A 72,089-nucleotide genomic window follows, 5' to 3' on the forward strand; every position below is an offset into this window, starting at 1 on the left:
GTGAGTTAGCTACATAGAAGAAATATTTAACGGAAACTTGTTGGATAGAGAAAAGTTACAATAAGCAGTTGATTACATCACTTTGAGGTGTACAGGGCGGGTCTGGAGTGTCAGAGAACATGAAAATCATCTCAATAAAGGGAAGTAATAATTTCACTGCTTTCAGTCTGAATACAGACAAATGGAGTGGTGTGTTCATTCTGGGTCATACTCTTAAAGGTACATATATTAGTAAACTCCAAAGTAGTCAATAAAAGACAAATAGCCTGGTGAAGATCTCGAATCCTTTCTATCTAAGGGTGAGCTCCCATAGTTATGGAAATATTTAGGCTAAATAGAGGCCCCCTGGGAGTGGTAAAGGCTCTCCAGGAGCTTAAACATGTCCCAAACTGAGGACATTATGGTTGCTCTGGTTCTAACAATTAGATCTTATGAGCTCCAGTCACAGGAAGCATCAGCTCATTTGTTAATTTAGCTCCCAAATTTGTTCACAAATTCTGAAAACATAACAGCATTATTCCAGTAAGTCATCTAGTAATGTCTTTCAGATCCATCAGAAAGCAGTCTTATGGGAGTTGCTTGGCTTGAGAAACTACTGAATTACCTGGATAGATAACATTTAAGGGATGCTATTACACTTAGTAAAGATGTATTGATCAAGGAAAACTCAGGACTTCCACTTTGATGCACAATAAGGGTTTGTAAAAACATGACTTAACATCTACAACCATCTACAACTTCAGCCTATCTGGCTGAAGTTGATGTATGCTGTTGACCAATTCCCTTTCAGTGCATCAATCCTGCACTTATTTAAAAGTGAAAGACAAAGAGAAAATATAATGTATATGTACCAGTGAAAACAGACTGTTTTAGCAAAAACAACAACAAAAACCTATTCAGATACAAACAGGATTGGATAAAGTATTCTGCCTAAATTAAAATAACCTAATCTGAATGATAAGTCTGGAGCTCAGCAGGGTGCAAATGCATCTAAAAGTAAGATCACCTAATATTGAAGTCCTGAGCTAGAAACCACAAAACTTAAGGTCCGCAGTTCTTGGTCAATGTTCATTCTCAGCAGGGCAATTACTGAGAGTAAAAAATAAGTCAACCATCTCATTCACCAAAGTAATCCAGTAGGTTGATGTTACTGTGTGTGCAACTTGCCTATGAATTAAACTTTCCCCCATCCCTCCCCCAATCCACAGCCAGCAAATATATCCAAAAGGAAAGAATTAGCCACGCAGAGTTGAAAAAAGTCCTCCAGTTCCTGTATACCCTGAGCCTCCGTCTTATCCTCTTAGGACCAGTGCACACACACACTGTGGCAGACTTTCATGTCTTCCAGTTCTACTACTGCTTCCTGAGTGATAGGGAGGTCACATGGTGCAAGTAAGTGTCACAACAGGCTGCTTAGAACACCCTCATTTTCCAAATAGGTAAAAAATGGGGGCGATGTTGGGGCTTCCTTCAAGATGCAATAAGGGATTACTAGAACAGATGGATCAATGTGAATATACAGTTACGTGATTTATTAACCAGCATGTTCTGATCAGAATCAGCAAGGAGAGCAACTCCTCTGCAGCATTTAAGAAATTTTCAAAAAGAATGTTTAAATTTACATATTAATGCAAAATCAAAAAGCACTGTTTTCTTTAGCCTTTTAAAATTCTACTTTGAACTCCTCCCAAGGTGATCTGTACCACATCTTAAGGTGGTGTCTCTATCCTCTCTCTCTCTGTCTCTCTCTCAATATGGTCTATAAGAACAATCCTTTAGTCTCAAAGGGCTATCTAATATTATGCAAATTATGTTTGCAATATATCACCTTATACCTCCATGTCCTTATAATATATGCAATAGTTTGCTGCCATAGACTGCCTTTTCTGTTGCCTACACACTTTATCTTTGATGATAACTCTAGTATTGTTTGCTTTTCTTCCAATTTTGTGCAAAACATGTTATCTTCTGTGATCAAAATCAAGTATATTCACATGTGTGCATGCACACACACAACACACAGCTGACTATATTCCAGTATATTTTATACTCATCAATGATATTAAACTAACCTCTTGCGTCTTCACTCTTATTGTATTGGTTTTTATTCTGGTTTTAGTTTCAAAGTTTTCCTCAGATTACTAAGTGTATATTTTCTAATATGTTAATATATTTGTCTATTTTTTAATAGTTAACTCACCTAAATAGGGGCTAAATCTGAGTATGTTTTTTTTTCTAGCCCCTTAAAAAAAGGAAAAGAACAATTCTTACAATTTCCTCAGATGGTCAGGAATAATATTAAACTATTCTTATTTTGGAAGGGGGTTTGAAATGATCGAGGATTTCTGATGCTCCTAATTGCCGGTAGCTGCTGTGATGCTATACTACTTTGGCCTCATAAAATACTTATCAATACATGTAAAATGAAATTATTTTCATAATCCTTTAAAAAATTATGTTGGAAAACATTTCAAAAAGTTGTATTGATGTCACATACAAACTAAATAATAATGATGAAATAAAGTTTTAAATAAAACTTGTAATCAATTCCTTTTAACCAACATCCTTATTTTTTAATAAATATTTTGTTTTAGAATAATTTTAGATTTATATAAAAATTTCTGCAATAGTACAGAAAACTCCCGTATACCTCACACCCTCAAACTCACTCTGTCCTATTAACATCTTATGGTGGTTTGATATATTTGTTATAATTAACGAACCACTATTGAAACATTATTATTAACTAATGTCTATACCTTGGAATTTCTTTTGTTTTTATCTTGACTTTTTTGTTGTTGTTCCAGAATCCTATCCAGGATTCATTACATTTAGTTCTTATGTTTCCTTAGGCTCCTCTTAGATAGGATGAAATAGCTTTACTTTTTTATTAACATCCAATTCCTTCAAGAAATGCTCCCTCAAAAATATTCTCAGTATAAATATTGCAAATTATTATTCCAAAGAGTAATTTCCATAGATTATCCAGAAACTAAGGTATTACCTTACATAATAGAGATATATGGTAGACCCCATAACAAAAAACAAACCCTTTTTCTTCTTCCTTTTTTCTTTCTCACTCTTTTCTTCCCTTCCTTTCCCTTCCTTTCCCTTCCCTTCCCTTCCCTTCCCTCCTTCCCTCCCTTCCTTCTTTCCTTCCTTCCTTCCTTCCTTCCTTCCTTCCTCAAAATATTAATTGACTTCCAACTGTGTGCCAGGCACTGCTCTATGCTGTGGGAATTCATCCAACAGCAAAGCAGTAGAAAACCTGCTTGGTGGGGCATACATTTTAGAGGGGAGAGAAAAAATGTAAAACAAATAAGCATAATAATTGAATTACATCACACTTTAGAAAGTGATAAAAGCCATGAGGGAGACAAAATAGTGTAGCCTAAGGAGGAGTGGGAGGGAAGATGTGATCAAGGTCAGCCTCACTGACATAAGAGGAAAGAGCTGAAGGAGAAAGCCATGCATCCCTCTGCTGATAAAGCTTTTTGTGCAGAGGCAAGAGTGAGTACAAAGGCTTTGAATCAGGAGCTGCCTGGGGTGTAAAGAACAGGTAGAAATTCCAGCATAGGTAGTTGGAGCAAAGGAAGAAAGAGAGGGTAATAGACAACGTGTGCAGCAAGATAACAGAGGGCCAAATCTGGTAGATTCTTGAAGGGCTTTGTCAGGATTATAGCTGTAACTCTGAGAAATATTGAGAAGATTTGAAGAGTTTGAGCAGAACTATTTCATAATCCATAGTGAAACAAAATCACTTTTGCTGCTCTACTGGGAATAGAATACAGGAAGCAAGAGTGGGAGCTGGAAGAATGTAGGTGAGCTACAGTGGCAATCCAGGCAAGGGATGGTGGTGCTGTGATAGTTGTGGAAGCAGTATGGATATTTAGGTGTGGCCTAGTTCTGGATGCATTTGGAAGCAAAGCCAAATCAATTTTTCTGTGAAGCATAGAAAATGGGAAGAGTAAATAGGACTCTAAGGACTTTGGTGTAACCCACTGAAGAATAGGCTTGCCATTAGTAGATGACAAAGACTGAAATGGAGCAAGTTTGTGCAGGGCAGAGTTAGCAGTTCAGTTTTGGACTTGTTGAATGTGAGATGGCTATTAGCCCTCAGAAGATATTGAGTAGGCAGTTGAATGTATAAGTCTAGAGTTCAGAGTAAAGTTCCAAAATGCAGATATATAAACTTAGTACTGTTAGACACAGATAGCATTTAAAACCATAAGACCGCATGTGATTCCCAAAAGAATAAATGTTTAATACAACTAGGTCATAGTACTCAGGTCTTGCCCCTCCAAGAACAAGAAGTTTGGAAGACAGAATGAGTTGCTGGTGAGGCAAGAGGCAAACACAGAGAAATAGGAAACTGGAAGCCAAGTGAAGAGATAAAGGGTCTCTAAGAAGAGGGAGTGATTACAGGAACCATCATCACATTTGCAATTTTTGAATTGAAACATTACAGGACTTGTGAGATAATTTTATATTCACTATAAAAGTTAATATGGAGGAAAACACAAAGATTTTGGATTCAGACCTATTTAAATACAAATCTCTCTGTCACTCATGGTGTGATCTTGGACAAGCTACAAACCCTGCTTATACCTCAGATTCCTGAGGAAAGCACTTCCTCCAGCCGTGCCCTGAAATTGTTCATCAGTTCCCCATATAGTAACAAGATACAGTGGATGAAAATATTGTCTAATACCTATATAGATATTTTAATGTTTAATTTTATTTCTCACTAAGTCAACTCAGATATTTTCCTGCAATAAGAGTAGAACAGTATCAATGAACTGGGGTCACCTTAAGAAAGCCACACATTTTTAATCTTTTTTCTCTCTGGCCTCATTTAAGTCCATGCTATTTAATTATATCTTGGCTGCAAGTTATTTACAGGAGTCATATGAAAAAGTAAGTGTTCTATTAGTGTTAAGATAGTCATCTTTGCCCTAGTAACTATAACAGGTGCTTTTAAAATTCAGTACTTCTACTTATCTAAATGAAATGGGAGAAGAAAGGAAAGGCATAGTTGAAAGGCTGACAGTGAGGGGCTATATTTACAAGATGACATAATTTGCAACTGGAAAATGGCAAAAATGGCTTTGGAATGAATAGTTGAGCCCCAAGATGATGACTTGCGATTCTCTGGCCATGGAGATAGCCAAGGGCATAGCCAACAAGAAGAGAGGTTTCTTGGGAGGCAGGAACTCACCCACAATTATAGGATTTTAGTTGCTTGAAGTCAGTTATTCATACTGGTGAATTGTCAGTTAGGATGTTAGTTTTATGTCCGTGTAAAGCCTTGCAACTCATATTTTTCTCAAACTCAGCAAAAAAGAGAATCTATCCTGACTGAAAGAGCAAATTCTCACCATTCAAGTGCTTAACAAGTAATGATTTTTCTCAGAAAGAAAGGACTGTCTATGACCTTAATGAGAACATAGATTTGGGGTCAGAGGAATAAATGTCTTACATGGAGTAGAAAGATGACATCCATCAAGTCAAAACTGAAGTTGACTAACAAGCAGGTTAGTGTGGCATTGGTAGCAAACTAGAGAGAGCATATCTTAGCCTGAGTCAATGGTCATCATTTATTCAGCAGAGAGCCACTAGAATGGTACTAAGGTCACCAAAGCTCTGCAAGAGGAAACCATTAATAGAACTTAAGGATGTTAGTCAGCCTTGTTGGACTAATACTTAAAAGATGGACCTAGAGATGTGGGAGCCCCAGTGATTCCATTGATGGGAACCCATCTTTTTTACTTTTCCTGTGCTTCTAGAGATGAGTGATGGGAAAACCCATCTTATGTCTGTGTGAACATTTGCATCAGCATCTCACTTTCTCTGCTTTGTCTCTGACAGAATTGCAAAACTCATAAAGCCAATAATCTGTTTCTCTATCTCTAAACAAGACCAGCTAAATCATTTCGAACAAAATACAAATACATGCAAAAAAGACCCCCAAATAAACCATATCACCCTGAGCAACTACAACCTCATATTTTAGATACTTGATAAATACTGAATGATGAACTGAACACATTCATAACCAACAAACTTCAACATCAGAAAATGTTTTCTTGTTTCTACTTTAGGTGCTTTCTATTTTATTTCCTCTTATTATGAACTCAGTAAATGTAGAGAATACCTAGCCATCAATCTTTGTACTGTATCTGTTCCATACATGAAGACTATTATTAAATTTCCTTCATGATCCTCAAACTCACTTAGCCTTCTCTTCTGCAGGCTAAATAATTCATCTCCCTTTTTTATTTCAATCTTGTCTGAGTTTCTTGCATTAGCTGGGAGGAGAAATGATGAAGTCACAGGGGATTTTTAACTCAATATTCTTTTAGGATGTTAAGAGTAATGAGAATGGTGATGGCAATGGTGTGTGGAGATGTCACTACCAATACATGATAACTAATGAAATTTTTTGAAGACATTGTTAATATCTAAATAATCTCACAGTTTGAGTTTTGTGTAAGCCAGGAAAGATGATTTTTCAATGAGGGAGAATAAAAGGTTTTGTGCTTAGTCATCTTCAAATATATATGCCCTTGTTCTACAGTTCATCAGAAATTAAAATTTTCCTGTTTAATACACACTAACTAGGTTCACTCCATAAAATGACAATTGCCTTGGAGTCTTCTCCATACAAGTGGATTCTTCTCTGAAGATTAGAGAAAAGAAAAATGGTTCATAAATTCATAATGGCCCCTGAGGGGAAAAAAAATCTATCTCTAATTCCACTCAGAGAAGTTAAGTATAAGGAATGCAAGCTATTTATCAGCGTGACACTCATTCAAAGGAGTGAGACATACAAAGTTTTCAATTGTGAAAAAGTTTTGCTACAGAATTTTGCCCAACATTCAGTTCCTGTGTAGTATAACAGAAGGTCATCCTGAGCTGGTTTATGTCAAGAAGTAGTGGATTCCAGAGAAGTTAAACATTTTTCCTTCAGGAGACAGAATAAATAGCTGATGTTACCAAACTGATTCCAAAGTTGATACAAGAAGATTAGACAGCTACAACTTAATCTCCCCTGTTTTTGTGAAAGAGTGGCACCATCATATCAGAGCTTTACCAGACAATCCCTCAAATACTAAGGTGTTAACCTATACACGTCTCCGGAGACTATTCATTTCTAGATATTTTATTTAAAACAAATATAATAGCCATAGCTGCTTCTATCCCTTCCAGCTATATGAAGCTCTCTTGCCTTAAAACTTAGAAAGATCACCAAGGAGACCTGTTGTCATCACTATGAAGTACACATAATAGAACTCTGTCATTTACCTCAACCTAAGTTCTTACTAGTACTCTATTCACCCAAGTGGTATGTGTGCATCTCAATTTTAATTTTATGTCTTAATTCACAGCCTCACTTTAGATTCAGACTCCACTAAGGTTTTCAGGAAAGAAGGTGGGGGTGGTGAATCTCAAATTTTCAATATTTTTATTAGTGAGAAACTGAATGGATAACTGGTTTTCTGCAAAGCATGTTTTCTTGAGGGAATGCACTCACTCTGGTTAATCAACTGGCAAACAAGACACCTACGGTTATCTCTTTACCACCCTATTGCCCCATCAATAATGTACAGACTGTCATTAAGAAGTCATTTCTCCCTTCTGGGCTGAATTTTGAGATGTGCATCATGTGGCAAAAAATAGAAGTTACATTATGGAGACTATAGGTCACTCTGTAATCTCAGATACATGCTGTGCTATTCTGCTGACAGTCCATCAAGATATGTTCCAAGGCATGTACCAGTGCATATAAAAATATATAGGCTGGGACCCCCAAACTCATTTCATTAGGACCTTTCAAGGTTAACATTATAATCATGCTTCAGGGCATAAACTTATCGCCAGCTGAGTTCAGGAAGACATTTCACTTCTGTGGAAAGACTGTTCCCAGTGGGTCAGTTGCATTGTAGGTATGTATTACCTTTTGCAAATATTTCTTTAGCCACGCCAAAGTGTGTTCCTTGTCTTTTTCTTGATCTTACAGATTTAAGCTCAAATAACCAAACAATACTACTTTATACTTGTAAATAATTCTAATCTGAGACTTTCTTTTCTGTCTTCTTTTTGTCTTGTGGTTTTCTAGATTTTCACTTAGTAATTTACCAACAAATTTACATGGGCATTATATATATAGCAGATCTTCAAATAATGTCACTTTGTTCAATGTCCTTTTATTGTAATGTTGATGAGAAAAAATAAATCAATTCCCAGCCAGGGCCATTGACCCTGTGGAGTCTGCACATTCTCCCCATGTCTGCATAGGTTTTCTCTGGGTTGGGTGAATGGACATGTCTACATGGCCCAGTCCAAGTGAGTGAGTATGGGTGTGTGTGTATGTGTGTGTGTGTGTGTGTGTGTGCACCCTGCAAGAGGATGGCATCCTGTCAAGGGTCAGTTTCCACCTGGTGTCCTGAGATGCTGGGATAGGCACTGTCCATCTACCACCTTGAACTTTAAATAATCATCTTGTTTTTATTAATCTTTCTTAAATGTATATACAGGTTACAATTATTTCTATGTTCAATGTTAGTAGTGTTTTGGTCTTTATTTAGTTTGGTGATGTTTTTGTAACCATAAATATGCCATAGAAACTTAATTCTTGTTTATGCCAATTAGCCTGTGGTAAAACTGGTTTCCTTTTCTGCTGTTTCACTTAACGTCACAGTTTCCAAGAACCTATGGACAATGCTAAGTGAAGACTTACTGTATTAGGATTTGCTATTATCATCTAATAAAAGATTATTTATTTGAATAAGGACACTAGAGGTACTGTCAGCAGTAGTATTGGGACTAAACAGTTTCTGTTTTTCAGAATTGTGCCTGCTGTTTAGCACCAAATGCTCGATATTGTATCATATCGTATCAATGTTGTTAGTCTGTTTGTTTGTTGTTTATTTATTGAGACAGGGTCTTGCTCTGTCACCCAGGCTGGGGTGCAGTGGCACAATCAGTTTGCAGTTTGCAGTGCACAATCAGTTTGCTGCAGTCTAGAAGTCCTGAGGTCAAGTGATTCTCCTGCCTCAGTCTCCCAAGTAGCTGGGACTACAGGTGCATGCCACCATGCTTGGCTCATTTTTGCATTTCTTGTAGAGACAAGATCTTCTTATGTTGCTAAGATGGTCTCAAACTCCTGGGCTCAAGTGATCCTCTTGCCTCTGACTCCCAAAGTGCTGGGAATACAGACATGGACCACTATGCCAAGCCAATGTAGTAGATTTCTGATTATTCTGTATGCTTACCTGTTCAACAGCATAAAAGACACAGCAATGATCCTTGTCACCAGCTCCTGCTGGTGAAACCTTGCTCACAGTGCCAGCAAAGAAGTCCCCCTTGGAGTCACATCCTGCAAATATTCAATTCCCATATATTACAGAAGTATTAAGGTAGAGAGGTGAAGAAACAGTTTCAAACTCCATAAGCAGAAGACAGAAGGAATATGAACCTTATTAACATGTCATACTATCACACTTTTAATAAGATTTTTCTGGAATTTCTTGCTTGTCACTTCCTTCTTTTGATAGGTTGTCTCTTTCATCTCAATTTAGAACTTGGAAAGTATTAGATAAATTCAGAGAAGGTGTGGACCATTCTCCAGCAATGATTTCAGATTTTCCAGCAATACCATCACTGAGAAGGAGCAACTCTTACATTTTCTTTTTAACCATACAAGAGTATCATTTACATCCCCAAAAGCTGCCCTTGTGTTTTGACCAACCTGAAAAATCACGTCAAACAGCATGGTTAATGACTTATCAGCAGAACTTATCTGCTGAGGCAGTAAAGCACTGACCCAAACTGCCTGGGTTCAATTCCCAGCTCTACCACTTAATTAGGCAATTACTTAACATGTCTTTGCTTCAATCCCCAGCTCTACCTGCTGCCATATTTAGGGATGACCCACAGGATCAGGGTGAGAATCACCTGAGTTAATTCAGAAAAGTGCCTGGCAGATAGTAGATATCCAATAAGTATTTATTGAACAAACAAATGTAAAATATATAGGTGTATTCTTGGCCCATAGTTACTACTCAATGATTTTGTTATTGTTAAAAACATTGCTTTCCATCAGAAATATTGACCTCACTTATAGATAGAACGAAGCAAGAGCTGCCACTTTTGTTAACAAACCCTGTTTTGGGCAGTGACTTTGATGTGCATATCAGGAATCATAGAATTCCAGAATGGGAAGGCACCTTTAAGGTGAGAATGTCAAATTGCCTAAATTAATGTACTTAAAATCAATTGGCATAATGATCAATTTGCGTAATTACACATTCATCTAAAATGTTCATTTATCAAATATACAACTTTTCATCTGTGCTCAAGTAGTATTAGCTTAGAGGCATTTTTATCATTTTTCACAGGGATCATTTTGTCTACTTTTGAGGGTTTCCAAGGTATTTCACCCACTTAAGATTAAATGTTTAAAGTGTTATAAAAATACATTTAAGAAAAACACAAAACACCATATCTCAAAAATGCTTAGAGTGGCATCTTATCGTATATAAAATGCTACATGTATGACAGATTTTTATTAGGAATCTGATTATCAGGTTAATGTGTGTTTCAGGGGACAGGACATTAGGAGAATTGATTTTAGGTGAACTGACCTTAAATCTTCTTAAGGGTTAGGATGTGAAAGCAGCAGCATCAGTTTGTACTGGTGTCATTCTGCTGACTTTTCTCTGTGACTAAGTTCATCTCTGTCACTATCTGCTGCCAGAGCTATTGTGACTGCTTTCAACTTTAGATCCATAACAAATTTCCAGATTTGAAACTTGCTTGCCCTCCTTCGTTGACTTTAGGACAAAGTAGCAAGAGATCTGTGTTTTGCACAGACTCCATGAGGCCACAGAAACTCATTTGTCCTATAAACAATGGTACACATGATTTAATATAACAGCTTCTTTCCATTTTACCTAACGTTCCATAATGCATATTTTAAACCTCTCATCTCCTCTGATAAAAAGTATTTTTATCATCAGTTGTCCTTCGGAAAATAGAAAAGATAATGAAGAGACAGAAGGGCAGGGAATTTGCCTATGGAAAAAAACTATGGGAGAATCGTCAAAAGGTATAGGAACCCCTACAATTTCTAGGCAAAGGAATCCTAAGATATATAAATGTGGACTCACAGAAGCTCTTCTAAAACAGTGGCCAACACACAAAACTTTCTTTTTTTTTTTGAGATCAGTTTTATTACCATTGATTCTAGTTCTTATGTGGAAGAGCCAATTCTCTGCTATTACTACTTTGCAAGATTCTTCTCTAATTTTACAACTACTGAAATGGTAAGGAATTTTTGTTTAAATAAGAATGTTTAAATTTTCCTAAAGGTACAGAACTTGCTAGTTCTCAGGGTTTGTTTTAAGTTCTGTCTGTCTCTGTAATGATGTGACTGTGTCCGTCACATCATGTTGTAACTAGTAGTGTGGAAACTGACATCTGCCTACCAGTAATGGTGGTCATACCTCACTGCTACTCCAACTGCTCACAGTCCGGTTTAGCCTGCCACCCTGAGCTCCAGCCAGCTGTCAGGACTGTCACAGCTGCCATCTTATTTACTGCCATAAGCTTTCTTGGCATTGCGGACCCAGACACTGCTGAGTTGGCGCCTGTCATTGGCTGTAAAAGGCACAGGGACGAAAGACTCTGAGAAACCCTGGGAAGGTGCAACATGTTCAAACCACCTGACAGTGGAACCAGTCAGTGCTGAAGTCTCTGAGGTTGTTCTTTGTTGACTGATAAGATTGGACAGGACACAGTAGGCCCTCCAGAACTCCTATTCAGAGTTGTTTTAATTGAATGTGTCACTGACAAGGGACAATCACTTGGGCTGTGGCATCTATTCCAAATGAAACAATTGTTTTAAAGTAATTGGTCTGACAAGAAGGCTGGCAGACATTAAGGATGAGATGCATGCATTTCTATGAGATGAGACAGGCGTTTCTACGAGGAGAGACAGAAAACATGTTTCCTGTAATTGCTACGGCTAAGCTTTTAAACTTTTCCCTTTGCTTCTCATGAAACAAGTCTTTTAAACGCCTCTGACTGAGTAAACATTGAGCAGTTCTAGAGCACTGCTTTGCTTTTTCTGTCTTTTACATACATAAGAGGCTATTTTTCAACTTGTTTAAATTATCTAGCCACAACAATTTGCAATAAATTTAATAGGAAAAAAGTGAAAAGGGTTAGTTTGTCTCTGAACTTCTTTGCCATCTCACTATTAGCAACTCCTGATACAAGGACTGCGATTATGCATTGTAAGACAGAAGGTCAATTACATCAGCTAGTTAGCACATATTGAGCAAAATTTCCCCACTGTGTAAGTGGCATGTTGGGAGAGTGACTGAGTCTGCAAGAGCCAAAAGCATCTACGCAAGTGGTACTTAGCCATATAACACACATACACAACAATAGGATATACGGCACATTAGAAAAAGAGAATACATGATACATTCTAACCCACAATCATTTTATATACTCTATACAATATCATCCCCCATTATAATGATAAAATCATCATTTTAATAATATTTACAAACTACCTATATTACTCATTTGATCCTCACAATATATAAGGTAGGAATTATCCTTATATATTTACAATATAAATATATCCTTATATATTTACAAACTACCTATATTACTCATTTGATCCTCACAATATATAAGGTAGGAATTATCCTTATATATTTATAATATAAATATATCCTTATATATTTACAAACTACCTATATTACCTATTTGATCCTCACAATATATAAGGTAGGAATTATCCTTACACATTTTATATATAGGAGGAATGAAGCCCACCTACATGACTATGTAGGTGGGCTTCATCATACAGATGAACAGGAAAGCAATGTTTTGACTTTATCATTTTTTCCATACATCACAATGACTAGCTTCATCTTTGACCCTCTTCTCTTTTTGCCATATTGAATGTGCTCTTCCTATGAATCATATCTAATTGCAAAGTTTTAACTAAAATATGTAAAAAGGAGGAGAGGGAATTTAATATCTTTCCTCTAATACTTTCATCTGTGAACCCGGAGTTTCCACTATGAGTTACGAGGTACATACAGTGAAGTAACTGCAGTGGTTAAACATACATGTTCTACAGGGATGTCACACAGGTTTGAAACTCAGCTCTTGACATCTAATAGCTGTATGAACTTAGAAAAGTTACTTATCTCTGGTTTTGTTTCTTCAGCTATAAAAAGAGGATTCATTAATACATTCATTCATACATACCTTAATTCAGCAAGCATTACATACCCATAAAACTCAGGACACTGCTGCCCTCAGCCCTACGTATATAACAGGAAACAAGCCAAAAATAATACTGAGTTACATTACCAAGGAAGACCGTCAGTTAATGAAGAAATAATAGATAGACTGGGTAGCAAGACTTGTAATGAAGGAGGAAGTTGATTGGAGGATAGTGATGGTAGAGTAGGGAGAATAGTGCTATTTTAGTTCGAATGGTTAAAAAAAAAGGTATATTTTCAGAGATGACATTTGAACATTTGAAACTGTGGGAGGAAATCGTGTGAAGATAATTCCAGGCCGAAGGAAAAACAAGTACAAGATCCCTGAAGCAGGAACATGCCTGTGCATGCTCAAGGAGGAGCAAAGACGTGTACTGAGAGGAGGATAAGAGAAGTCGAGGAAACTGTAGGCAATAAATTAGCAAAGTAACCAGTTGTCAATTCAGGTAGGGCAGTGGTGGTCTTTGTAAAAACTTCCAATTCGGGTCTAAGTGTGATGGAATCAATTGGCATCTTTGACGTATGGCAAACATCACTCTAACTATTGTAGGAAGAGTAAGTTGTAGGAAAACAAAGCAAGAATGGGGTAACAAGTCAGAAGGCAGTTTCCAATAATCCTAAAGAGAGATGGTAGTGATTTGGATAAGGGCTGCTGTCATGAAAGTAGTAAGGAGTAATCGTGTCCTTTGCTGATGAATTGGATGTAGAGTGGGAGAGAAAGATTAAAGGTGATGGCATTTGACCCAAGCTATTGGGCAAAAGGTGGACCCAATTACTAAGCTAGGAGATATTAGAGATGAACAAGCTTTATGAGAATTAAAAGTACCTACCTAGTAGGTTTAGTGTGAAAAGAAAGCATTCAGTACGGAGCCTGATCTATAGCAATTCTTCAATAAACCTTAAGTATTGTTATGATTATCATCATCATCATCATTATAATTAAGTCCTGTAAATTTTATTTCCTAAATAGGTCTCAGATGCATGATTTCCTCTCCATGATCATTGTTGTACCTTGGTTCAAGCCCTCAGTATCTTTTACTTGGATTCTTGCAATGGCCACCTGAGTTTCCTGCCTCTAGACTAGACTATATTTAATCTATTTTCTTTGCTATGGGCAGAATTATCTTTCTAACATGTAAACCTGATCATGTTTCTTCCTAGCTTAAACACTTCAGCGGCTCTCCATAGCCTATAGAATAAAGCTGTGACTACTTACTGATCTGGTTGCTGACCATCAACACTACCCTCCTGTTTTCTTCAAGTTTCAATAATATCAAAATGCCTGTGGTTCCTCTAACATTGTAAATATTGCATGCCTCCCTGCCTTTATGTATGTTATTTACCTTTCCTGGAATACCCTTTTAGTCTCAATGACCTTGTAAAATTTAATTCTTCAGTTTAAATCCTAATTTGCAATTACCTTTTGCCTTGAAGCATTTTATTAAGTCTCTCAGAGAGAGTGGCATCCCCACATTGTTCCACTTCTTGTACTTAACCCTTGCACTGTAAATAGTACATTTCTTTCTTTACATAGAGAGAAGTTAACATGCATGTTTGTCTCTTCAACACAATTATAAAATCCTTGAAGGCAAGGCTATGTCTTCTTCATCTTTGAATGACTGTGTGTGCACAGTTAGTGGCACATATATGTCCATCATGAGTTTTGTGACCTAACATGAATGGTTTGTCAGTCATCTATGACATCTAGAGCAGTGAAGAAGAACAAGAGATTTAGAGTAGTTCTTCTTCACTACTCTAGATGTCAGAGATGACTGAGACATTAGTGCACCTTCTGTATCATAGCATATCACATCACATAGTTTTCATTATATCATTGCTGCTTAAGATAGTTTTAGTGTGTATTAGTCCATTTTCACACTGCTGCAAAGAATTATCTGAGACTGGGAAATTTATAAATGAAAGAGGTTTAATTGACTCTGCTTTCATGCTTAACAGGAAGCTTGACTGAGAGACCTCAGGAAACTTACAATCATGGTGTAAGGCAGAGGGGAGCACATATATCTTCACATGGTGACAGGAGACAGTGTGTGAAGCAGGAAGTGCTACACACTTTCAAACGACCAGATCTGGTGAGAACTTACTCACTATCACAAGAATGGCAAGGGAGAAGTCTGCCCCCATTATTCAGTCACCTCCCATCAGGTCCCTCACTCAACACAGGGGGATTTTGATTGGAGATGAGATTTGGGTGGGGACACAGAGCCAAACCATATTACAGTGCTTTGACCAAACTTCTTTAGTTTATTATGAATTTTCCAATGATGCAATGACTATTGACACAAGTGAGTTATGCCAAATTTGAAAATATAGGCTGGGCACAGTGTCTCATGCCTGCAGTCCTTGTACTTTGGGAGGCCAAGGCAGGAAGATTGCTTGAGTTCAGGAGTTTGAGACCAACCTGAGCAACGTGATGAAACCCTGTCTCTACAAAAAAACAAAATAAAATAAAAATTAGCTGGGCATGGCTGTGTGCACCTGTAGTCCTAGCTACTTGGGAGTCTGAGAGGGGAGGATCACTTGACTCCAGGAAGCCAAGGCTACAGCGAGCTGAGATCATGCCACTGCAGTCCAGCCTGGGCAACAGAGTAAGACCCTGTCTCAAAAGATCTTCAAAAATGAAATAAAAGTGACTGTGGAAATAAGACTTTCCTTTGCCTGGAATAACTACTGAATTCCATCAAATCTTTTGATACCCTGTGTATTTGTTATCAAAACACCAGGGGTTTGGTCTAGGTCCTGTGGCTTGCCACACAGAAAACCAATCACTGAGACAATGAGTATTTCCAGGAAAGCAGGCTTTATTCAGGTGCTTCAGTGAGGAGATGGGAAATCAGTTTCAAATCCATCTCCTCAACCAATTAAAATTAGGAGTTTATATAGCAGGGAAGAAATGTAACTATGTGTGGGAAAACACAGATTAGAGAGGGGTAAGGAAGAGGACTTGGTCAACAGGAAACAAGTGGTCGGTTAGGCAATCATGACAGGTAAGGTGTCTGGTGTCTCATTGTCCAGATGTGGTGATCTGGTAAGTCTCATTTCTTTGATTGTTGGCCTCTGAGAAAGGAATTCAGATAAGACAAATGTAACTTTCTCATGTTTTAAGACTGGTAAGGTCAATTTCTATGTTTTTTCAAAATAAAGCATAAACATCAGTTCTACAGGACAATTGTGCCAGTTTCATAATTTATCCTTTTCTCATATTACTACCCTAAACTATTAATAGCAAACTAGCCTCCTTGTGTATATTTTTGTAGAATTTATGCCATGGAGCCTTCATATTTTGACAATTTTGAATATTCTTTCCTGTTTTCTGAGACTGTGAAATCTTTACCACTTGCTCTGGTTTGAATTAATATCTTCCTTACCTGAGGTTATAACATTACCTATAAAATTTGTTTTGGTTTCTAAATATACAAGATCTCATATTATTTTAGTACTATTTCATTTGTGCATTTGCTATTTTGCTAAGAGTTTTTAATATCCTCATTTGAAAATACTGTCTCATATCTCTTCTGCATCTCTCAAAGCCATGACACAATTAGACCTTAGTATAGGTGTTCAATAATGACATACTGAAGTGAAAAGAAGAAGATGTAACGTGATGATCAAACCCATAATTATAATCACTTCAAGCTTACATTGATGGACTCTTGCTTGATCTCAGGTAGAATATCTTTTTGAGGACCTCAGAGCAAAGGGTAATAAACACCTACTTTTCTTTCATCTATAACCATATCAGGAAAATGAATTAAATTAACTCAACTTTTGATAATTCTTTTTAGAGTTAGAAAAAAGAGTTTACAGTTGCAAAATAAAAGCAAATTTCATTTTACCTTTAATATTTTAAGGATAACCCAGAGGTGATGTCTTACAGGTAATGCAGGAATGAGGAAACAATATTCTCAAATCTTTCTATTTCCTTTTACAAGGAAAATAGGCCCTATGTGAAAATAGTTGGCTAATTTTTTTAAGTCCTACAAGAACCAACATCTTGAGGGCCAAAACAAATGGACCTGAAACCTAGAGAGCCACCTCTGTTCTCCAGAAACTATCAGAGAAATTAATAATTAAGTTCACCAGGGTTTAGGGCTTTCTGGGCCCCAGTAATAATGATGTTATCAAGGTAGATTCAGTGTTTTATTTAACTGCATTCCATTCTTGATTTTCAGTCCTGAAACAAGAAGTTTTGAGTGAGCTATTTTAAAGTATTTTCTCCAGTTAACACATAATAAAAAGTGAAATAAGAAAACATACCATTATAGTACACAGACTAAGGACTGTTTCCATTACTCATATGAAATCTAGTGTACAGATTCCTCATTAGACAATTTCACACTGGCCAGACAGACCCTCTGTCTATTACTTTTTTGTCAAAGTAACTTTACAGATGAAAGGCCAGAACAAAGGGCATTTGGAATGAATTAAAAACTGTCGCAGCTTTTCTAAGCAACCTGGGAAGATGTATAGCAAATTTTATACCCCTTCATGTTATTTTTTTTCCCAGGATAACCATTGGCAAGTGGTCAGACTGTCAGAACAGAGTCCAATTAAAATTATATATCATTGCAAGTTTTCTCTTCTCTGATGTCAATAATAGAGATCCTTCAGATAGCCCTCTCATATTCACTCCTGGGAATTTTAATCTCCTGACAAATCTATCATCTATAATTTACCATCAGGAATAGTCAGTCTCTGAGCATTGATAAAATAGCACAAATCCTGGTACTTCCCTTAGCACTGTGACAAAGAGACAATCTTTACAGATCTCACTGTGATGCTATATTCTTATAATCTTAATGTTTGTGTATCTGAATACTGTAGGATTAAAATCATTCATAGGTTCAATAAACTTATAAAGGAATATATAAATATATGATATCTTAGAAAAATATTTCCAAGTTTTCAGGATCTCCATGGCCTCTCAAATTCTCATTATGTTGTTATAAATCTTTTATACATATTTTGACTATATAAACAAAAGATTTTTTATTCACTCACACAGAAAACTCATACTTACATTTTCCTTGAGAGTACACCAAGAATGAGTAGACATATTTTGAAGAGGAAAAATTTCTAACGGAAGTCAAAGCCACACATTTTAACCATTAGGAATTTGCTGATTTTGAAATGAGTATGTATTCATTTAAGTATAATATAGTATGTTTCCTTGGAATGTACAGAAAAACGTGGGATTCAAGGGAAGCAAGAGTTTTGTACATTTGAGTTATTAACAGCTTATTTGACTAATCAAAATGGAGGCTAGCAAATTAATCTAATTTATTTACAGAGACTAAACTGCATTAATAATAAAAATACTGTCAAAACATTGTGGGCAGCTATTTAGTTTGTTTTTCAATAGCTATAAGCTTCTTTATAAGAGATTGCTAAGTGGGATTGCTTAAATGTAAGAACTGCTAAGACTTCAGCAACACAGAGCAATGTGCATACTGGGTGTTCTGAGCTGATTTTTTCCACTTTAAAATACCTATGTTGATGCTCTAATACCCAGCACCTCAGAATGTGACTGTATTTGGAGATAGGGATTTTAAGGAGTTAAGTTAAAATGAAGCCATTAGGATAGGCCCTAATCCAAATTGATGAGTGCCTTTTTAAGAAAAGGAGATGAAGTCACAAGAAGAGACACCAGGGAAGCACACAAATAGAAGAAATACCATGTGAGGACACAGTTAAAAAAAAAAAAAAGGGCAGCCATCTGCAAGCCAAGGAGAGAGGCCACAGAAGAAACCAAACCTGCAGACACCTTGACTTTGGGCTTCCAGCCTCCAGAACTGTGAGGAAATAAATGTTTGTCATTTAAGCCATCCAGCCTGTGGTATTTTGTTATGGAAGCCATACCAAATTAACATCCTAGAAAGCTGAAGATCCATTAGAAATCAGTGCAATGGGGCTGGGTGCCGTGGCTCACGCCTGTAATCCCAGCACTTTGAGAGGCCGAGGCGGGTGGATTGCTTGAGGTCAGGAGTTTGAGACCAACCTGGCCAGCATGGCAAAGCCCCGTCTCTACTAAAAATACAAAAATTAGCCAGGCATGGTGGCAGGCACCTGTAATCCCAGCTACTTGGGAGTCTGAGGCAGGAGAATCACTTGAATAAGGGAGGTGGAGATTGCAGTGAGCTGAGATCACATTACTGCACTCCATCCTGGCCTACAGAGTGAGACTCCATCAAAGAAAGAAAGAGAGAAAGAAAGAAAGAAAGAAGGAAGGAAAGAAAGAAAGAAAGAAAAGAGAAAGAAAGAAAGAGAAAGAAAGAAAGAAAGAAAGAAAGAAAGAAAGAAAGAAAGAAAGAAAGAAAGAAAGAAAGAAAGAAAGAAAGAAAAAAGGGAGGGAAGGGGAGGGGAGGGAAGGGAAGGGAGGTAATGGCATCCCAAATGGAACTGAGGAAGTAATATTTCTTGAAGAAGTTCCCCTCACACCATACAAATAACCGGGAAGAAAGAGCACAAGAGAACAAGTTTGTATTTAAAGCCCTGTGCCAAGGAGCCTAAGCATAGGCAGTGTTACAGACCAGGCATTCCAGTCTGCATTCTGAGACATAGCAATAAAGGAAGGCTATGCAGTAAATCAATTCTGAAATAAGGCGGGGTAGTATTGTGTCAGGCAATTTGTCCGTACAGAGAAGGACCTTCTGACATGAGCCTGAGGTAAGCCAAAAAAGAGTTAAGTGTAGGGTAGGAGAGTTGGCAGGAATTAGTAAAGCAGCAGGCCTCTTGGTACTGGTTGAGATTCAGAGCAGGGCCACCATCCTTGATTACCAGGTAGAGTAGAATGGGAAACAGGAGCACAGTCAGTGTCATGTGAGGATGAAAATGCTAAAACCAGAAGCAGAATGAACCTCGTCTGCCAACTATTTTTCATTCTCATGGCTAGTACACCAGATTTTTTATCTAGATTGCCACAGATGAGACAGGGGGAAATTGGAGAATTGGTGCAGGGGTGAGGTGGGTTCAAGTGGGTGTATACATTTACGAAAGAATCCATTAATCACGGTTTAGTCCATAGATTCCAGGTCTGGGTTACTTAATATAGTTAATCATTTATTCATTCAGACACTAATTAAAATGTGAAAATGTAGGAGAAATCACAATAGCTGAAGCTTTTTTTCTGCCACAATTGATTCATTAATTGATGCTAGAAATGGGATGGCAGAGCGGGAGGCTATACCTCAAGGTAATACTCAAACACAGCTATGGGAGAAGAGGCAGAGAAGTAAAGGTGTGTGTGATATTCATTTAGATAATCAACAAATCAATAAAACGTATTGCCCTTTTATGACTTACCTAGATTTACAAAGGATTCATTAGAAAATTCAAGAAAAGCATAAAACATAATCTCAAATTTTAAGGGATAATTCTCTTATTTAGAAGAAAAACACATTTACATGAAAACATAAAGTATTTTCAGGTAAAGTGGAAAGGAGGGTTACAAATAACCTTGTAGATAGATGATCCAAGCATGGAAATTTCAATGTGAATTGATACTTTGTGCCTTCTAAGTGGGATATAGCTTGGATTGACACAAAAGAAAAAGAAAGCATTGAAACCAGCCATCCTGAGCAAAGGTTGTGACTTGAGAGATTACTGTGGCTTATTTTTAACACAGGAAACAAATTAATCCTATCTGAGAGAGATTAGTTGAGAAGGAGAGAGAACTTGAGAGTGTTGAATTCCCCAGAAAGGAGACTCTGAGACAGAGATGGAGATTAGCACACAGAAAGTGCATTGGCATTGAGGAATGTTCTCAGGATCAACATCTGTGGCAGGAAAGAGAAAGAAGCAGGATGGAGCAAAGGGAGACGTGTTGGGCTCCATGCCTGTCTCAACAAAAGGCCTCAACTAATCGTAGAGGAAACTGAGGCTAGATGACCCTTCAGAGTTACAGAAAGGGAACTGCGTCTTATAGTCTTATACTTACCTGTCCATTGAATGTAGACTTCCCCAGGAAGGGAGTGTGATCTTGGATAAACCAGTTCTCTCTAGCTGAGCCCAGTTTCCTGGAGGCCTGACAGCTGGAGGTAATCAGCTGGCACCTGGAAGACTAAGTCTTTGAGTCCTGAGGAGATATAGACAACACAGCACCCACTACGATTCATTCCTTCTACCTCTCAGATCCAATTCTTGGTATCAGTTCTTGGAGCAGATTCTCCAGGATTCTGGTGTGCCCATTTTCCTTAGGAAATCTTAGAAGAGGAAGATTAGTGAGAAAACCTATAGCCCCACTGCTACAGCTGATTGTGGGATCACAACTGATACTCATGGTCTTCCTCCTATCCTATATTTTAGATTTTTCTATCCTCAGCTAGCACTTCAGCTGGTCTAGGTGGCTTACCAGGTGATGTGACCATGATACTGATTCCTATGGGAAGCAAGCCTGCCTTCTTAGGCCGTTTTATGCATTAGCCCACTTACGTAAATGGCAAGCAAGGGACTAGCAATGGGTAACAAAGTGAATCACCTGGTGCCAAACACTTTCCTTCGTGTTTTTCTTGTATAATCAGGCTGGTTATCAGAGTAAATTGCCCTTGCCAGGGTAGTCCCTCAGCACAGGGAGCCCAATATCAGGCAACAATCATAACTTACAGTTCATTGAGATGTTTGGTGTGTGCTGAGATGGAGACATTCTGTCTTTGCAAATTAGAACCTTTAACCTCATGAAGCCCAGAGTTGATGGAATGGGAAACGTTAATTTCCCAAAGGAGTTACTGGAAGTAATGGGAGTTAGAGTCACTTTTACCTCTACTCTTTGGTTCTTGGATTCATATCATCTACCTATTGGAAATACAGCAACTTCTGTCTACACCGAATCCTGAAGGATAGCATCCTATGCTCTCAAAGTGTTGTGTATAAGCTGGCACTTTAGCTGTGCCTTCAACAGATTAGTCCATTACTATATCAGGCTGAAAGCTTCTAGACGGTGTGGTATGTGGCATCACCAGGCAATGGATTCCTGTTCTGAACACTGGGCAAGACATCATGAAATTTTATTGGGACAATTGCGCTCAACCTTCTGATCATTATCCTTGATTGCTTTCGGTTATTTATATTGAGCCATACCCTTATTGGCTACCACCTGTCTTTCTCCTAAAGAAGCCATGCTCCATTAACCATCTCCATAACTCTCCATGTGTCAAGCCACCCTTTCCTTTCCCTGACCATTACCTTGCCACTAATTACAATAATTACATCCACTTGGATTCTGTTGGTTCTTCCTCCCCACCTGCCTTGTATTATTTGGGAATTCTATCATTCCCATTGCTCTCAGGGAACACTGTTCTATAATGGCATATCCTACCATTAGCTTGGCCTGACAGAGACAGGCATGACTGAGCTTCTTTGTGATATGGTTCTCTTATTGCCAATACATTCTTTATTGCTTCAGTAAGTAATGAATACTGGATGCTCCTAAGGAGCAGAATCTGTGGTGGTCTTTCAGACCTTACATGGTATAATTATTCTGACATGCCCTCTTGGTTGAGGCTTTAAGTCCCTCCTTTTCTGCCTGCTATGAGCATTTGGGTATTTCTATCTCATTTTGTGCTGTCCCTTGATTTTTTTTTTTTCACTTTCTAAGGCACATTCTAGAAGTGTGTTCCTGAGATCTGTGTTAGGATGTTAAGTCCTGTGTCCCATGGCAGTGAGCTCATTTTAATAACTTGTCCAACTTTATGTTCTTCTCTTCCATTGGGATAGCATCCTCAAAACCTAATTCTGTCAGTATCCTCCCAGTTCCTACTGGCATATGTTGCATAGCTTCCACACTTCTTGGAAGTGTAGTTATTTTTCTCCACTAAAAGGCACAGCACTTCCCTAGCCAGATTATATTAGGACTTAGCCCTAATTATCGCCTTAGTGTCCAGGAATGGGGGTAGGGAAGATTCAGAGGTGGGGGTGAGGGTGTGTATGTCATGTTTTCTTGCAGGTAGAAGCTACTGCATCTTCCTCAAACCAAGGGAAACACTAACCCTTAAGAAGAAGGAGTGAGCCACTTTGCCAGGCTCAGAGGCATTAGGCACATTTGATAATTCATTATTTGAGTGCCTCAACATGGATGTACCATTGCATGACTCTGGGCCCTGATCTTTGTACAGTATCCTTGACTAGGCATTTTGTGGAGCTCTGCTATAGTTATGATTAAGGCCTAGACTTGGTCTGCAGATTTCTGTTCTCAAGGTTGAAGAAGTGAGATCCTCTTTATATTCTAGCAGGAGGGCCCTTAGCTTTCACACTTAGTTTTAACTCCCAGTTAATCCTCCCAGTCTTTTGTTATCTTTTTCCAAGGCATCAACTGTACCTAGCAATAGACATACAATTCCATTATTTTTATAATTAATATTTCTTCACTGTTCTTAATTACCTGAAACACTGGCCCCATTAATACAATCCCTTCCACAGTCATATCATTCTAGATCACCGCTAGTGATCATTTTAAGGATTGCATTTGCCACCTTCTGCCAGCAGCTATGTGTGCTCCACTGATCATCAGTGATGGAAGTCCTTCATGCTAGAGAGCCAGAGATTGATCAGCTCCAGAATCTCATCTCAGCATGTTTTCTAACTACATTCTTACAACTACTCATAGAATCAAATGCTGCAAGTTAGATTCTTCTGGAAGAAGATTCCGAGATGGAGAGCAACATGCAACATATGTACTGGGGAGTGGTCTTGGAATCAACACCAGGTGCAGGAAAAGGAAGGAGGGAGAATTGAGCAAGGGAGATGTTATGTTGTTATGCAGTCTACACAGATTTAGCTAATCTCTTGGGGAGCTCTGAAACTGGAATAATCCTTTATATTTGACCAGCTTGTGGGAAGGAGGCCAGACCTTTCTACTCATTTATCAATCAGACATTGAGTGTAGTCTGCCCATGAGAAAGGAACATGGTCTGGGTTGAGACAGTTCTCTTTACCTGAGGGCAATTTCTGGAGAGGTCTTATGGATAAGTGCTGTCTAAGTCAGCACTACCCCCAGTAGCTGGGAAAATATATCTTTCAGTCCTGAAGAGGTATCTGGAAAATGCATCATGGCAGTCACTAGTGGGGAGATGTTTTTTAAAAAGGAAGGTTTTATATGCTCATTTTGGATAAAAGTCTCTTCCTCTCCCTACCACTATTCACTCTGTGTAATCACAAAATTTATTCAATGTAACAATCTGAGCTATCATATAAAAAACATAGAATTTATTGAAATTGTGAGAACACAATTCCATCAATACTGATTCCTTAGCAATGTATTACAGGTTATATAAGATTGAGATTTTCATATGACAAAACAATTTTAAATGTATCAGAAACTTGTAAGTTTAAAATTTTTAAATGTATGTTAACTTATAGATTGACATGACAATAAGCAGAAATTGCAAAGAGGTAGAAATGTCTAAAATAAAAGGTGATTGGAACGCAAAGATATAGAATTTTTTAGAAGATTATACAGGAAGAGAACAAAGAAAATATACAGGAGAACAGTTTATAGCTAAGTTGTCCACCACACAGAAGTTTTGGAGAGAATCAAGCTTAAAGCTATTGAAAATATAGGTTTTTATTTTGTAGTAGATACCACTTTTATCTTATCACAAGAGTCATATGGGATGCTCTTTATAAGCTGATACCTTGTTCTACTCTAAACCTATCTAGTCAGACTCTCTGAAATCAGGTTCAGGTTCCCCACAAAAACCTTCTGAGGAAATTATCTGAGTGCAAGTAGTATATTTGCAAGGTGATCCTAGGAAGGTCTGGAATGGTCAGGGAGTGACACATTTGCAAGGTGAGCCTAGGAATGGTCAGAGAGCAGAGAAATGAAACAGGGAAGGAGAGGCAATAAGGCAATAAGTTGTGTATTACTGAGCAGGTTACCCCTGTGGATAGCTGAGCCTGAATACTGTTGGGTAATTCTGGAACCATGTAAAATATATCTCATATTTATCCCACCCAATGGATGAGGAGACTCCAACACTGATTAGTCACTGGTTGAGGGCTGTTCTCAAGAGCAGTAATGCCCCCAGCACTTCTGGTCTGACATGCATGGCCAAAATAGAACCCCCAGGTGGAGAGTTGCACTTGTTTATAGTGGGAAGCAGTAGACACAGGCTAGAAAGTGAGTGCAGAGTGGTACAGATTGTGGACTGACAGTGTCTTCTAGAAAGCATTTCCAGAAAAGGAACCTGGAATTAGTATTTTTAATATGTTCTTTAAGTAATTTCTATGATTAGATAAGTTCAGACAACACTGCTCTAATACATGCCAATGGAAAGCTACACAAATGTTAGAAAACGGCCAAGATAATATTATTACCTTCATTGGGAAGGTAATATTATTGAAGGTTGGAAGGGCCAAGTGATATAAGAAGAATGACCACACAAAAACAATAAAAGGAATTCAGTAACTCTTCAATTAGATAGCACTTCAATGATGCATTTCAATAATCTACCTACTTAAGGATGCTGTCATTGTTATTTACTTATTTCATGAGTTTAAAGGGATGTATTAAAATGTTAAGTCTATTATCTATTAAGTTTTTAAGTTCCTGGCAATTTTTTCAATATGCTTTGAGTGAAAAAATACTTTGAGCTAAAAATAATTAAATTGAATATTGTCTGAAGGAATAAAGCACATCTTCCAGATGTGGTCTGTATTCTCCTTTGATATTTATAATGAATTTAGTAGCCACATTTGGGGAATCATAGAGATAACTCTTTAAGCCTCTATAAGTGGGCTCATCAACAATGGGAACATATTGGCTGTCTCAGATATTTCATAATTGTGTTCAATTGATGATCTAAATTATTACAGTGCTACTTTTAATGATGCATATTAAAGCCAAGTTGAAACAAAAATAAATTAAGGGAGGGATCAAATTATGGATTGCACATCAGGGTGAAAAACATTAAAAAGTCATTAGTATTCATTTTTCTAGCTGTGTTTTCTTAGGATATTTCTTAGGATATCCAGTTTTCATTTTGAGACTGAGAATGGTAGCTGGAAGAGCTGAGCAGGGAACAAATCATGCAGGGCCTTATAAGTTAAAGTAAAATATTTGATTTTACTCTAAATGCATTTTATTCTAAGCTATTAAGTGACTTTTGCAAAAGTAGTTTACATCTTTAAAAAATTAGTCTACTATATTAGAGGTGTAAGGGAAAAAATTATTTTCCTCTATTCATCTGAGTTTTCAGCTGGAGTTCCCTGTAACGAAAGACAAGTTAACGAGAGGAAAAGAAACATGTTTATTGACATGTGTGTTGCACATGTAACATAAGGGAGTACCCAGAAATGAGTAACTCAAAAAGATGACTTAGAACTCCAGCTTACATAGCATCTTCAAAAAGAACAATAACTTTGTAGAAAAATGACAGGACAGAGAAAGCAGCTTTAGGTCTCCAAGGGTAGCAAACTATGGGAAGGTAAATATACGAGAGAAAACTAATAACGGTTTGTTTGCAGATTCTTCTGGTGCCATCTCTGGATTGATAAAAGCCTAGAGTCATTTCCAGTAAAGAAGAATTTATATCCTGCCTACAGGCAGAAAGAGGAAGAGTAGACAGCACTTTTCCTGGGTTTTCTGTTTCTTAAGTGCTTTTAGCTCAAAATAATTTTTATGCCAAAAATGCATATTTTCAGATGGCATATTCTGGTCTCCTATTGTGATATTTTGAGGTGGCACATTTTGATCTCCAACAGAGGCAAGCAAAGGCAAACACTTAGGAGAATATTTCAGTAATCCAGATAATAACAAGAAGGAACTTCATTAGGGAGTATAATTTGATGAAGCAGAATGGATATATTTGAGATAAATGCTTCAGATAGATTAATAAATTTAACTGGCGAATTGGATATTGGTTATTTAGTGAGTATTAACAATTAGTGAGTACTTGGTTACTTCACGAGTATTAACAATTTCTTCTGTAACCATTACTCAAGAATAAAGGCAAAATAAAGATATTTTCCAATTAACAAACAATATGAATTTACTACAAACAAAATTGCTAAAGCATGTTCTAAAAGCCTCATCTTAGGAAAATAGAAATTTAACCTCAAAAGCTAGACTGCACTGTGACATGAGAAGGAATGATAAAAAAAAAAACTTTGGCTAGCGTGTGTTAAATACTTGCTGCATAAAACAATGACAAAATACGACTAGTCTATAAAATTAGAATAACAAAATGGAATTAAAATACAGAAAAATGGTGAAAGGTATAAGGGGATGAGCAAGGTTAAAGTTTTCTGTTTCTTGTATTGCTCAATAAGAAAGTTGAGACATGGATTCACTTCAGACTTTGTTATATATGCAACCTAAAAATGTGAGTATACACTAAAAAATAGACTTTCCAAAGTGAAAAAAAAAATGGATAAAGAATAATAGCAAGAGAAAAGGAAGCTGGGAAGAATGGAGATATATGGATAAAAGTAAAGTAGAAAATAAAATGGTATAACAAAAACAAATATGTTGATAATCCCAGTAAGTATAAATGAATTAAATTTGCTAGTTGGAAATAAATAATTCACATTTTTAAACAATCCAGCTATAGTTTTTTTTTTTTTACAAGAAACATGCCTAAATAATAAAGACAAAGAAAGTTTGAAAACAAAACCCAGGGTGGGTAAAATATACTAGGCATATATTACCCAGAATGCAACAGATTTGGCTGTATAAAAATGAAATAAATGATGCTCTAATATAAAAAAAGACTCTCAGGAATAATAAATATTGATTGATTCAGCAGAAATATATAATTCTAAACATTCATGTACCTAATTACATAACTCTAAAATGTGGAAAACAAAAGTTAACAGAATTTTGAGAAATCACCATATCAGTTAATATTGTAATGTATGAAAAATAGTGAAGAGTGTGTAGTTTTGGTTCATTGATATTAACAACAAACTACCTCAAATCTTAGTGGCTTAAAACAACATTTATTTTGTTCTGGAATATGTAATTTGAATAGGGCTCAGCAAGGATAGCTTGTCTCTTCTCTATTCATTATCATGTAAAGTAGCTCAAGGGCTGAAAGCTCTAATCATCTGAAGGTTTTTGATAACTCACATGTCTGGAAGCTATTGTTATTATATCAATTGAGTCCTTAGCTGGAGATATTGGTCAGAATACCTACATGTATCCTGAAATTCTTCATGACACGGTGGCTAGGTAACAATGGTGAGTATTCAAAGGAAGACAGAGAAAGAAAGAGAGAGAGAGAAGTTACATTATCTTCAAAGACGTGCCCGATTTTTAGTGGAGAATAAACACACTCTACCTCTTGATTGAGGAAGTGGCAAGGTTCTGGAAGAGCATATGAGACTAGAAATATGGTCATGTCCTCTTTTTGAAAAAATGCAATATGCTATAGTTTTATACCAGATATACATGGTGAAAAAGACATATAATCAATTTAACAAACAATTACTTAAACTTAACTACTTTAACTACTTATCTTACTTTAACTTAGGTACCTTGGATAACCAGAAGCCATATGATACAAAGTGATCTATATATTCAATGCAATCTCTATCAAAATTTCAATGTCATTTTTCACAAAAATAGAAGAAAAAAAGACTTAAAACTCCTATGGCACAACAAAAATACCCAAGTAGCCAAGGCAATCTTGAGCAAAAAGAAAAAAGCTGAAAATATCACACTGCCTGATGTCAAACTATACTAGAAAGCTATAGAATTAAAACAGCATGATACTGGCACAAAAGTAGACAAATCAACCAGTAGAAGAGAATATAGAGAGCCCATTAATAAACACACGTTAACAGTCAAGTGATTTTCAACAAAAGTATCAAGAACACACAACAAAAAAAAGACAGTCTCTTCAATAAAGTGTGTTGAGAATAACTAAATGTCCACATGCAGAAGAGTAAAACTGGACCCTTTTCCTCATACCATATAAAAAATCAACTCAAAATGGATTAAAGACTTATATGCAAGACCGGAACTGTCTACTAGAAGAAAACACAGACAGGAAACTACACAACATTACTTTGGGCAATGATTTTGTGACCCCAAAACTCAGGTAACAAAAGTAAAAGTAGACAAATGAAATTACATCAAACTAAAAAGCTTCCACACAACCAAGGAAACAATTAGCAGAGTAAAGATATAACCCTCAGAGTGGGAGAAAATTTTTGCAAACCATACATCTGATAAGGGGTTAATATCCAAAATATGTAAGGAACTCTAACAACTCAATAGATATAAAACAACCTAATTAAAAAATGGGCAAAAGACCTGAATATACATCTCTCAAAAGAAGACATAAAAATGACAGGTCTATGAAAAAATGTTCAACATCACTAATTATCTGGGAAATGCAAATTAAAATCACAATGAGCTATCACTTCACACCTGTCAGAATGGATATTATCAAAAAGACAAGAGATAGCAAGTGTTGGCAAGATAAAAGGGAATCCTTGTACCCTGTTGGTGAGAATGTAAGTTGGTGCAGACACTATGGAAAACTGTATGAAGTTTCCTCAAAAAATGAAAAATAGAACTACCATATGATTCAGCAATCCCGCAACTGGGCATAAATCTAAAGGAACTAACATCAGTAGGTTGAAGAGATATTTGTACTCCCATGTCCTTTGCAGCATTATTCATACTAGCCAAGGTATGGAATTAATCTAAGTGTCCATCCATGGACGAATGGATAAGGAAAATATGGTATATATACTCAATGGAGTACTATTCAGCCTTAGAAAATAAGAAATCCTGTCATTTGTGACAACATGGGTTAACTTGGAGGACATTATGCTACATGAAATAAGTCAAGCATGAAAAGACAAATAGCACATGATCTCACTTATACATGGAATCTAAAATAATCCAACCCAGAAGCAGGGTGTAGAAAAATGGTTCTGGAAGCTGGGGGTGGAGGGTATGAAGAGATGTCAGTCAAAGGGTATAAAGTTTCAGTTACATAGGAGGAATACATTTTGTGATATCTATCGAACAGCATGGTGACTATGGTAATTAAAATTGTATATATTGAAATTACTAAGAAAGTAAATTTCACATGTTCTTATCACAAAACTGATAAGTATTTGAGGTAACAGATATATTAATTAGCTTGATTTAAATCATCCCATGTTGTATTACCTATATATATCATAATCTTATGTATTATAACATCACTTTGTATCTCATAAACAGTTATGATTTGTCAATTTACTCTAAAATAAAAGCAAAGAAAGAGCCAAGAGGATGAATTTTGTGAAAAATTACACTGAAATTTTGATAGAGATTGCATTGAGTATATAGATCACTTTGTATAGTATGGCTTCTGGTTATCCAAGGTACCTAAGTTAAAGTAAGATAAGTAGTTAAAGTAGTTAAGTTTAAGTAATTGTTTGTTAAATTGATTATATGTCTTTTTTGTCATGTACATCTGGTATAAAGGTATAGCATATTGCATTTTTTCAAAAAGAGAATATGGCAGTATTTCCAGCATATGAAAGTGACAGTTAAAGATGGGTCAAAAATTATTAAATTATATAACTTAAAAAGGTATAAAAATTTTAAAATAAATTAGTGTGAAGTCTTGAGGGGTTTTGGCTCTTCCCCCACACATTTTGGATTAGTGGTTCTCAAACCTGGGTGTGTGGCAAAATCACCTGGAGCTCTAACAGAGAGTTCAGAGTTGCAGGCTCCTGTGTGTCAGATAGAACTCGAGTCTGTAGTTTCACCAAGTACCCATGTGATTTTAATATATGTCTGAGTTTAAGAACCACGGGTTTAGATAAAGAATACCTCTTAGGGATATTGACTAATAGCTAAAGTTGTTTTTCAACAGAAGCCACACACACAAAAAAGGAATTTATTTATTTTCATTCCATGACTAGGGATTGTTTCTTTATGTTGGCATTTACTGGGTAGAAAATGAATTTTACTATGAAATGAATCATATTTTTTATTCCATCTTGTCTGCTTAGACTTAACCCCTAGACTGAATAAATTCTCCAGTTTCCCTTATAGTATTTGAGAACAGCATTTTCTTCGTGCCTGTTGCCCATAACCAGGCAGGTGAGTGTAATTCTCTTACTGTTCCAACACATGCAGAAAGGAATACTTGCTGCCACAGTGGAGCACCAAGCAAATATTTTCTGCTTTGCTACACTCACCCTCTTGCTCTTTGGGGCTTTAAGTTCCTCATTGTGCCCTCGTTCTTCCTCAGAGGAAATTGTACCACCCACAGGGATCATGCTGTGTTTTCAAATCCCAGTGGTAATGCAACAATGGTCATTCCTGGAACTGTTCAAACACACAGAGAGAAAAACAGTTCCTGTATCTGGGTCAGCCCAGCTGCTGCTGGCTTAGGAACAAGCCTGGAAAGCCCCAGACGTGGGAACCCGTGTTTTGTACCCAGTTCATTTTTGCACAGCAGGCTACCTCTGTGTGGCTGAGATAGTGCTTGATGAGATGCAGTGGAGTGATGGGGAATTCAGGGGAGAGAAGTGAACTTGGGGAAAAAATATTGGACAATAATGTAAATGAAGTAAAGGTAATGGCCAGCAGTACCAGGCTCCATTGCTTTCAGTAACACAAATGCTTTCAAGAAGATGAATTTCTAGGACAACAGAAAGACAGCACAGATACAATCTAATTAACAGAACTGTTATGGGCAACTGATTCTATTATTTTCAATAGGCTGAATCGGAGAATCTGTTCAAATATAGTCATACCTTATAATAACATTCAGAAGGGTGGGATGTACAGAGGCAAAACCAAATTGAACGTTTTCATACTCCTTCACATAAATATCCAAAGATGCAAAGTTTCAGAACGACCTAAAGTATAACACTGATAAAAGGAATCCATGTCATGCTAAAGCATTAGTTAATATAATTGAAACTTAAAGAAAAAATCAAAATCCTCTCACTCTGATATTATCTTTCATTAAAGCTAAGCCTTTCCAAAAAAGTCATGCATTACCCGCATCTATGGAATTATCTGAGGAAAGCAGATAATTTTAAGAAGCTATTATAATGTACTTCCACAAACTACTATATCACTTACTATTTTACTATATCTGAATATACTGGTAGGTATTTGTAACATTTCATTCAACATTTTGGCTAAAAGATATCAAAATATTTTTGCTTTGATTTTAAAACAAATTTCCTAAGGTATTTTTTTTCTTAGTTTTAAACCAGAAAGAGAAATATATATTAGGAGGTTTTTTGGTAAAGATATTTCTAAAGTTATAAACATGTATTTTTAAAATTATTTTCAGCTGGGCATAGTGGCTCATACCTATAATCCTAGCCCTTTAGGAAGCTGAGATGGGTGGATCACTTGAGGACAGGAGTTCGAGACCAGCCTGGCCAACATGGTGAAATCCCGTCTCTACTTAAAATACAAAAATTAGCTGGGCGTGGTGGCGCGCACCTGTAGTCCCAGCTACTTGGGAGGCTGAGGCAGGAGAATTGCTTGAACCCAGGAGGTGGAGGTGGCAGTGAGCCGAGATCACACCACTGCACTCTAGCTTGGGCAACAGAGTAAGACTCTGTCTCAAAAAATTAAAAAAGATAAAATAAAATTATTTTCATATTTATTATTTTAGAAATAAACAACAAACTAAAAACCCAGGGTTATTAGTTGATTTGTATCCCCACTGATGGTCCAAATAACCATGAGAAAAATGGTTGAACAATATCTACAATTTAATTTCCTTACTGTTAAGTGAGGAGAATAACAGCTCTACACTAGTTTCACGAAATTCATTGAAATTCTTAGAGGAAATGTGCCTCATAAATGTAAGGTTACTAACATTAAAATAATAATAATACAGTTAGATATCATAGAGATTTAGACATATGCTATACTTGGAAATCCTTGAAAATAAAACTGGCCTCTCCTGTTTCCAGGGATATTGATGAATCAATACTCTAGTGAGATAGATTTTGGTAGTATTTTAAATAAGAAAGAATTTTTAACTGTAAAGAGCTTAAAGAGAATATAAGTTTTAGTACTATTATTAAAAATATACATCTGTCTCACAACTGTAGATTAGAGAATCAGTCAGTCTCTGGCTCTGGAGAGAAACAAACAATCTAAGAGCATATTTTTATCAGATCACATAAAGCGGCCAGGGACTGTGGCTCATGCCTGTAATCCCAGCACTTCGGGAGGCCGAGGCAGGCAGATCACGAGCTCAAGAAATCAAGACCATCCTGGCCATCTGTACTAAAAATACAAAAATTAGCCGGATGTGGTGGCATGCGCCTGTAGTCCCAGCTACTCAGGAGGCTGAGACAGGAGAATCGCTTGAACCCGGGAGGTAGAGGTTGCAGTGAGCCGAGATCGCGCCACTGTACTGTAGCCTGGGTGACGGAGCGAGACTCCATCTCAAAATAAATAAATAAATAAATAAAATCAGATCGGATAAAACTTACCCCGTTTTCTAAATGCCATGTCCAACTAGGCATAACTTTAAAATAAAATAAAAAGTACTCAAGCTACTGGCTCAACAGATAATTCTTTATTTTCCAAATGTTTATTAAACTGCCATTCTGAGTACTTCTCTCTAAAGTAGGGGTTTATGAACTTTTTGGAATCACAGATTCCTTTAAGAATCAAATAAAAACCAAGAATCTCACTACCCCTCATTTCTAGGCATGTCTACAAAATTGTACTTAGAATCTGAAGAAGTCTTCAAACCATTTGAAATCTAGGTAAGAATGCATCATATCCAAAAGGAGTAAGGATAATCCATCCAACAATCACTATTGAGCACTTGCTTTATATTAAGAAATGCTGTAGATCCTGAAGACGTACAGTGAAAGAGGCACTGTCCCAGTGCTGGTGGCAGTACACATAAGTTGGGTAAAATGTGTATCTTACTTCATCACAGAAATGACTTCATTTGACCTCACAAAAATGAACGGGAAGTAATTATAATGATTACAGTTGAATGTTGAATACAGTAGAGAATTAAAAATATTCATCTAAATGAAACAATGAGCTTTTTCTCATCCCCTTTTTTTTTTGCTTCCTGCTTTTTACTATCATAAAATGTAAGTAAATATGAAATCTAAATTTTGCTTTTAAAAAGTACATTATGCATTATAGTTGAGTTAATAAGCATTTTTCAGTGACTGTAATATGAAAAGCACTATGCTAGATACTGTAAAAGGACAAATCTAAATATTTCAAAGCCATCTTTTATTTCCATTTGTTTCCATGCTTTCATAATCATATGTTCTCTCTCACTGAACACTTGCCTTTAAAAATAGTATTTTAACACTTGACTATCTCTTCAGCAAAAGTCATCTTATTGAAATAATAAAACCAACCATATCCTGCTGAGCATGATATTCTGCAAGGAAATAGAGAAAAGGAATAAAGACTTGGTTAACACTGGTGAAGGTAATGAAAAATATACAATATGTCAAGAGATAACGGATAAATACTAATGTTCTATGCTGTAAGGTTTTGGACAAAGAATGCAATAGTACTATTCAGATAAGTAACTTCTAACAGGAAGCCATCCTTCTGTCTGCATTTTATTGTTTCTCATTTGGAAACCAATTCACTGGGTCACTGGAAGGTGGAGGAGTAGACTGAGGTAGACAATATAAACAGAGGCAAAATAATGGAGACAGATACCCTTAGAAGCCCTCTGAGAGTTGTTTATGAGTGGGTGTGCTTCTGTATAGAGATAGACACCCAATAAGATCCTTGCATTTCTGAAACTATTCTTCACCTGGAAAGGAAACCAAGAAGCACAAATAATACTAATAACAAAAAAAGCAAAGGACAGCAGAATAACAAATAACCACATATAGTCATTTCGGACCTATTCTGAAACAACAGAATGCACTTTAAAAAGCAGTAAAAACAATAAAAATTCAGTCATGATGAAAAAGGAGAGCTTTAGCTGCAATAAAGGCAGTCAATAAAGAAGCGCTCTCATTTAAACATCAAATGCACATTGTTTTGCAACACCTGTTATTCAGCCATAATAGCTTTCTTAACCTGTCAAAGTGTTTAAGCTGAGGAAAAGAAATGGGCCTCCAGCTGTGCAGTTCTGTGAAGAAAGCCTGTGCAAAGCAATATTAGTTTAATGAAATGTGTACAGATTGTAATTGTGGTAATAAGAGGGCAATTCCCTGAGGTGCCATAGGAAGACGGTGAGTGCAGCCAGGCAGAAAACAGAAGCTTGCAGGCTGAGGAGAGAAAATATGGCCTGTTCAGTAGAGAGGGCAGGAAGTGAGCTGGAAACATCAGGGAAAAAGAAATTCTGTGAATAGGTTTTCCTTAGACTCACTCAAAGAAAGAAACCAGGTCTACAAGGGGTTAAAACCCTCTCCTTGCAGCACAACTGACCCAGAGCTAATCTGAATCAGTGTTAACTCTGGTGCCTCAGGTTCTGAGAAACTCAAGGGAAACAGCTCTTCAGTCCTTGACAAGATGACAATGACCCTTCTGAAACTCATATTCAGCGTGAGAGACAATGAATAATCAAAAATAAGTGAGGGTTAAAGGGAGCGATACAAAAGAAGAAATAAAAATAAATTGCAAATCAAATATGCATTGGCTTACTTTTGTGTTTATCTAGGCATCATCCCAGAAAAGAACATTCTTTAAGGGTATTCCTGAGAGAAGGAGCCACTTCTATCAATTACTCAATAGAAAATCAATGTGCCATTATTTTAAACTTCCCCAATAATTTAAAAGTCCTAAGAGCAGAAGCCCACAAGCAGAAACTTCCAGAGGAATCAGTTGCCAACGTAGAAAAATCTAAATTATAGTGGACAAATTGCTGAAGGTCCAGTATGGACAATTCTGAGAGTTCAAAACTCTAGGAGACCGTATGAGGTTGGGTAGGTTAGGTGTATTAAATGCACTGGTGAACCTCCATGCTTTTGTGAGTTTTATCTCTTGGAGCTCTAAAAGGTTCTCACAGTAAATATTGGAGAAAACCTCATTTTTCCAGCAGAGGAGAAAGAATCAACAAAATCCCCTGAAACTAGTAAGTGACTATAGCAAGGTTGCAGGATAAAGCATTAATATACAAAAGACAATTGCTTTCCTATATACCAAAAAATAACATGTGGAATTTGAAATTAAAAACACATTACCATTTACATTAACACCTGACAAAATTAAATATTTTTGTATAAATCTAAGAAAATATGTTCAAGACCCACATGAGGAAAACTGCAAAAATCTGATGAAAGAGATAGCAGAAGAACTACATAAATGGAGAGATATTTCACATTCATGTAAATGTTGTAAAAATGTCAGTTCTTCCCAACTTGATCTATAGATTCAATGCAATCCTAGACAAAATCCTAGCAAGTTCATATATGGATATTGAAATGCTGATTCTAAAATTTATACAGTGAGGCCAAAAACAAGACTATTCAACATAACATGGGAGGAGAAGAACAAAGTTAGAGGACAGACACTACCTGACTTTCTCCCTGTAAAGCTATGGTAATCAAGTAATCAGAGTCTTATTGGTGAAAGAATAAACAAATAAATCACTGAAACATAAAAGGAGCCCAGAAATAGATCTGCAAAAACATAGCCAACTTACCTTTGACGAAGAAGCAAAGGCAGTGCAATGAAGCAAAATCATCTTTTCAATAATGATGTTGCAATAACTGGACCTCAACCTGCAAAACAATGAATCTGAACAAAAACCTTACAACCATCACAAAAATTAACTCAAAATGGAGCATAGACTTAAATGTAAAACACAAAACTATAAAGTTCCTAGAAGATAATATAGGAGAACATTTAGATGACCATGGATTTGGTGATGACTTTTTATGTATGACACTAAAGGCATGATTCATGACAGAAAGTATGGATATCGGGACTTCATTAAAGTTAAAAACTCTGCTCTGCAAAAAACATTGTCAAGAGAATAAAAAGAAATGCCACTGACTGGGAGAAAATATTTTCAAACAAAATATATCTCACAAAGGACTGTTATCCAAAAAGTCAGAGACCTCTTAAAACCCAACAATGAGAAAACAAACAATCCAACTAAAAAGTGGGTCAAACACCTTGACACACACTTCACCAAAGAAGAGAAACAAATCGCAAATAAGCATAAGAAAAAATGTTCCACATCATATATCATCTGGGAAATGCAAATTAAAACAATGAAACATGACTACACACCTATTAGAATGCCCAAAATTCAGAAGACTGGCAGCATCAAATGTTGTCAATGATGTGAAGCAACATTATTAGAAATATCTCTGGGAATATAAAATAGTACAGCCACCTAGGAAAACAGTTTTATTGTTTCTTACTAAATAAACATACTTTTACCATATGATACAGCAACCATGCTCCTTGGCATTCATGCAAAGGAGTTCAAAACTTATTTCCACACAAAAACAGCAAGCCCCTAAAAAAATAAAATACCTTAGTATAAGTCTAAGAAAACATGTATAAGACCTATATGAGGAAGACTACAAAAGTCTGATGAAAGAAATTGCAGAACTACATAAAGGGAGAAATATTTCTTGTTTATGGACAGGAAGACTCAACATTATCCATCCTGCACATGGATGCTTACAGTAGTCTCATTCATAGTTGACAAAACATGGAAGCAACCAAGATGTTTTTCGGTAGGTGAATGGATAAACTGTGATATATCCAGACAATGGACTCTTATTCAGCACTAAAAGTGAGCTATCAAGGCATGAAAAGACATGGAGGAAACTTAGTGCATATTACTAAGTGAAAGAAGCCAATCAGAAAATCTACATATTGTCTAATTCCAACTATATGACATTTCTGAAGAGGAAAACGTGGAGACAGTAAAACGATCAGTGGTTTCCAGGGTTTAGAGGAGAGGAAGGGATAAATAGGCAGAGCACAGAGAAATTTTAGAGCATGAGTCTATAATGGTGGATATACCTTTGTCCAAATCCATAGAATGCACAACACCAAAAGTGAATCCTAATGTAAACTATCGACTTTGGGTGATGATATGCCAAGGTAGGCTCATCAATTGTAACAAATGTACCACTCTGGTTGAAGATGTTGATAGTAGGGGAGGCTATACAGATGCACAATCATTGGTTATATGGACAATCTCTATTCCTTCCTCTCAGTTTTGCTGTGAACCTAAATTGCTAAAAAAATAAATAAATAAAGTTCAGATGATTTCTGACCTAAGATGGTTAAACAGGATTTTTCAACTTTATGATGTGGTAAAAATGATATGCATTCGGTAGACATCATTGTACTCTGAGTACCCATACAACCACTCTATTTTTCATTCACTATCAGTACATTCAATACATTACATATTCAATACATGTACATATTCAGTACATATTCAATACATTACATGAGATATTCAACAATTCATTATAAAATAGACTGTGTTAGATGATTTTGCCTGTCAGTTAATGTAAACGTTCTGAGCATGTTTAAGGTAGGCGAGTCTAAGCTATGAGGCTTGGTAGGTTAGGTATATTAAATGCATTTTCAATTTATGATATTTTCAACTTATGACGGATGTATCAGGATGTAACCCTTTGTAAGTTGAGGATCATTTGTCATTTATATAAAACTTTTTCAAATATATATATATATATCTTTTAAATCAATAATATATATGCAGGGATCATTTTACAAAGTAAATTAGCTTAACCCTTAAATAAAATTGATCTTATAGAGTTTGAGCTCTAGAAATCATCTGTCGTTATTTTTTCTTCTTCATACCTCAAACATAGTATAAGGTGGCTTATACTTTACATTTGAAACTTCCATGCATGTCCTGGCTCTACAATTTTCTGCCAGTTAGCCTGTCTGAAACCTCGATTTCCTCACCTGAAAAATCAGAACAATAACCTGTATTCTAACTTTTATTTTTTTATTTTTTATTTATGTATTTATTTATTTTTGAGGCAGAGTCTTGCTCTGTCACCCAGGCTACAGTACAGGGGAGCCATCTTGGCTCACTGTAACGTCTGCGATTCTCCTGGCTTAGCCTCCCCAGTAGCTGGGATTACAGGCAACTTCCACCCTGTCCAGCTAATATTTTTATGTATTTTTAGTAGAGACGGCCGTTTCACTATATTAGCCAGGCTGGTCTCAAACTCCCGACTCTAGGTGATCTGCCCACCTCAGCCTCCCAAAGTGCTGAGATTATAAGCGTAAACCACCACGCCGACCCTGTATTCTAACTTCTGTTAGGCTCATTCACAAATGTTTTAAGTAGCTCTGGTAAGTCTGCATCTACAGTTGCTTAGGGACAGATACTCTGAGGTTTTGAGCTATGAAAAGACATAAAGCACAGGGCAAAATGAGCCTGGACTCTTGGATGGTTTGAAATTTGATATTAGAATAAATTTTAAAATCTTCTTTAAGAGTTAAAAATTACTTAGGACTGAGTATATCCTATTTTCCTCCTCCACATAATTACTGGGCATTGAAATCATACAGATATTTAGTTAACTACTCAGAACACAATTGATATTAGCTAATGTTTACATATTCCTTTATAGCATGTACAGCATTTTCATGAACAGTCACCAATTTATGTGAGACACTTGAGAATATGTCTAAGATACAGAAAGCCCTTCATAAGTACTTTTTTGATAGTTTAATTATCTTCTACAACTCATCAGATGAGGAGAAATAATACTGTAGTTTATGGTTAGCAAATAGACAAACTGGCTCAAAAGAGAAGTCACTTGCCTCCGTTTATACTACTAGGAAATGACAAGTTAGAAACTGAACCTAGATGATATAATACCAAATAGAATATCCTTATCAATACTGTATGCAACCTAATCCACAATTCATGAAAAATGACTAACCTGAAATGGATAGAAGATGATACTAGAAGTCAAAAGACTTCATGTCTTTCTAGTGGCCCAATGTATTGCAAATGGCACTTACTTTCCCTGATAATTTGTTAAATTTTTCTTGCAAAATTATGTATTGCAGTTCACACCTACAAAAACTATGTTATCCTGTGACATTTTCATCACAGATTTATCTTGTAGATAATTAAGCTACCATTTGAAAAGAACATACTATTCCTGAGTTCCTATAAAGCTAAAAACACTTTCATCATTTTTTTAAATTTAATCGTCACCCCTACCTTAGATGGTAAATAATATTAGTCTTCATCTGAGGGATAATTGATGAGGAATTTGAGGCTTAGGGATACAAATTGATTTGCCAAGTACATACAGTTAATTAATAGTAAAGTTAGGATTCTAAGCCAAATCTGTTTGAGCTGTCACCATCACACTGTAGTTCCTTGGGGAAACAATGAATAAAAATGTTAAATAAGCTTTTTATTAATTTTTTTAGTAATTCTTAGGTCTTTAATATAAATACAATGAGCCTCTCCAGATGAGGGTATAGAATGCATCATTACTCATATTTCTATGGTAGCAGAACTATTTTTTCAGAACATATTGTGGAAATAGTATTCTAAGGAATTAGATGATTTCCAAGAAAACTTCCAATTCTATAGTTTTACTACTTTACTAACTGGATCTCTGTTCTCTTTACATCTGGATCTGCTTTTTAACCAAGCCAGATCTCAAGTTTCTCTACTTGAAATGATATCACATAAACACAGAGTTGTTGTGAAGATCATAGGTGCCATTTGATACAAATAACATAACAAAATAATGCAAAAACAAAAATATTTGTTTCTAAAAAGTAATAAGCACTATGTAGATTTAAGTAATATTAGAATAGATTGTATCATCAGTTGAAAAGCCAAGATAGATTTTTTTCTAACTTGAAACATATTTTTAAAGTAATGTTCAAATAAGTCAAAGATTTTACCAAGTGACACTTGAGATGAAACTTCAACTGAGTTAAGAGGAGAATTTTAATCTATCTCCAAACTGACTCATCTCTTGACCCAACTTTGTCATTTTTGCTTACTCCCACATGTTCTAACTTTTTGGAGATAAAATTCTGTACCAAATAAATTTAAGGAGTCCAGCACGCTGAACTTCTCATCTCCAACTTGTGTTCCTTTTAATAATAGGTTTGAGGGTTTCTGAGACTTTCCCAACTGAGACCTCATGTTGGGAAGTGACACCTTGCTTTTCATTGTCTATACTCTACTCTGATTCATGATATCATGTGGAGCATCATGACTGATATAATCTGACACACCTTGTCATGGAGCCACATGCACCCGCTTGGAAGTCTACTGAGAAACAAGTTTCAGCAAAGGCAACTTGGAAGATAAAAATGTGTGTGTGTGTGTGCGTGTGTGTGTGTTTGTGCGTGTGTGTGTGTGTGGTAATTCAACTTCCTGAAGTACAGAGAACTTTTCCCAAATCTAAGACAAGGAAATGATTTACAACAAAATCAATGTACACTTTTGAATATAACAGGATTCTGGGCTAATTCTACATATATACCTTCTTGTAATTGCTTTTAAAATAAAAATTAAAACATACTCAATATTTACAAAATGAAACTATTCATCTAGTATATTTTTTTCAATTTTCATTTTTGACTCAGGGGTAGATGTGCAGGTTCATTACATGAGTAAATTGTGGGTCACTGAGGTTTGGTGTATGAATGATTCTATCACCCAGGTAATGAGCATAATAACCAAAAGGTAGTTTTTCAGCCTTCGATCCCCTGCCACCCTCCCCAAACCAGTAGTCCCCAAGGTCTATTGCTACCATCTTTGTGTCTATGTGTACTCAGTGTTCAGCTCCCACTTATAAATGAGAATATGTGGTATTTGGTTTTCTGTTTCTGCATTAATTTGCTTAGGAAATGGCCTCCAGCTGTATCCATGTTGCTCCAGAGAACACGATTTCATTCTTTTTATGGCTGTGTAGTATTTCATCATGTATATGTACCACATTTTCTTTATCCAGTCTAGTCTTGACATGCATCTAGGTTGATTCCATGTCACTGCTATTATGAATAGTGTTCTGATGAACATATAAGTGCATGTCTTTTTTTTTTTTTTTTTTTTTTGAGACGGAGTCTCACTCTGTCACCCAGGCTGGAGTCAGTGGCGCGTTCTTGGCTCACTGCAAGCTCTGCCTCTTGGGTTCACGCCATTCTCCTGCCTCAGCCTCCCGAGTAGCTGGGACTACAGGTGTCTGCCATCACGCCCAGCTAATTTTTTGTATTTTGTTCAGTAGAGACAGGGTTCCACCGTGTTAGCCAGGATGGTCTCGATCTCCTGAGCTCGTGATCCACCTGCCTCGGCCTCCCAAAGTGCTGGGATTACAGACATGAGCCACCGCACCCGGCCAAAAATAATTTTGTGATTACATAGTAGATGTATATATTTACAGGGTATGTGACATGTTTTCTTACAGGCCTGGAATGTGAAATAAGCACATCATGGAGAATGGGGTATTCATCCTCTTAAGCATTTATCCTTTGAGTTACAAACATCCTTTTACATTCTTTAAGTTATTTAAACAATGCAATTAAGTTATTATTGACTATAGTCATCCTATCATGCTATCAAATCATAGGTCTTATTCATTCTTTCTATTTTTTGTACCCATTAGCCATACTCATCCCCATCCCCACCCTCTACTACCCTTTCCAGTCTCTGGGTAACCATCTTTCTACTCTCTATGGCCATGAGTTCAATTGTTTTGACTTTTAGATCCCGCAAATAAGTGAGAACATGCAATGTTTGTTTTTCTTTTCCTGGCTTATTTCACTTAACATAATGATCACCAGTTCCATACATGTTGTTGCAAATAACTGGATCTCATTCTTTTTATGGCTGAATAATATGTAAAGCACCCTCTCTCCATAGAGGATGCTATCTCAATCTAGCAAACCATCATAATACATGTACCACATTTGCTTTATGCATTCATCTGCTGATGGATGTCTTCCAAATCTTAGCTATTGTAATTGGTTCCTTCCAAACCTTAGCTATTGTAGCAAACATAAGAGTGCAGATATTTCTTCGATATACTGATTTCCTTTCTTATGGGTGTATACCTAGCAGTGGGATTGCTGGATCATATGGTAGCTCAATCTTTAGTTTTCTGAGGAACCTCCAAACTGTTCTCCATAATGGTTGTAGACTAGTATATTTTTAATGAAGTTCAAACTGCTTTGGGGTCATCTGATACCAGTACGTTTTTAAAAACAGAAAAGAAATATTGTTTTTTCCCTGAATTCTAATAGAATACTGCAGGAAAATGGTCACTTTTCTTATTGACCTATGAAGTAACTTGTGTTTTGTGTATGAGGATGGGAGTATGTGTTTTCACACAACTGTCAGCATTAGCGTCCTTCTTTTAGTGAAGCTGTTGATGTTGCCATGGGAAAATATCTGCCTATGTATTAAGCTGAGCTGACTTTATTTCTGCAATCTTAACATTTTAAAAAATATATTTCCATTCTAAAAACAAGGCCTGACATCTATGAGCATCAGGCAAAATGGGTTTGAACTTTGGCTCTTTCATCAACTCACCCATCCCAGTGGCACTGAATTCTGCAGATGCAGTTTTATTTTATTTTATTTTATTTTTATTTTTATTTTTATTGAGGCAGGTCTCACTCTGTCGCTCAGCCTGCAGTGCAGAGGCGTGATCTTGGCTCACTGTAACCTCCACCCATTGCAACCTCGGCCTCCCAGGTTCAAGTGATTCTCCTGCTTCAGCTCCACAAGTAGCTGGTACTACAGGCACACACCACCATGCCTGGCTAATTTTTGTGTTTTTAATAGAGATGGGGTTTCGCCATTATGACCAAGCTAGTTTTGAACTCCTGACCTCAAGTGATCCACCCGCCTTGGCCTCCCAAAGTGCTGGGATTACAGGAGTAAGCCATCATGCCCAGCCTACACATGCTTTTATAAGCATCAGAGAAGTACATACTGCTCCCATATTAAGGAGATGATCTTTTCCTCCACATGCTTTTCCCTAATGCTTATCATCTTTCATTCAACAACTGAACTCCAAGAAGGTATCTCTTGTCTTACTCTATTTTCCTCAATCAGCAAAGTAAAAGAGATCAACTTTAGGTTAATATGAATGAATTATGCTTCCATAGATAGTTATGCCATTTCTCTAATCCTGAAAACAAAAATTCCTGGTACCTCATTAAAAAGAACATAAAACTTGATCCAGTAGGGTGAAGGTGGGAAATTTTATGGCCCATAGAAGCAAAGCCCTCTGAAACACTTCTACCAAAGGACAACTCTGACCAGGATTATATTAAATAAGAACATAGTCCTTGCTGTATGTATTAATTCAACAAAGCCTCTGCCTATACAAATATTTCCCAGCTAAGAGTAAAAGGCTCAGTTTTTGATAGTTTGCAGAATAAACTCTATTCATAATATCGCTTTTGCTGTCAGTAAATGTCACCAAGGTGAGAATTGTCTATTTTTATTCTACTTCAGCCTTCAGCTTCAGAAAAAACTTCAGAGAAAATGTATGAGTTACCTGTATTGAAAGGCCTTGTTCATTGAGTCTTCTGTATGTGCTCCCTGGGCATCTAGAAGTTTTGCAGTGTTTCATTCAAGCTGTTCAAGGTTGAGCATCTATTCACACCACTTTGCAATTGAAGCAGTCATAGCTTTTCCAAAACAGCCTGCCTATTAGGTCTAGGCCTTTCTATCCCCTGTCTCAGGGAAAATAATCAGAACAGCTTCCTTTTCTCTTTTCTGTACTTTATTATGTGTTTCAAGGTTGACAAAAAAGGCAGGATCAGTGATTTTCCTTTAAAATATGACATAGCTATTTCTTGCCCACAGAATAGCTACCACAGATTTTTTCTCAGAGCAATGGTTGTGATGCTAGATGAGGTTGGTTTTAATGAGCCAATTTTGGGCTGCTTGACTCCTCTACTCTTCATAGGAGTAATTCACATACAGTCTTTACATATATCCCTGCTGACACTTTAAAACAATGTGCTTGTTTTCTTTTAAGCACAGTACACAAAATCAAGCTCAGTAGCAGCTCCATCCACACAGAGGCCAAGACCATATTTCAAAAGCTAAAAATAGAAGAATCTTTAAAAATATATATTATAAAACACAAAGCATTAATTCTGGCTGTGTCTAGGATACTCATTAAACATCAGGAACAATGTTAGCTATTTATTGTTATCATCACCAGAGATTTCTGCACCTTGATTTTAACTTACTTTGGTGATATGGCTATTAGCAATATTCTTTTTAGGTGTGGCAATTCCCAGGCTTGTGTTGAACAAATCCTAGTCATGTTTCTTGGTATTGGGAAGATAATATCTTTGCTCTAGATGAACACATAACCAAGGGAAATAATATTTTCTAACAAAAACTGTAGCTGTCAGTTTTATTAACACATTGACTAGCACAGCAGAATTTCTAATAAACACAGTTGATGTAAGGTGGCTTTTTAGCAGCTTTAATCCAAACTGAGGCCAAGACAATTCACAGGCACCCTAAACTCATGAGAAAGCCAATTGTTTTCTCTTCTTTGAAATAAAATTGAGAAGCTTGAAATACATAGTTTAAGAGCACATACTGAAGTCAGCTATACTTTGCCAGTTATTAACTATTATTTAACCCTATGTGATCTTCAATTTTCGTGCCTCTACTGTAGGGATAATAACGGGCAGGTGGAGATGATTCCCATGGGATAGCACACAGCCTGGCACATAATAAACGTATAGTAGAGGTAAACTTTGTTGATGCTAAACTATTTTTTCTTAACTTTTGCCAAGAGCATGAAGAGTTCCTCCAATTTCACCAAAACTGAGCAATATTTCTAGACTCTTAGCCTAAATTCAATAACACAATAACGAGTGGGTGTTCAAAACATTCACCCCACCTTACACTCTGTGAGTGCAAAACGGAATCATCAGCATTTTAAGGCTCCTGTTTACCCATTTTCTGTACCCTAGACTGAAATTCACTTCAGGTGGAGTTACTGAACAGCAACCAAACTGGGACTGTTCTGCCTACATAATTTTACTGCATATTTTAGTTCTTATAAGCTATGCTATGTAAATTAATTAATTAATGATATATAAATAATTTACATATGATAGCTTGTAAGAACTAGACTATGCATAAATATATGCATGCACACACATACACATTGGTGATAGTAGGACTGAGGTTCTGTGACTTCATGGTGAAAGTCTTTGTATTAAATTACCTGTCTTTTAAACTAACATGTCTCCTAAATAGGCAATTCCTATCATCAAATTTTATTTTCTTTCTTTATGATTGTATTTCACCCATCGCCAATTCCCTATTTTTCCTGGTTCTCATTAACTTCTTCCTTTATATCTTTTTGATTATCAGTCGTATGAGGACTGTGCTCCACAAAATGTTTTAAATAGTAACAAGTTTATATTTATTTACTCACCGAGCAAACATTAAGAAGGCATGCACTGTGTGCAAAAAAATGAGCTAAGGATGGGCAAATATACAAGGATAAACAAGATAAAGTTACTGTCCTTCGGGACCTCACACTTAGTAGGGAAAATAGCAAAGTACTCACATTAAAAAATACTGAAAGACAGATTCTGGTAAGTTCCATAACACTGTCATCTCACTGGCTTATGGTATCAGATTTCAGTTTCCAGCCTTGCCTTTTCTAATGTACACCTTGTCATGGAGTCATAATGACCTTAAAAATGCAAATTAGATCATTGCTTACCTTAAAACCCATCAAAGGCTTCCATTGCTATCAAGACAAACTTCAAACACCACAGAATGATGTTCAATGCTTTTCATGATTTGATCTCCAGTCTCCCATTTTTTTCCTCATCGATCTCAACCCTCATCCCACTTTCTACTTACTTGTGTCTACCACAGAAACAATATCCTGTTTATTGCTCCATCCTTAGCACCTAGCTGTGCCTGGCTCACTGAAGCCAACTGAAAACTATTTTTATTAAGGAGGGAAATCATGAATCTTTATTTGAAAATATTGAATTCAAAGTTTTGGCATAATATTTAGACCAATATATTCAAAAGTTAACTACAAATGTTCAGTTGATGCTTCAGATAGAAAACGTGACTCATTATATATATATATATAATTATATGTATTATATTATATATAATATTATATATATTATAATATATGTTATTTGCAAACACATGCTCCTTTAAAGCATAGCAACAAGCCAGAAACCAATAAGAGAGTTTAAAATAGTGCTAGATGTTGAGTTACATACATTTACACACTTTTCTTTATTCTAGGACTTGGAAAGACTCTAACATGCTATGGTGAATCCTCAAGAAGAGGTTATAATTTGCATATATTTTTAAAATGTATTTGAGCAAAGAACACTTTTCTCACTGAATATCACTGATTTATATATGTTTAGAGAGGAAACAAAAAGAGAGGATAAAGGAAACATAATAACAAAGGTACAAAAGAAAACTGGTAAGTGAAGCATCATGAAAATAAAAGAATCAAGAATAAAATGGTGTTCAATAAATCAAGTAATATTGGAAGATCAAAAAGGATTTGACTAGTATAAATATTTCTAACAAAACAAAATATAACCAGTTTAGAAAATGGGTTGGAATGGAACAGAATGGGAAAAGGGTAGTGAGTAAGAGATGCAGGCACACAATAAAACAGTGTCATAGAGGGTAATCCTTTGTGGAACTTTAAAACAGCTATCCAGAATTGTCCTAATGCTATGAAAAGGTGAAACCACCACTTTGACTATATGAAGCACAACAACTAGGCCAAGAACTCTACAGTCTTAATTCAATTCATTCAGTATGTGTAGACAAAACCCAAAATAGAACCTGGATAATGTTCGCGTGTGTTGGAATTTTATAATTGATGCGCCATAGTCCCCAAATTGAGGTTACTTATTTATTTTTGACAGCCTAATTCATTAGAGCAAACACATTGACTGTTTAACATTCCAGAATCATTTGCTGAGGGACACATAACAAATACGACCCCAGAGGGACTACTGACTGCCAATATACCTGTGCTTATTTTACATTCGCCATCCATTCACCCCACTTTCATTCCATTTTACAGATAATTTCTCTGTTTTACTTCACTCTTTCCCTTTGGAATCAGGTTTTCGATGAGTCTCATTTTCTGCTTATTTTCCACCCTCCTTTTTCTTCCCTTCTCCCTGACCAACAAATGCTATATAACAGACAGACTCATTCATCTCTAGAACCTTATCTGGGGGAGCATATGTTTCTTTTCTTTGAGGTCAGATTAACTATTCCTTATATGCAACAAAAAGAAAAAATATGCGTTGGCAGCAAATTCTCCTATGGTTAACCATCATTTCTGTCCACTATGTTAAGCCAATTTCACATGCTTAAACATGCCTTTTGTCATCAACAACAAAAGCAAAAGGCAGCTGAACTCTGGTTAATAAATCATTTTCTGTGGCAGAAAGACTGCTTGGGAAATATGATGCCAGACATTCAAGACTATTCCCTACAGAGTGTTAGTCATGGGTTCACCCAATTTTCTCATGATTAAAACTGTTTTAACAAAAGACATTTTAAAGAGCACAAAGAGTAATTAAATTTAAAAACAAACTCAATAAGTAGTTGAGGTCGACTTCATATTTGCAGAGTGATTTATTGGATAAATCATATTTCCACAGAGAATAATAAGTAATAGGAAGATGTTATAGAGGTATTTCAAGAAGATAAAAATAATAAGAAATGTTAGAATTTCTATGTGAGCTTGTATATTTTTAAGTCATTTAACCTATTTGAGCTTCCATTTTTATTAATTTAAATTAAATGCATTCATTCACTATTAACAGGGTATCCGAAAGTACATCATAAAGAATTTACTGTAAAAGACAGAATAACTAAGCATAAGAAAAAACTTGAAATCTTGACATGCTGACAAAAAAATAAAAATAAAAGAAAATGAAGAAAAGAAAAGAGAAAGAGAGAGAAACCTCTGGAAGCAACAATATGTTCAGCTGAAATAGACATATTTGAACACACACACACACACAAAGTTACAATGACTGACTGTTATGGCAAAACCTTCTTAAAGGTCAAGTTTTAGTAAGACTAGCTATAATTATCCATCAAATATTTGAAACGATAGCATAAACAGGACTAATTATTCACATTCTTGCATTTAATATTATTATACCATTAAAAATGTGCTGCAATGTACACTCATTCATATTAGGTAGTACATTCATTCAATTCAGGTAGAATATTTTCAGGTCAGGTGATAGGTTTAGAAATTCATCTTCAAGTGGTCTGGGATGAATTTTTCTGGCCTATTATCTTCTCCTCCCACCCAGCTGCTATATGACTTTTAGAGCTTGAACATGCTTCCAAACTCTGAGCAAAGGGGGGTAAAAGCTTTTAAATACACAGGTGCCACTGCAGGTAAAATCCCCTGTTGTCATGCTTACTGATGAATGTGGGGGAGAAACTAACAGCCCTGGCCAGATAACATCGCCATTTCCAATGACATCTAAAGATGACATTGTTTCCCAATCAGGTGAGTAACACTGCAAAATAACATTGTCCATATGGGCACATTAGAGGAAAACTAGGCTGAATGGCTTTTAAGGAGATACAGCAAGCTGTGCTTTGAGAGGAATTGTCCATAGCCAGAAGAGACAAGTAGCAAATCTCTGACTATTATATAACTTGCTATAGTCTCTCTAACAACATACTCTATTTATATAAATGCTTTGGCCTTAAAATAATTGGGTTCTTAATTTAGCTGAATGTACTTATAATAACCGTAACCCTTATATGCCAGTTAGTGTGCAAAATATTAAACATTCATTATGTCTCTTTTACATGAGAACATTGAGCTGATAGAACAAATTCTTCAGCATATCCCTTGTTATTATAGTTTATTAGCTTTTTTAAATAGAAAAAACACTACTGTGAGACAACTTCTGTCTAAATTTGAGGCTAGTTCTATTCCATACATCTAATACTATCTCTGCCATCTTTATAAGTAAATATTTATCAAACACATACTATTCTACAGGCATTATTCTAAATGCCTTATTCATTTAATGTTTTTAAAAATCCTGAAATGTTACCACCTTCAACTTACAGATGAGGAAACTGAGGGGCAAAGGGATTATTTACCAGAAATTTTTCACGTGGTACCAGACACAGGTGGAATTTGTAACCTGGCATTCTGAATATTTTTACTTACTTTATTTTTTGTTTGTTTGTTTTTATTATTATACTTTAAATTTTAGGGTACATGTGCACAATGTGCCGTTAGTTACATATGTATACATGTGCCATGTTGGTGTGCTGCACCCAGTAACTTGTCATTTAACATTAGGTATATCTCCAAACGCTATCCCTCCCCCCACCCCCCAACCCACAACAGGCCCCAGTCTGTGATGCACCCCTTCCTATGTCCATGTGTTCTCATTGTTCAATTCCCACATATGAGCGAGAACATGTGGTGTCTGGTTTTTTGCCCTTGCAATAGTTTGCTGAGAATGATGGTTTCCAGCTTCATCCATGTGCCTACAAAGGACATGAACTTATCCTTTTTTATGGCTGCATAGTATTCCATGGTGTATATGTGCCACATTTTCTTAATCCAGTCTATCATTGATGGACATTTGGGTTGGTTCCAAGTCTTTGCTATTGTGAATAGTGCCACAATAAACATATGTGTGCATGTGTCTTTATAGCAGCATGATTTATAATCCTTTGGGTATATACCCACTAATGGGATGGCTGGGTCAAATGGTATTTCTAGTTCTAGATCCCTGAGGAATCGTCACACTGACTTCCACAATGGTTGAACTAGTTTACAGTCCCACCAACAGTGTAAAAGTGTTCCTATTTCTCCACATTCTCTCCAACACCTGTTGTTTCCTGACTTTTTAATGATTGCCATTCTAATTGGTGTGAGATGGTATCTCATTGTTTTGATTTGCATTTCTCTGATGGCCAGTGATGGTGAGCATTTTTTCATGTGTCTGTTGGCTGCATAAATGTCTTCTTTTGAGAAGTGTCTTTTCATATCCTTTGCCCACTTTTTGATGGGGTTGTTTGTTTTTTTCTTGTAAATTTGTTTGAGTTCATTGTAGATTCTGGATATTAGCCCTTTGTCAGATGAGTAGATTGCAAAAATTTTCTCCCATTCTGTAGGTTGCCTGTTCACTCTGATGGTAGTTTCTTTTGCTGTGCAGAAGCTCTTTAGTTTAATTAGATCTCATTTGTCAATTTTGGCTTTTGTTGCCATTGCTTTTGGTGTTTTAGACATGAAGTTCTTGCCCATGCCTATGTCCTGAATGGTATTGCCTAGGTTTTCTTCCAGGGTTTTTATGGTTTTAGATATGACGTTTAAGTCTTTAATCCATCTTAAATTAATTTTCATATAAGGTGTAAGGAAGGGATCCAGTTTCAGCTTTCTACATATGGCTAGCCAGTTTTCCCAGTACCATTTATTAAATAGGGAATCCTTTCCCCATTTCTTGTTTTTGTCAGGTTTGTCAAAAAACAGATGGTTGTAGATAGTGGCATTATTTCTGAGGACTCTGTTCTGTTCCATTGGTCTATATCTCTGTTTTGGTACCAGTACCATGCTGTTTTGGTTACTGTAGCCTTCTAGTATAGTTTGAAGTCAGGTAGCATGATGCCTCCAGCTTTGTTCTTTTTGCTTAGGATTGTCTTGGCAATGCGGGCTCTTTTTTGGTTCCATATGAACTTTAAAGTAGTTTTTTCCAATTCTGTGAAGAAAACCATTGACAGCTTGATGGGGATGGCATTGAATCTATAAATTACCTTGGGCAATATGGCCATTTTCGCAATATTGATTCTTCCTACCCATGAGCATGGAATGTTCTTCCATTTCTTTGTATCCTCTTTTATTTCATTGAGCAGTGGTTTGTAGTTCTCCTTGAAGAGGTCCTTCACGTCCCTTGTAAGTTGGATTCCTAGGTTTTATTCTCTTGGAAGCAATTGTGAATAGGAGTTCATTCATGATTTGGGTCTCTGTTTGTCTGTTATTGGTGTATAAGAATGCTTGTGATTTTTGCACATTGATTTTGTATCCTGAGACTTTGCCAAAGTTGCTTAACAGCTTAAGGAGATTTTGGGCTGAGACGATGGGGTTTTCTAGATATACAGTCATGTCATCTGCAAACAGGGACAATTTGACTTCCTCTTTTCCTAATTGAATACCCTTTATTTTCTTCTCCTGCCTGATTGCCCTGGCAAGAACTTCCAACACTATGTTGAATAGGAGTGGTGAGAGAGGGCATCCCTGTCTTGTGCCAGTTTTCAAAAGGAATGCTTCCAGTTTTTGCCCATTCGGTATGATATTGGCTGTGGATTTGTCATAGATAGCTCTTATTATTTTGAGATATGTCCCATCAATACCTAATTTATTGAGAGGTTTTAGCATGAAGCGTTGTTGAATTTTGTCAAAGGCCTTTTCTGCATCTATCGAGATAATTATATGGTTTTTGTCTTTGGTTCTGTTTATATGCTGGATTATGTTTATTGATTTGCATATGTTGAACCAGCCTTGCATCCCAGAGATGAAGCCCACTTGATCATGGTGGATAAGCTTTTTGATGTGCTGCTGGATTTGGTTTGCCAGTATTTTATTAAGAATTTTTGCATCGATGTTCATCAGGGATATTTGTCTAAAATTCTCTTTTTTTGTTGTGTCTCTGCCTGGCTTTGGTATCAGGATGATGCTGGCCTCATAAAATGAGTTAGGGAGGATTCCCTCTTTTTCTGTTGATTGGAATAGTTTCAGAAGGAATGGTACCAGCTCTTCCTTGTTCCTCTGGTAGAATTCAGCAGTGAATCCCTCCGGTCCTGGACTTTTTTTGGTTGGTAAGCTATTAATTATTGCCTCAATTTCAGAGCCTGTTATTGGTCTATTCAGAGAGTCAACTTCTTCCTGGTTTAGTCTTGGGAGGGTGTATGTATCAAGGAATTTATCCATTTCTTCTGGATTTTCCAGTTTATTTGCATAGAGGTGTTTATAGTATTCTCGGATGGTAGTTTGTATTTCTGTGGGATTGGTGGTGATAACCCCTTTATCATTTTTTATTGTGTCTATTTGATTCTTCTCTCTTTTCTTCTTTATTAGTCTTCCTAGTGGTCTATCAATTTTGTTGATCTTTTCAAAAAACCAGCTCCTGGATTCACTGATTTTTTGAAGGGTTTTTTGTGTCTCCACTTCCTTCAGTTCTGCTCTGATCTTAGTTATTTCTTGCCTTCTACTAGCTTTTGAACGTGTTTGCTCTTGTTTCTCTAGTTCTTTTAATTGTGATGTTAGGGTGTCAATTTTGGATCTTTCCTGCTTTATCTTGTGGGCATTTAGTGCTATAAATTTCCCTCTACACACTGCTTTGAATGTATCCCAGAGATTCTGGAATGTTGTGTCTTTGTTCTCAATGGTTTCAAAGAACATCTTTATTTCTGCCTTCATTTCATTATGTACCCAGTAGTCATTCAAGAGCAGGTTGTTCAGTTTCCATGTAGTTGAGCAGTTTTGAGTGAGTTTCTTAATCCTGAGTTCTAGTTTGATTGCACTGTGGTCTGAGAGACAGTTTGTTATAATTTCTGTTCTTTTACATTTGCTGAGGAGTGCTTTACTTCCAACTATGTGGTCAATTTTGGAATAAGTGCGGTGTGGTGCTGAGAAGAAAGTATATTCTGTTGATTTGGGATGGAGAGTTCTGTAGATGTCTATTAGGTCTGCTTGGTGCAGAGCTGAGTTCAATTCCTGGATATCCTTGTTAACTTTCTGTCTCGTTGATCCGTCTAATGTTGACAGTGGGGTGTTAAAGTCTTCCATTATTATTGTGTGGGAGTCTAAGTCTCTTCATAGGTCTCTAAGGACTTGCTTTATGAATCTGGATGCTCCTGTATTGGGTGCATATATATTTAAGATAGTTAGCTCTTCTTGTTGAATTGGTCCCTTTACCATTATGTAATGGCCTTCTTTGTCTCTTTTGATCTTTGTTGGTTTAAAGTCTGTTTTATCAGAGACTAGGATTGCACCCCCTGCCTTTTTTTGTTTTCCATTTGCTTGGTAGATCTTCCTCCATCCCTTTATTTTGAGCCAATGTGTGTCTCTGCACGTGAGATGGGTTTCCTGAATACAGCACTCTGATGGGTCTTGACTCTTTATCCAATTTACCAGTCTGTGTCTTTTAATTGGAACATTTAGCCCCTTTACATTTAAGGTTAATATTGTTATGTGTGATTTGATCCTGTCATTCTGATGTTAGCTGGTTATTTTGCCCATTAGTTGATGCAGTTTCTTCCTAGCCTCGATGGTCTTTACAGTTTGGCATGTTTTTGCAGTGGCTGGTACTGGTTGTTCCTTTCCATGTTTAGTGCTTCCTTCAGGAGTTCTTGTAGGGCAGGCCTGGTGGTGACAAAAAGCATTTGCTTGTTTGCAAAGGATTTTATTTCTCCTTCACTTATGATGCTTGGTTTGGCTGGATATGAAATTCTGGGTTGAAAATTCTTTTCTTTAAGAATGTTGAATATTGGCCCCCACTCTCTTCTGGCTTATAGAGTTTCTGCGGAGAGATCAGCTGTTAATCTGATGGGCTTCCCTTTGTGGGTAACCTGAACATTCTCTCTGGCTGCCCTTAACATTTTTTCCTTCATTTCAACTTTGGTGAATCTGACAATTATGTGTCTTGGAGTTGCTCTTCTTGAGGAGTATCTTTGTGGCATTCTCTGTATTTCCTGAATTTGAATGTTGGCCTGCCTTGCTAGATTGGAGAAGTTCTCCTGGATAATATCCTGCAGAGTGTTTTCCAACTTGGTTCCATTCTCCCTGTCACTTTCAGGTACACCAATCAGATGTTGATTTGGTCTTTTCACATAGTCCCATATTTCTTGGAGGCTTTGTTCGTTTCTTTTTATTCTTTTTTCTCTAAACTTCTCTTCTCACTTCATTTCATTCATTGGATCTTCCATCACTGATACCCTTTCTTCCAGTTGATTGAATCAGCTACTGAGGCTTTTGCATTCATCGTGTAGTTCTCGTGCCTTGGTTTTCAGCTCCATCAGGTCCTTTAAGGACTTCTCTGCATTGGTTATTCTAGTTAGCCATTCGTCTAATTTTTTTTCAAGGTTTTTAACTTCTTTGCCATGGGTTCAAACTTCCTCCTTTAGCTTGGAGTAGTTTGATCGTCTGAAGCCTTCTTTGCCTCTTCTAGCTAACTATAAAAAGTATTTACTGTTTTTAAAATGTTGCACATCTTTAATAAAATAATGTTGGTAAAAGGAGTTTTTTATTTTGAAAAGTACTCTGCAAATGGCAGTCATTTATTCACCTATCCATTCATGCATTTATTTATTTATTTATTGCTTTATTCTACTAAAGAATGAAGGCATCTAAATCAGTAGAACACTGATTACCAAACCTCTGTATCGTTTCAGATGCTATAGTGACTTCTCCCTTCTCATCTAGAAACAAAGGATGAGTAATATTTATGACAACCTATTCATTTTAAAATTATACCCTGCTAATTCAAATTTGGTTTTACATGTGCAAGTTTTGTTCTGGTCACTTTTTAAGGTATGTTTCAGTCAGAAATAATCAGATTGAAACTTACAAATATTTATCAATAAGATGGTCAGTTTATATAGTGCTTTAACTTGGCAGCACCTGCTTCAATTTCTCCTAACTTCCTGAAAAAGCTTGGAAAAGAAATACGTCATTCGTATTTCTATTCAAGTAACATTCCTTAACGAAGCCTTCCTGACCTTCCTGCGAGAAATGATGGTCTTTCCTCTTTCTCCCCATGTTAAGGTACTTTCCAACTTTGCCTTATTTTCTTTAAAACATGTATATCAATGGGAAATCATCATTTTTGTGTATGTATTATTTACCTTCTTTCCAACAAGGTCTGGCACATGACAGATGTCCAATAAATATTAGCAGAATGAAGGGTTAATAGAAACTCTTATGTGCCATGATGAATATAAGGACATGTCCTTCACTTTGTCAAGAACAACTGAGGCCAATCAACAACCAGCATCATATTTAAAGTAAAAGTGTATATGCATATAAAATACTGTATAGAGTACCTAATTATAACTTTAGAAAGGAAAAAATCAAAATAATTATTTATAGAAGTCTTGAAGAGATTACACCTATGTGTTAGCAGTGTAATCTTTAAGAAATATTTATAGATTTGCTCTTTTGTTTGTCTATTTTTAGTCACTCTTTTATATTCTATATTGTCTACAATAAATTTCTGTTAGTTTTCCATATCCATGTGAGGGTACAGAATATCTACTGACAGAAAAAGACATTTGGTTAGTGTTATAGACTTAAAGTTTGTGGCCCCTTAAAATTGTTGAAGCACTAAAACTCAGTGTGGCTATATTTGGAGACGGGGTCTGTAAGGAAGTAATTAAGTCAAATGAAGTCATAGGTTTGGACCCTGATCCAATGAATTAGTGTTCTTACAAGACAAGACACTAGAAATCTCCTCTCTGTCTCTCTCTCTCTCTCTCTCAGCATATACCAAGGAAAGACCATGTGAGCACCCAGTGAGATTGTAGTTGCCTACGAGCCAAGAGAAGAAGCCTCAGAATGAAACAGGCCTTACTGGCACCTTGATCCTGGACTCCCTCAGAGCTGCAAGAAAGTGAATTTCTGTTGCTAAAGCCTCCCAGCCTGGTATTTTGTTATAGCAGTCTAAGCTAATTTAGACCACTGGTAAAATAGACAGGAGAAGCAAATCAAGTCATGATAAAGTTGTTTGCTCTCAAGCTATATATTGACTGTAAGGACAAAAGCCATATAATCCTTTGACTTTCTATAATATTAAAATCAGAAAATCCAAGTAAGTTTTTAATTAAATGTACTTAATATTAAGTGCATGTCTTTGTATACATACCAGATCACATGCGGGTATGAAATAAAAATCTCTATTTTTAGATGTACAAATGAACATCTTACACTGGGCACATAAAACTCTTCTGGACCTAGTAACTCCAAAAACCTACTCAAAAGAAGTATTAAAATATTGCTGTTTAAAGATGTTCAATGCAACATCATTTATAATAACAATGTCTAAATAAAGTAATAATTCAAGGTATATTATTACAATAGAGGGATACAAGTAATAAACATCACATTTTAAAGATTAATGCTTTGGAAAATCACTGATAACATAAAATTGAGTGAAAACAAATAAATAAGAAAGACTATATTGCAGGATTTTAATTTTCTTAAAAAATTGTCTATATTATAGATATGCATTTGGGAAAAGCAGCATAATAGTAATCTTTGAGATAAGAAGTCGTTAATATTTATATTTTGTTTTTATACTCTTCATAATTTCAAAATCTCCCACAATTAGCATCATCAGACAAAAAAACTATAGATTATTTTTTGAAGTACAGCACTGCCTCTTACCATAATCCTGAGAAACTTGGAGACACAGTCAATGTCAAGGAATATTAAAAAAAACATGTAACAGGAACATATAGGGAAATATCTAAGTTATTATGATTAAGGAGCACAACATTGATATAAAAAGACAGAAGAGAATAAGTCTGATACATTCAGCTATCCAGTAAAATGTTCCATTATTTCTTTCCATGAGACAAAACCTAAGAATTAACAGTAATCCCTTTCCACCAATTTAGCACCAATTTTAATCCCCAATTATGTATCAAATTTAATTTCTTTTCCTCTTTAGTTTTGCTCCTATCTATACTTTCCTTTGTTCAGTACAGCTCTACACTGAAGCCAGAATAATTATTTTTCAAAAAATAATCTTATCTCAGCCCCTACCTCTAATCTCAAACTTTTAGTTATTCTCCACTGATTGTGTAATAAAGGCAAGCTTTCTTCTAAGCCCGGCATGATCGAACCCTGTCTGCTTCTTGTATAGCACTCTTTGTGATCCGATTTTCATGGCCTTGTTTTAGTTGCTCAAAGGTACCATGGGCCCTTCATACACAGAGATTTGAAGATACTCTCGCCTGCCCACTGTGTGAATCAGTCTTCAAATTTTGGCTCACTGGTTACGTCACCAAAACTTGCCATGACTGATTAATAAGTAGTGTTCCCTTATTAGAAGCACTTTTAACATCATGTGTCTCTCCTTTGCAGCAATTAGCTTGTAACAATGCATGTATCTGAATGATTATTTTATAAATATGGCTCTTCTTTGAATTCTAAGTTCAAGAAGCTCCATGAACTCAGGACGTTACCTACATTCACTTATTATTGTACCCTCAGACTCAACAAAATGTCTAGCAGGTAATTAATTAACAAAATATCTAGTAGGTGATTAATAAATATTTATTGAATACATATCTTCAGATTATTTAAAAACCTGTCAATCAGAAAGAGAAACATTGAAGCACCCATTAGAAAGATGAACAAAAGACATCGACAGAAAAAAAAACAATAAAATTGATTGATAAATATATAAAAATATAGTCTTTCAAATCACATACACAATAGATATAATGTGTATATGCAAAAACTAAGAAACTTCTATTCATACCTCAGTGTTAACAGTGGCATTTCCAGCTGTTGCTGTTACAGATCTTTTTATTTTCTTTCATTTACTTTTCCATATTTTCTCGTGATTATGATGAACTTCTATTAATGTTGTTTTTTTTAAATTACTTTTGACTGCAAGGTAAAAAAAATGATTCAAACTAACTTAAACCATAAGGATATTTATCATCTCACATAACAAGACGCTCAGAAATAAGGAAGTTTCCTAGGCTGATAGATTCATTAACTCAGTGTTGTCATCAAGAACCGAGGTTTTTAAAATTCCTCTGTGTCATCTTTCATCTGTCGGCTTTTCCTTACTTTGGCCCTCAGGGTCCAGGGTTGACAGCATCAAGTGAATCATTGTCCTTCTTTTTCACATCTTTTGAAAGAGATGGAGAAACCTCTCCCCCAGTCATGGACTATAATTGGGCAAACTTAGCTCAAATGCCCACTTCTGCACCAGTAACGTCACCAGGGCAATGCCATGCATTTATTGGTTTAGATAAATCAGGCTCTGGTGGCTCAGTTAGTTTCCTCTCAGTTACACTGGGAACACATGTTTACATGAACAAAATTTGAGTTCTGTAACAGAAAAGAAAGGTGAGAAATAGATACCAGATAGGCAACTAATAAGATCTGCATTATGCTTTATTGACATACATAAAAATGTTTAAAAAATAAAACAGAGAAGCAGGCAAAACATGGTCAAATAACTCTAAGCACAGAAATAATGTCTTATGCACATTTCAACTTTTCATAATTTACATATTAAGGGAATACATCATTTACATATTAAGGGAATACATATTAAGGGTAAATTTTGTCTCAGTCCCAATGATAAATATCAATTTTATGTCTTCCTAGATTAACACACTCATTCTGGGTAAAGAAAAAAAAATTACATTTTAAAGTACACTGTTCTTCTCTGTATGCTAAACATTTAATTCAGCCCAGATATCTATGCAGATCTACAAAAAAAAAAAATAAATAAAGTGGAATGCTGAAAGAAGCACCCAGTTGGTTCAACAGCATGGTGCAAATAACCTAGTTAAATGCACCCAACCTACTTTCACAGCTGCACATGATAACATTGAGGCTTCTGCAAAGATTGTAAACTTGTGTCCACTTGTTTCTAGTACACAAAGGACAGATTTTCTGACTTGATAAAATTAATACAATGGACAAGTAGCAGCATCTCTAGCATATTCATATTGCAGCTACCCATTAAATCCTCAGGAATTAGGCTTTTAGAGGACAACAGAAGTCCAAGAAGTGTACTTTGGAATTCTAGTGTACTATAAAATTATGGATTTCCTTCATATTTAGTGACATAGATTCCTAAAATATAGATCAGGTTGAAAGATAGACATACAAATAGTTCTTTTTTATAAAATTTGCATAGTTGCTTGTGGGGGTAGTTTAATTATTTGCACAATATAATAGTTCTGAATACCTTGTCACTGAAAATTTTGATAGCTAATATGAATAGTTTCCACCTTTTACATTTATATATTGCAATTACATGAAGGAATACTGTTCTCAAGTATAACTGAGATTCTAGTTGGATCAATGTACCTTGGATTTTCTTATAACTGCTGTAGGAAGAAAGATATATTACTTTTGACCCTCTTCTCAGGAGTTTCTCCATGTAAACTTTGATTCTCAACAGATTTCTCAAGGAAACTGTAAATTACAACAAATCCCTAGCTTTGGATATGCTCTCAGGGCATCTAACCCCCTCAAGGTCCTTGAAGTTGCAGATAGACACATTCAGACACTGTTTCTACTTCAAGCTTCAGCAGTAAGCAGGAGGAAAGATGTGTTCATTTGTGAGGACACATAGTTCAACAGGGATTTTACTTCTTGGGTATCATTTGAACAGTGGTATTTACTCGCTCAAGCCAATCCGATTGGCAGAGTAGGGAGCCAGCGTCCATGTGCCTCTTCTTAGGTCGCCCTGAAAAGATTCTCTCCACATAGGAGTTATTGCACGAGGAATGAAAATAAAAATAAAAACTTCATTTGATCTTTGTTTTGGAGTGAACTGACTTTCTATTCATATTACAAAAGCATAAGTAAACATGGAAAACTGCAAATATATATGTATCCATAATATCCACATCATTTTAATAAATCCAGGCAAAGAATAAATAGATCCTGTCAAGTTGTAGGAATTTGTCTTTGTATAATATATATGATGTATTAATGAACAGTTTTATAAATATTCTGATGAAGGAGTTACTATAGTATATGACATATTTTAGGCATAAGATTATTGTCAGTAAAGTGACTATTTGTCATTCCCTAATATGATTTCAGTCCTTTTCAAATAGTTCCTGTTGTCCTTATAAAGTCATAAGTCAAAGTACAGTTAAGAATAGAAATGTTAAGTCATGAAATGAATTGATCCAAAAATATTAATAGATGGTGTTATAGTGCCTAATTTAAAATAAGCAGTATTTCTTACAAAGCAGGATTCTATGGAGAATCAAAGGGAGCTTACAATATGAGTCCCCTTTCAAAGAATTGAATATGTCACTGTTAGTAGACAAGGCACTCATAAATGAATTATAACATAAATGAATTATAGTGAATAGTGATGATTTTCAGTATTTTGTTACATGCAAAATAACTGATTCCAAGTGTAGATATAGAAATTTACAATGTGGGAAAGATTGGAAAATTTTTTTCTGAAAGAGGTAGAATTATAGAGGTCTAACAGCTATGATAACAGATTATTAGGAACATACTACAACCTCTAATATAGAACATATAGCCACCCAGAATAAAGATTACATTTCCCAGCCTACCTTCCTGCAAGTTGTGGTCATATGACTAAGTTTTGGCCAATCAAATGTAAGATGAACTTGAAAATTATAGAACTTCTATGAAGGTTGCTTCATAAGATAATTTTTCTGGAAGAGAAACCCTTTTTCCTTTTGCTTTCTCCCTCTGTGGTCCTGAAATTTAAATATTATGACACTAAGATGGCCATCATTGTACGAACAGAAACAGAATCAATGATGGCTTCTTTTGTATAAGATAGTAATCAACTTCTATCTTGTTTACGTTACCACCATTAAAAAATACAGCTAAACCTACAATAGAGACACATGACAATAGGGAAGGTAAGAGCTCTTGCCTGGGACTAAAATAAGTTGTTTTCTTTGAAGTGGTTGCTTTAGGAAGAATATGAAAGAGATTACATCTGCTATCAGAGACAGCAGATTCATCTTCTAGAGAAGAAAAATATGCTGAGCAAGAATATTGTTTCTTTTCTTGATATCTTTTCCTAAGATAATCTTGAAGCTGCAATAAATTTGATTGACTTGGGTTCTTTTGCAATGATAAGACAGAGGCTACTTTCATATGTGTCAGTTTTGCTGTGAAACAGAGGTCAGCTGGGCTTAAAGAATTTTCATTGTTATATATTTTGTCCCAAATATATTCCAAAAATCAAGAAATAGCTTTGAATTGAATTTTTCTTAATAAAATATGAACATATAAAGGCACAGAGGTGAAAAACAACATATTCAAAGTATTTGACCAACAGAAATGACAAGGCAGGTTTCTTTAAGAGCTTAATAAAGAAAAGGCATACTAGAAAACAATTTGTATCATCTTTCAACTATTTATACAATATAATTTCTCTTAGGCAGGGAGTCTTAAGCAAACAACAAAATAGAAGAATTTGCAGATTTTTTAAAATTTGCTTTTTGGAATAAATGTTCCTTAAATGTTTAAGAATCACAATTACTAAATTATGTTTTCAATGTTCAAAGAGTTCACATTATCTTCAAAGTAGTCACTAAATTAAAATAAAATTACTATGTGTATAACTTCAGAAATTATTATGTTTTCTTGCTTTGTTTTGTCTTCATTCCATTATATATCTATATTATGTATGCAAATATTGTAAATACATATAGGCAAAATTTTCTGTAATAGAAGGAAATAAAAACAACTATGTACTTATAAATATATAAACAAACATGGAAGATTTTACACTCCTTGGATGGACAGAAACACAAATTTCAAAGGCACTGGTAAAACCAGAAAAGAATTAGATAAATTACAGACACAGTTTGCCTCCCTTACCTTTTATAATTTTCTATCTGCATGTTGAAAGATAAAATGCAGAAACATTTTCAAGGATTATCTTAAAATCCTTTCCAAATGCCACTTCTTCTTGCCTAGATTAAAGCTACATTTCTAAATTAACACAGTCCCTTGCTTAGATTTAATTTGGACACTTTCACTTTTTAAGGTGCTCTTCTGGACACTGGCTTAGGAGCCAGACATTTTAGACAAACAGTTGACTCCTGTTGGGAAAACGGTTGGCAGGAGGGATCCCTCCCCCTAGAGTTTTGAGTATGAGGGTCTGTCAGTGTCAAATCTAATTGTTCTCAGGGTTTCCCACAATTGATGGAGATGAAGCCAACAAGTCCATGATATATCTCATCATTACAGCTCTCTCACTGTGGGGTTGATTGGTGCACCTGCCCATGTCTGACCTACTCTACTTGTGGAGTAGAGCTGCCTTTAGCCCCAAACATAGGTTCACCTATCATTTAGATGAAACATAGACTGGTTACAAAATTCATGAAGAAATCAATACAACCAATTTAAATATGATACAGGCAAAAGAAAAACCGATCTCTCTATGTGAACGATAATATGGGTGTGTATTTAAACATAAAATAGATGGGCATAAGTATATACTAAAGACAAACTATAGGAAGAAAGACTTAGATCTAATAGCACATTGTGGAGAGGTAAAGCATACACACTGAGAAAAACTGCAGCTCTGATGACTTCAGAGTTTAAGTGTCAACAAATTATAGCCTAAGAAGTTCATGGAGATCATTTTATGTAGTATGAAATAAGAATGATCATCACAAACCTCATTCTGTGTTCCTGGTGCTATGCTGCTTCTGACACAGTGATCCCTTTGAAAGGGAACTGTATGGAGAGGAGTACGCTTATGTGAGTTAACCAGTATAGCTACAGAGGTGATTTTCTTTTAGCAGAGAAATAATTGCCTATGAGGATTATATCTTAAAATGTTCAGATAAGTCATAGTATAGCAAGTGCAAGCACAAATATATGTGCATGCATGTGTGCATGTGTGTATGTGTAGTGTGTGGAAAACTACAAAATTAGTAATTTATCTCAAGACATGGAAGCATGTAATTATTGGTGGCAAATATGTATAGACATAAGTATTTTACTATAAATATGAGTTCTAAATTTATAACACATTTTCAGACTACAAATCCAGAATGAACAAGAGTCTTATAATTGTTTTCTGTTTTTGGCTTGGAATCTTGATTTTAGCATCAACAATTAATCAACATAACTTAACATGGTCAATTGGCTTCCCATCCCAAAGGCCATTATATAGGATGGCAGTACGTTTCCTCTTAGAGATCATGCCAGTTTCACTGTGGAGCAGATGGCAAGTCAACTGGGTTTAGGTGGGTAGTCTAGATTATGCCATATTAAGTGACATCTTCCAGCAGGATGTCAATTTCACCGGACGCTGGTGCCACCTTGACACACCACTAAACTATCTGCTGCTTTCCATCAGACCTGTTGCCACTGAAAATAGAGAACACGTGAAAATAGAGAATCTTGGGCAGTCATTGGAATATTCTAACAGTGTACTCCTAGAGATTTATTACAAAAACACTCCAGGCTCCAGGTGAATTTCTGCCCTTTAACTGTTCAGGGGAGTGAGTATAATTTCATTCCACACTCTAGAAGAACTACTAGGTTAGCAGACTAGTATGTGTCTTCTCTATAGCATCAGACATTTAACCCACAACTTTTGTCTGGTTGAAAAAACAGTGATACTATATTTTCTTCATCCCATGAAGTACAGTTGCCTAGAATAATTGAAAATCAGCACTTACACAGTAAAAAAGATTTTTAAAAGTATAAAATTCCTCCTCACTATTATATTCTTCCCAAATGAAAGCATGTCTGATGCCCTATTTAGTTTAAACTCAGGCTAGGTTTGACCTGAATTCCTATAGTCTTAGCCCTAGCTTGGAGCAGAAATAATTTCCTCTTATACTTTCCTAGAGCTCTGACTTTTATTTGACTTTAGCTGAGCACTGCCATTTTTATACCAGAACGTGAACCCTCACTGGTATTCATTTCCCCTGAATTGGAAAAGTGTTTCAGCCAACAATTCCAGTAGGTATCATGTAACTGGCACAGCCATGGCAGAAACAACACTGCGTTCTGCCAACATTCCATTTCATCTTTTCTGGGCAGCTTTATTATTGTGCATATGTTTATGGGCATGAATCTTCTTGTCTAAAGATTACACTACAAAAAAGAGGTCTCTGCCTCTGAAATGAGGACTAAAGCTTTAGAATGTTGTGTCTTTGATAGCAAAAATTGTTGCTAGGCAATTTACATCCTAGAGCATTAGTACCTACCAATCTGCTAATCAGTTTTAAAATGGTCTCTATTTTACTGAAAGAAATATGCAGATTACCTTTCATCAGTATCTTTTAAGATTATTTGAATGCTTAGCTATTTATTTCTTGAATAAAATAGGAGTTTCTCTGGTGCCTTTGCTTAATTTTTTGTGGTATCCTTAAGGAATGATTGTGACCTTTCAACTTCAGTCTACGTGCCTGAGTTCATATAATGAATTATCAACATTTTTAGTATGAGAAGAACCAAGCATTTTCCACTGGCATCTTTGGCTTTGGGTTTAGCTTTAAAGTTCATGTCATAGACACCTGTCATGAGGAGCCGCCAGTATATTTTGTTCAAAGTTGAGTTTTGTAGAGCCTTGGTTTGTGGCTAGGGCAGATGATAAGAAGTGATAAGCAAAATTTCAGTGGATCTGTATCTCACCCAGGATTGCCATGTGAACTCAGATAACATGTTCCATGGGTCTGTGGTTTGGGAACATTTCACTCAAATTGATCTGTCTTTATGAACAGGGCACAGTAAAGCACCCATGCTGAAATAAAGATGGTCACTTTGGTTTATGTGTTTTCTGACACACCTTCTTTTTACCCTCTACTCCCAGCCCAAGGCTCAAAGTCAATTTGTTTCTCTGTTTCTTTATTTGGTTAAGGGAAATTTAAGGAAACTACTCAAGGCAGACCTGCAGGCACTGTACCAGGTACTCTATATGTTCTTATTTCATTCTCACACCATGTAAAATAGGTATTATTAGCTTAGTTTTACAGAAAACAAAAGCCAAGAGAGTTTAGGTAACTCTTCAAGACACAAGTAAGAGCTAAGGGCCAAGATTTGAACCCAGGTCTAAATGACTTCAGAACTCATGCTTTTTTCTACTATCAATGACGGCAAAAAAATTTTTCAACTTTTGATGTCAAATCTAATTGATTGGCAATGGCTTCCAGGAAGTTTGTCTTTAAAAAGATTCTGAAGTCAAGTTACGGCCTAAGAGGGGAAAGTACTAGGATCTGTTAGTGACACTTGAGCAGGTTGGAAAAGGAACTTTTTTTTTTTATACTTTAAGTTCTAGGGTACATGTGCACAATGTGCAGGTTTCTTACATATGTATACATGTGCCATGTTGGTGTGCTGCACACATTAACTCGTCATTTACATTAGGTATATCTCCTAATGCTATCCCTCCCCCCTCCCCCCACCCCATGACAGGCCCCGGTGTGTGATGTTCTCCTTCCTGTGTCCAAGTGTTCTCATTGTTCAATTCCCACCTGTGAGTGAGAACATGCAGTGTTTGGTTTTCTTGTCCTTGCGATAGTTTGCTGAGAATGATGGTTTCCAGCTTCATCCGTGTCCCTACAAAGGACATGAACTCATCATTTTTTATGGCTGCATAGTATTCCATGGTGTATATGTGCCACATTTTCTTAATCCAGTCTATCACTGATGGACTTTTGGGTTGGTTCCCAGTCTTTGCTATTGTGAATAGTGCCGCAATAAACATACGTGTGCATGTGTCTTTATAGTAGCATGATTTATAATCCTTTGGGTATATACCCAGTAATGGGATGGCTGGGTCAAATGGTATTTCTAGTTCTAGATCCTTGAGGAATCACCACACTGTCTTCCACAATGGTTGAACTAGCTTACAGTCCCATCAACAGTGTAAAAGTGTTCCTATTTCTCCACATCCTCTCCAGCACCTGTTGTTTCCTGACTTTTTAATGATCACCATTCTAACTGGTGCGAGATGGTATCTCATTGTTGTTTTGATTTGCATTTCTCTGTTGGCCAGTGATGATGAGCATTTTTTCATGTGTCTGTTGGCTGCATAAATATCTTCTTTTGAGAAGTGTCTGTTCATATCCTTCGCCCACTTTTTGATGGGGATGTTTGTTTTTTCTTGTAAATTTGCTTGAGTTCTTTGTAGATTCTGGATATTAGCCCTTTGTCAGATGAGCGGATTGCAAAAATTTTCTCCCATTCTGTAGGTTGCCTTTTCACTGTGATGGTAGTTTCTTTTGCAGTGCCGAAGCTCTTTAGTTTAATTAGATCCCATTTGTCAATTTTGGCTTTTGTTGCCATTGCTTTTCTGTTTTAGGCATGAAGTCCTTGCCCATGCCTATGTCCTGAATGGTATTGCCTAGGTTTTCTCCTAGGGTTTTTATGGTTTTAGGTATAACACTTAAGTCTTTAATCCATCTAGAATTAATTTTTGCATAAGGTGTAAGGAAGGGATCCAGTTTCAGCTTTCTACGTATGGCTAGCCAGTTTTCCCAGCACCATTTATTAAATAGGGAATCCTTTCCCCATTTCTTGTTTTTGTCAGGTTTGTCAAAGATCAGTTGGTTGTAGACGTGTGGTATTATTTCTGAGGGCTCTGTTCACAAAGCTCAACAGAGAATGACTTTGACAAATTGAGAGAAGAAAGCTTCAGATGATAAAACTTCTCCAAGCTAAAGGCGGAAGTTCGAACCCATTGCAAAGAAGCTAAAAACCTTGAAAAAAGATTAGATGACTGGCTAACTCAACCAGCATAGAGAAGTCCTTAAAGGACCTGATGGAGCTGAAAACCATGGCATGAGAACTACGTGATGAATGCACAAGCTTCAGTAGCCGATTTGATCAACTGGAAGAAACGGTATCAGTGATCAAAGATCAAATGAATGAAATGAAGTGAGAAGAGAAGTTTATAGAAAAAAGAATAAAAAGAAATGAACAAAGCCTCCAAGAAATATGGGACTATGTGAAAAGACCAAATCTATGTCTCATTGGTGTACCTGAAAGTGGCAGGGACAGTGGAACCAAGTTGGAAAACACTCTGCAGGATATCATCCAGGAGAACTTCCCCAGCCTAGCAAGGCAAGCCAACATTCAAATTCAGGAAATACAGAGAACGCCACAAAGATACTCCTCAAGAAGAGCAACTCCAAGAAACATAATTGTCAGATTCACCAAAGTTGAAATGAAAGAAAAAATGTTAAGGGCAGCCAGAGAGAAAGGTTAGGTTACCCACAAAGGGAAGCCCATCAGACTAACAGTGGATCTCTTGGCAGAAATTCTACAAGCCAGAAGAGAGTGGGGGCCAATATTCAACAATTTTAAAGAAAAGAATTTTCAACCCAGAATCTCATATCCAGCCAAACTAAGCTTCATAAGTGAAGGAGAAATAAAATCCTTTATATATCAGCAAATGCTGAGAGATTCTGTCACCACCAGGCCTGCCCTACAAGAACTCCTGAAGGAAGCACTAAACATGGAAAGGAACAACCAGTACCAGCCACTGCAAAAACATGCCAAACTGTAAAGACCATCGAGGCTAGGAAGAAACTGCATCAACTAACGAGTAAAATAACCAGCTAACATCAAAATGAAAGGATCAAGTTCACACATAACAACATAACCTTAAATGTAAAGGGGCTAAATGCTCTAATTAAAAGACACAGACTGGCAAATTGGATAAAGAGTGAAGACCCATCAGTGTGCTGTATTCAGGAGACCCATCTCACGTGCAGAGACACACATTGGCTCAAAATAAAGGGATGGAGGAAGATCTACCAAGCAAATGGAAAACAAAAAAAGGCAGGGGTTGCAATCCTAGTCTCTGATAATACAGACTTTAAACCAACAAAGATCAAAAGGGACACAGAAGGCCATTACATAATGGTAAAGGGATCAATTCAACAAGAAGAGCTAACTATCCTAAATATATATGCGCCCAATATAGGAGCACCCAGATTCATAAAGCAAGTCCTTAGAGACCTATGAAGAGAATTAGACTCCCACACAATAATAATGGGAGACTTTAACACCCCACTGTCAACATTAGACATATCAACGAGACAGAAAGTTAACAAGGATATCCAGGAATTGAACTCAGCTCTGCACCAAGCAGACCTAATAGACATCTACAGAACTCTCCATCCCAAATCAACAGAATATACTTTCTTCTCAGCACCACATCGCACTTATTCCAAAATTGACCACATAGTTGGAAGTAAAGCACTCCTCAGCAAATGTAAAAGAACAGAAATTATAACAAACTGTCTCTCAGATCACAGGGCATTCAAACTAGAACTCAGGATTAAGAAACTCACTCAAAACCACTCAACTACATCGAAACTGAACAACCTGCTCTTGAATGACTACTGGGTACATAATGAAATGAAGGCAGAAATAAAGATGTTCTTTGAAACCAACGAGAACAAAGACACAACATACCAGAATCTCTGGGACACATTTAAAGCAGTGTGTAGAGGGAAATTTATAGCACTAAATGCCCACAAGAGGAAGCAGGAAAGATCTAAAATTGACACCCTAACATCACGATTAAAAGAACTAGAGAAACAAGAGCAAACACATTCAAAAGCTAGTAGAAGGCAAGAAATAACTAAGATCAGAGCAGAACTGAAGGAGATAGAGACACAAAAAACCCTTCAAAATTCAATGCATCCAGGAGCTGGTTTTTTGAAAAGATCAACAAAATTGATAGACTGCTAGCAAGACTAATAAAGAAGAAAAGAGAGAAGAATCAAATAGGCACAATAAAAAATGATAAAGGGGATATCACAACCAATCCCACAGAAATACAAACTACCATCAGAGAATACTATAAACACCTCTACACAAATAACTAGAAAATCTAGAAGAAACGGATAAATTCCTGGACACATACACCCTCCCAAGACTAAACCAGGAAGAAGCTGAATCTCTGAATAGACCAATAACAGACTCTGAAACTGAGGCTATAATTAATAGCTTACCAACCAAAAAAGTCCAGGACCAGACAGATTCACAGCCGAATTCTACCACAGGTACAAGGAGGAGCTGGTACCATTCCTTCTGAAACTATTCCAATCAGTGGAAAAAGAGGGAATCCTCCCTAACTCATTTTATGAGGCTAGCATCATCCTGATACCAAAGTCTGGCAGTGACACAACAAAAAAAGAGAATTGTAGACCAATATCCCTGATGAACATCAATGCAAAAATCCTCAATAAAATACTGGCCAATTGAATCCAGCAGCACATCAAAAAGCTTATCCACATGATCAAGTGGACTTCATCCCTGGGATGCAAGGCTGGTTCAACATATGCAAATCAATAAACGTAATCCAGCATATAAACAGAACCAAAGACAAAAACCACATGGTTATCTCAATAGATGCAGAAAAGGCCTTTGACAAAATTCAACAGCGCTTCATGTTAAAAACTCTCAATAAATTAGGTATTGATGGGACATATCTCAAAATAATAAGAGCTATTTGTGACAAACCCACAGCCAATGTCATACTGAATGGGCAAAAACTGGAAGCATTCCCTTTGAAAACTGGCACAAGACAGGGATCACCTCTCTCACCACTCCTATTCAACATAGTGTTGGAAGTTCTGGCCAGGACAATCAGGCAGGAGAAAGAAATAAAGGGTATTCAATTAGGAAAAGAGGAAGTCAAATTGTCCCTGTTTGCAGGTGACATGATTGCATATTTAGAAAACCCCATCATCTCAGCCCCAAATCTCCTTAAGCTGATAAGCAACTTCGGCAAAGTCTCAGGATACAAAATCAATGTGCAAAAATCACAAGCACTCTTATACACCAATAACAGAAAGTGAAATTTTATGATGGGTGCTGTGTTGCTTACATGAAACCATTTGATCTCCCAATACAAAGCCTGTTCTCCAAACTACAGATTGGAAAACAGGGTTTTATATTTCTTCATGTTGCCACTCACAGATTAAGTGATGTTCTGGTAGGTTCTGCTGTAATGCTTGCTTTGAAAACACAAGTTTGTTCCAATAAGATTGCTATGTTAACAAACAATGTGAGCATGATATACATTTCATATTTGCTCATCCACAATTTCATCAGTGAAGAAAAGCTAGGTGATGGCAGAAAGCTGCACTGTCCTGAACCAAGGCACATAGCCATATATATGCACATGTAGATACAGGGCCAGGTACTGTGTCTCACACTTATAATTCTAGCACTTTGGGAACCAAGACAGGAGGTTCACTTGGGCCCAGGAGTACAAGACGAGCCCAGGCTACATAGCAAGGCCCCGTATCTGCAAAAAAAAAAACAAAATTTACCCAGGAGTGGTGGTGTGCACTCTTATTCCCAGATAGTCAAGAGGCTAAGGTGAGAGGGTTACTTGAGCCTGGAAGGTTGAGGCCACAGTGAGCTAAGGTTGCACCACTCCACTCCAGCCTGGGTGAAAGAGTGAGACCCTGTCTCAAAAAGTAAAAAAAATAAAATAAAATGCATAAGAGTGCACACCTCAAACATTGACCCATTATCTCAATTCACCGAGTGTGTTAGGAGCCACATCTGTCCATATCTGGCATTACAAATTTCCATCTGATTTCAAACATCCTCCCTTCACCATGTCACGATAATTCTCAAGCTACAGTGCTTCTGAGGTCCATTTCCAAGTAAACTTCAGATCTATCAACACGAATTGTCATATTTAACTATTTATCTATTTGTTTGCCATTTAAAATCTGTAAACTATTCCACCATTTTATTAGATTTCTATATATTTTTGTATGTATCACTGAAGAGGATTTTGAGTGTTTTGTCTCTAACCTCATTTTTCCTATAAGCACTGAGATCTTGATTATGTGATTTTTTACAGTGATTTTTAGGAATGCATATGTCTCAGTATATAGCGGCACTTACTGCAAAGTGCTAAGATAAGACTTTGCTAAACATGCGTTTAAAAAAATACACCTGGAAAGAATACAATTGATCCGGCAGCAAACCAACGGTGGGGCAACAGGAACAATCCCCCTGGTGTAGAGGCAATAAAGAGAAGCACGTCAGCCTACTTTTCATCATCACCACGCACCAGTGACTCTAAAGAATGCGGGTAAATTACTC

The sequence above is a fragment of the Pan paniscus genome, chromosome 3, assembly GCF_029289425.2.
Source record: "Pan paniscus chromosome 3, NHGRI_mPanPan1-v2.0_pri, whole genome shotgun sequence".
Classification (NCBI taxonomy): Eukaryota; Metazoa; Chordata; class Mammalia; order Primates; family Hominidae; genus Pan; species Pan paniscus.